Source organism: Zonotrichia leucophrys, chromosome 4 (genome assembly GCF_028769735.1).
Source record: "Zonotrichia leucophrys gambelii isolate GWCS_2022_RI chromosome 4, RI_Zleu_2.0, whole genome shotgun sequence".
Classification (NCBI taxonomy): domain Eukaryota; kingdom Metazoa; phylum Chordata; class Aves; order Passeriformes; family Passerellidae; genus Zonotrichia; species Zonotrichia leucophrys.
Window position 1 is genome coordinate 44,445,673 of NC_088173.1, and position 53,177 is coordinate 44,498,849.

At 43.7% G+C, this 53,177-nt stretch overlaps 2 protein-coding genes and 1 long non-coding RNA gene across 3 annotated transcripts; 1 reads left to right on the forward strand and 2 right to left on the reverse strand.

Annotated features, from left to right (window-relative positions):
* The first annotated feature begins 5,898 nt into the window (after nt 1–5,898).
* LOC135447539 (uncharacterized) lies at nt 5,899–8,705 on the forward strand. Its single transcript, XR_010440191.1, has 4 exons — nt 5,899–6,013; nt 6,249–6,338; nt 7,916–8,168; nt 8,617–8,705. It is a non-coding gene; the product is annotated as an uncharacterized LOC135447539 (long non-coding RNA).
* Nucleotides 8,706–13,911: 5,206 nt separating this feature from the next.
* KLHL8 (kelch like family member 8) lies at nt 13,912–36,765 on the reverse strand. Its single transcript, XM_064711537.1, has 10 exons — nt 36,656–36,765; nt 28,022–28,324; nt 24,507–25,055; nt 22,166–22,352; nt 21,318–21,461; nt 20,072–20,183; nt 18,288–18,456; nt 17,026–17,185; nt 15,860–16,061; nt 13,912–15,457 (listed from the first exon to the last, which is right to left on the reverse strand). Exons 2-10 carry the CDS (start codon nt 28,229–28,231, stop codon nt 15,334–15,336), a joined length of 1,857 nt encoding a protein of 618 aa, XP_064567607.1. The 5' UTR covers nt 28,232–28,324; nt 36,656–36,765; the 3' UTR covers nt 13,912–15,333.
* Nucleotides 36,766–44,013: 7,248 nt separating this feature from the next.
* LOC135446946 (estradiol 17-beta-dehydrogenase 11-like) lies at nt 44,014–51,800 on the reverse strand. The gene is made up of 7 exons (XM_064711538.1): nt 51,471–51,800; nt 49,157–49,264; nt 48,035–48,166; nt 47,303–47,409; nt 46,470–46,607; nt 46,092–46,208; nt 44,014–45,387 (listed from the first exon to the last, which is right to left on the reverse strand). The coding sequence occupies exons 1-7, from the start codon at nt 51,678–51,680 to the stop codon at nt 45,300–45,302; spliced, it is 900 nt and encodes a 299-aa protein (XP_064567608.1). The 5' UTR covers nt 51,681–51,800; the 3' UTR covers nt 44,014–45,299.
* Between the last annotated feature and the right edge of the window lie 1,377 nt (nt 51,801–53,177).

Genomic DNA, 53,177 nt, shown 5'->3' on the forward strand with positions numbered 1-53,177 from the left:
CTTTAGTCCTTCAGAAAAGCTCCTGTGCCTGAAAGCCTGAACCTTTTTCTGTGTTCAAGTGCTGTGTGTAATAAGCAGTAGGATGTCTTTCCAGGAGCCCAAGTGATGATGGTTAAGTGCTTTCCCAAGCAAAGGCTCAGTCTTGGCAGGAGGACCCAGCCTGGAGCCAGCCCGAGTTACCTGAGTAGGAACAGTGTTCTGAGCTGGAAGCCAAGTACCAACTGCACCTTGCAAGGGTTGCAGTTAAATCAAGGTTGTTTTGTTTTGTTTTGTTTTGTTTTGTTTTCTTACTTCAGAAAAATGAGTCTGATATTATTTGGGTGAATGACAAATATTATTTGGGTGAATGACAAATATTACTCCTTCTCTAGAACTGAATTGGGAATTTCTCTAGAATTGGAAACTTTTATTTCTGTTTTTTCTTAACTGATGAAACTTTGCTCAACTCTTTCACATGCAGAGGCTGCTATGCCTTTGCAGGCAAAGCTTAGCTGCTACAATAGCAACTAAAGGAAGTGATATTCAATAAAGGGAGAAGACTGTGGAGACATACTTTCTTAATAAGAGGAATAAAGAGTCAGCAATAGAAACTGTTTCCTGACTGCCAGGGAAGCCTGACATTGACTTGCCAGAGGTGACTGGTGGTTTCAGCTCTTGCTCTGCTCAGTCTCTGTTCCTTACTGCCCTTCAGATGAAACTGTTATTTCTTACTAGCATTCCATTATGAATGGACTTGCGTGACATTTTTAGAGCTGCTGGTCAGGAGCTCATGTTTACTGAGTGCATGTTGTTTGCTATCAATGGGTAAAATACCCAAACAAACTCACAGTGCTTCTCTCTTTCTTGTTTCAGCCCACTGTGGACACTGATGTGCCGTTCATTGAAGGAATATTGAAGGTGGGTACTCCTCAATACCAGATCTCCATGAGAAAGCCTGTACAAATCCATGGGGAAGTGGATCCCTCTGACTCTGGGAAAGGTGAAACTCTGTCTGTGTCATCAGGAAAACTCCTGAGAGCTGCTTCTCTCCCTCTCTTTCCAGGAAATGAGCACCCCCATGTCACCTCTCCTGCTAACCCTTCAGTCACCTGTGAGAACAGAGACTTACAAATTTCCATTGCAGGCAAAGGTAACCCAGCCCACTTGATTTATGGTCTCCTCGAGCCAGGTCTTATAAGCACTCAGAGATTTATATCACACCCAAGATAGCTCAGCTACCTCAGATGGCATAAAATCAGCAGGATGGCTTCTGGGGTAGTGTTGGAAACAGAAAAGTTTTAATAAAAGGCAAAATAACAAAACTCTTTACAGAGAAAAACTGAGCCAGGTGCAAGAGGTTCTTGCCCCAGGTAAAACACCCCACAAAAGCGGTTGGTTTCTTTGTTCTCTTCTTTTTCTAGTGAATTGCTTAGGCTGGACTTTTTGGCTTCTGTCCAATTGGCTATCCTTAAGTTTGAGGTGAAGTCTCTCAAGTCCTATCATGTATCTTTTTACCTGATAGAGAAGAGAAACTTCTAGGCTTTTTTCTTTCTTAAGGAGACAAAGCACAGTTTTGTCACTCCATCAACAAGGAGCACATTCCTATGCCCACTTTTTTCAGGGCTTCCGATAAATTACAAGAGATCTTTCTGCTGAGCAAAAGCTCAGTGTTGGCAGAAGGAGCCTGCCTGGAGACCTACCTGAGTTCCCTGACCCTAAACAGTGATGGGAGTTAGAAACCAAGCAGAAACTGCATCTTGTGTGGGGTTGCATTATACCCAGGTGTTTTTGTTGGTTTTTTTTTTTTTTTTTCACTTCAGTGCAAGAAAGAGTCTGATTTTATTTGTCTAAATGTCATAAATTCTTGTGAACTGTCTTAGATGAATGGGAACTATTATTTCTAACTGTTTTGGGATTTTTTTAAACTACTGAGGCTTTATGCACAACATGGAGAGGCAGCCTGTGTCTTTGCAAGCAAGGCTCAACTGCTTCAACAGCAACTTAGGGAAAGTGCAGTTTCATAAAGGGAGCAGACCATGAAAACATACCTTATTTAAAAAATAGTGATAACAAGTATATGATAATGATGATAATAATAATAAAATAGTGATAAATAAATAAATACAGTAATAGTAATAAAGAGAAGTAGGAACAGTAGTTTAGAAAGGGAAACAGTGCTCCCTGACCACCAGATTCCAAAGGGAAGACAGACATCTGAGAGGAGGAGGGGGAGTTGACATTGCTGGGTTCAGCTCTCTCCATGCCTGGTCTCCATTATTAACTCCCCTTTAGATGAGCTTTTTCATTCTTACTCTCTTTTTATTATTTTTACATCTGCAATACATTTATGGAGCTGTTGGTAAGCAAATGTTTGCTGAGTTCCTGCCAATTAGTAAAAAACCCAAACAAACTCCTTCTGTTTCCCTCGTTCTTGTTTCAGACAAAGAAGCCTTCTGATGTGCCATTGACTGGAGAAATTTTGAAGGTAAGTGGTCTTAAATAGAAGATGTCTGTGTATGCTTATGTTTTGCATACATTAAGGAAATAAGTGGGGACAAAATACATTTTGAGAGCTGCTTCTCTCCCTCTCTTTCCAGGAAAAGAGCAGCTCACTGCCATCTCTCCTGTCACGTGTCCAGACGCCTACAAGAGCAGAGACTTCCCAACTTCCATTGGCAACAAAGGTGACCCAGCCCATTTATGCCAGGGCTTCTGATAAATTATGACATCTTTCTGCTTAGCAGAAATCCAGCTCAGCTATTTGGCAGCTCTTGGAGTGTTTGAAAAATATTTACTCAAAAATGCATATGCCTATAACATGCCATTAACACAGTGTTGATGTCAGCAGATGTTTAGCTACATGCTAAGCTACTTTGTCCTTTTATTCTAGGAATCCCACCCTGACGGATCTGCAGCACAGAAGCAGAGTAAGTAGAAATGCAAAGAAAACACAGTTCTTTGTGTGCTGACAGGTAATTTTGTGTGTTATATGTAGCAGAGACCATCAAGTGTTCACACTGGTAAAGCAGCATGATTTCCTCTGCTTTGCTGAACAGGGATGAATTTAGGAATGGCTTAAGAAACTGTAACCAATCATTACCTAGACCTCAAGGCAGCGCTTCAGCAGAGGACAAGCAGTATTCAGTTAGGAAACTCCCATCTGGAGTGATGGACAATCTTGGTGGCAGACCCCTCCCTAGAAGAAAGTAACTCTCTAATCTGGTGCTGAGAGACCACAGGGTAAAATATGCTACAAGGGAGGCATGTAAAGGCAACCTTTTCATTTTTGCTTTCCAGAGCAGGCTAGCGCAGCTTCAGAAACGTTGCCAAGTTCTCAGCCAAGAACATCGTAAGTAACCAGACTCTGTTCTCATCTCTGCTGGGAAGTTACTTAAAAGAACCTGGAATGCACAAAAAATTGGGTTATTAGTAATTTCTTCTCAGAAAACATCATTGCAGGGAATTTTCACCAACAGAAAAATTGTTGTTTTATGATGGACTCACTAAATTGTTTAGGTTTGAAAAGGACTTGAAGATCCTCAAGTCCTGTTGTTAATCCAGCAATGCCAAGTGCACTAAACCATGTCATGACTACAATGACTGTGATTAAAACCAAAACAAAATAAAAGTAAAGAAAAAAATCCTAAGTCTTCATGTAACAGACTAAAGATTTTGTCTTCTTTTATAACCTGTGGTGCTTAACATCTTGTCACACTTCGTACTTGTCCACCTGATAATGCATTAGGCTGACATAAATGCTAAGGGATACCAGCTGAATTTGATAATTCCTGCATATGGTTTTGATGCCTGGCAGGACAAGTAATGCTTCAGCTACCTAAACTGTATAGATCTACTGATGACATTTTAAAGTTATTTTGTTGTAAAACTTTCTTCAATTGCCCAAGCAGAAGTTTTCAAAAAAGTGTTGTAGTTATTTTATTTAAAAAGAAACATAAAGAAACAAAGAAATATAGTATTTTGCATGGACTTTTTAAGAACCTTACTTTATATGCTAATAATATAGCTAGTTGCAGAGTGGGATGAAGCCAAAATTTCTATACTTATGGGAATTGTGTATGTTTGTCTGGATGGGTGTGAGTTGGAAGTTTGATAATTTCCAAGCATTTTTTTGTTCTGGTGCTTTGTACTTTGAGTATGGCAATGTCTTCTCTGGCCTTCTCCCCTCTGCTCTCAGTGCCCAAACTCAGGGCTCAGTTTTAGTTTTGAATGCTGCCATGTCAGTGGAATAAGTAAGTAACCTTCCCCCCTGCTGCTTCCTAATTTTGTCACCTTGTGGCCTTGCAGAGTTTTCCAGTCCCAGCACAAGAAGGTGGCACCAGCACAGCCTAGCAACTCGGAGCCAGGGAGCACCAGGGACTGCCACAGCCCCTCAGTGTGGGACATAGACCTCAGCTCCAGTGACAGTGAGGAGAGCCTTCCAAGGGTGCTGGACCTGCCAGCACGTCAGGTGAGTACAGAGACCATGGAGAGGCTGCTTCCACAGCCCCTTTCCCACTGCAGTGTGGTGTCTTAGGAAGGAAGCAGATGTTGTACTCTGTTACCAAATTCTGCCTAGTTTGTTCTGGAAATACTGATTTGTAAGACCCCTCTCACTGCAATGAAGGCTTAGGTATTTGCACTGACTGGTTTATGATTTTTTATTCCTCACATATCCATCCATGGTGCTCAAGGAGCAAGCTAGTGCCCGTGGTCTGTTAGAGTCATTTTTTCACAGGCCAAAGGCCAGAATTTATGACCTCTGGGCAAGAGTCCTGGGCTCTGGTGAGCTGTGCTAGGACAGAAAGAGTCAAAGAAGGCACCAGTCTTGAATACTTCTTTTCTCTTTTTTTGGCAGCCTGGGCCATCAACTGCTAAAAAGTGGTGCCTTGACAACCTGGTGACCCAGACAAAGCAAGGAGCAGTGCCAAGAGAGGGTGTCAGGGAAATTGCCCGTGGGAATGGACATGAGGAGGGTGTGAAGCAGAAGCAGGGCATCAGCAGCAGCTCCTGCCAGCAGCACTCCAAGGCAAGGGAGCCTCCTCACAAGAGCTTTGGCCAAAAGGATTTCCACAAGACCTGTGCCCAAGGGGCCAAGGACACTCACAAGATCTCTGGCCCAATGACCAAGCATTTTCAGAAGACCTCTGGCCAAGTGGCTAAGGCTCCTCAGAAATCTCATGTTATGAGCACACAGAGCTCTCTGAAGCCTCCTGTGCACACCAAGGAGCCATTGCGGGTATCAAAGATTGTGGGTGTCAAAAGGCCCAGTGAGCCCCTGGTGCATGACAAATCCAGGAAAGTCCGGAAGCTGGAGAGTAAGCCTGGTCCTTTGGAGGTCAGAGACCACTCCTCCAAAGACAAGCTGAAAGTCCAAGAAGCAGAGAACCCAAAACCTGCTTTCAGAAGTGGCCTGAAGCTGGGAGTGCAAAAACACTTTGAGAAGAGGAAGCACCAGGACCCTGACAAGAGCTGTGCTCGCGTGCCCAAGTCTCCTGGCCAGAGTTGGGGCCAAGTGGCCAAGGCTCGACATGAATCTGATGTTAGGTCCAAACCCAGCTTTCTGAAGCCTCCTGTGCACACCAAGGAGGCCTTGCTCAGGAATACTCTGGGTATCAAAAGGCCCAGTATGTCCTGGGTACACAATGAATCTAAGAAAGTCTGGAAGGCAGAGAGGGAGCCTGGTCTTTTTCAGGCCACAGACCAGTCTTGCAAGGACCAGCCCAAAGTCAAGAAAACAATGAAGCCAAAAGCCACCAACAAAGAAGACCTGAAGCTGATAATTCAGAAGCTCTCTGAGAAGAGAAAGGACAGGGGCTGTCACCAAGCCAATGCCAAAGGCTTTTTGGAGCCCAAGCTCCAGAGACATGCTCAGGAATGTGATGCCCTCATCCCCAGTGGCCACAGGCCCAAGGATTTGCACAAGAAGAAAGTGCCCTGGCCTCCTGGCGACAAGAGGTTGTTCTCGCCTGCAAGGGAGGCAGGCTTGAAGAGGAAAGCCATGATGAGTCCTGAGGAGTTCCCTGGAAAGAAGAAGGTGAGAGGGGCCAGGGGAGGTGGGTGTGGACAATGACCAAGGTGGTGTTTGGAAAACCTATGTGGAGTTCCTGATTCATAGGCTGGCAGTAGAGCCATGGTGCTTCTCCTCTAAAGGGAGTTCCGGTGTGTTATTTTTAATGTTTTCAACCAGAATCTATCAAACTGAGCTGTATTGGTCTGTACTTTACATGAACTTTGTGAATTTTTCTCTCTGTTTTTTTTCTTCCTGCTAGAGGGAAGACAAGGGAGACACTCCCAGGAAGAAAAAGGAATGAGACAAAATAATTTCAGCTTTCAGCAAACAAAGGCTCCAATAAACTGAAGTGAGTATGCCGTGATGGGATGTCAGAAAGATGTGTAAATCTAAGTCTCTCTTCAGAAGGGTAGGATGAAGAACTGTATCTCCTGTCCAGACACTCCAGAGTTTGCTTCTGACATGGTGTGCCTTCTGCAACTACAGCTGCTGCATATTGGCTTTCCATGCTGGAAGATACTGTTGGTTGGGGGTTTATGTATAAATTATGAATGGGATGGGATTGTTGTGGAACATGTTGTTTATTTTTTAGCATTAGTCTTATTACATGGTTATGACAATGAGAAGATGTTAGTAGTTTGCATTTTTGGTAGCAAAGAACTTAATGTTACAACTTGCTTTAAAAGTTTTTTGACCAATCACACAAAGCAAAAGTATGTTGACAGTAGTTCTATCTAACTACTGTAAGTACAAGTATTTTTTGTTAAAACGATGTTTGCTTATTTTGAATGTAATACTTGTTTGTAAGCTTTAAAACATAATGCACAGACCTCTATTATTAAGCTTAGGACTTCTTAATATCTTGCTAGATAAACTTTTCTGTAGCTCAGGGAGTTGAGAGAAGTGTTAATATACAGACTATTGTTTTATTTTTCCTTATTTTTCTACTTCTTATATAATCTTTCTGTTGATAAATCTTACGGCCATTGCTTAGCTCTAATTGTAGTTTTGTTGTCTCTGAGGTTTGCTTTTTGTAACTTTCCTAAAACTCTCTGATTTTAAGAATTTCCACAGAAGCTGCCAGTGCAGAAAGCAGCTCTGAAGGTGTAGGTGGGTAAGGGTAGGGAGCCTTTCCCTTCTGACATCCTCTCAAAGCACAGAGATGTTAGGGCTGATGACTGGCTGGATGAAGGGATGTTCCAATTCCATTAGGAATGGAAGAACTTTAATTCTGAAATTTCTCCCTTTTCCTCAGGGAAAGCGAGCAGCTGTCTTAGTCACGTGCTGGCTTTTGGAGTGGGAAGGGTAGGAGGTAGTTTTGGGCAGAGAGGACTCTGGATCATGTCAGGGCTGGTGCTGTGCTCTGTGTTAAATCGTCCTTGGTGCAGCATCAGCTGAGCCAGGGCAGAGCAGCTGGGGAGTCTGTGTGCAGTGGGCAGGGACCAAAGCATGGGAAAAGTGAGTGCTGAAAGAGGTGACAGGACTGTCCCATGCACAGCAGAGTCAGGCAAGAAGTGCAGCCTTACACCTGAGCCTTCTCACTGGGTTTAGCTGAATTTCCTGCTCTCCTGATGCTGCAGTGAGCTGGGATGCGCTGCTTGATGTGTTCTTGGAAACTTTGCGAAGCTGACTAAAAATGGTGGAAATGAGCAGTGGTGAAACAAAGTTGAGAGCTATTTGGTGCTGCTTCTTGTTGCCAGAATTCCATGGACATCCTGATTTCAGATGATCAGAGATGTGCTAGGCCACTCTATTATTGAATGTGAAAGTCTCTGCCAATTCAAACTCCCTCTTATTTGAAGCCTCTCACCTTTGAAAGTGTTGCCTTGTTGAGACAATGGCATGAATGGCAGGATGTAGCCAAGCTTCTAAGAAATGCCTACATTATATGTACATCATAGTCATGAATTTGCCTCTCTTGTCCAGAGCATCAGAAAATTCATTCCAAACTGAGAGGAAAAATGCACTGCTGCCACCACTGCCGGCCATGACTGATGCACAACGTGCACCAAATGAGTTTGACCCAAATGAGACAATGACACAAAAGAGACCCAGAACTGAGACGGACGACCTAGACCTGCCTGACGTGGATAACCCTGCCAGAAACCAGGATCCTTTGTTTGCCAGCACAGGAAAGTGGAGGAAGACCACAAGGAGGAATCCCAGGGCATCAACATCGGTATGCAGGAGAGCTGGTGGGAGTATTCCTGCAACCCTCGCATGCTGTGTGATTCACTTCAGAAACACCCTCTCAGATGAGTGACCATCTCTGACTGTAGGCAACTGCAGATAAAAGGAGTGTATTTATAAAAAGGAGCATGTTTATAAAAAGAAATTGTGGTTTACTTAAAAATAACCTGTGGGTGTGACCGCAACCTGGGCCTAAAGTTTTATATCATGCGGACAAAATTGTTGCATTTATGGGTTAAAAAATTAGATTTTACTGGCTCTTTATACAAATTTGGCTGTTTACTGATGGCTCAGGCTATAGGGTCTAGAATGTTTGGGCAGGGGAGCAAGGGCTGAGTGTCAGGCTGCACACTATTATGAGTGTTAGGCCACACCGTGTGCAGTGTATTAGCTGCCTTCTAATTACTTGCTTTTTCCCAATAATTTTCTGCTTCCAGCGCTCACTGTGCTCCCAGCCATTGAGCAAGGAAACCTGCTGTTGAATTTCTCCGTGCTTGGGAAAAGTTTATTGGTACAAAGCACTGTGAGCTGCCAGGTGAGAAGCCAAGGTTCCATTTCAATTATTGGAGGGGTTGCTGGGAGAGAAGGCAAGAATGGGAGAGCCCGGTGCATAGACTATGCCTGGGAGAAATGAACATTTTCTCTGGAAATGTAGGAAAACCTGGCTTTGGAATCGCTTTAGGCATCTCTCTCTGACCAGCTTTCTCTCTGTGGTTTTTCAGGGATCAGCAGGGGATGAGAAGAATCCTCTTCCAGTGATTTCTCTGCCACATGAAGACAAGACAAGAAGACCTGAAGTTAGAACAGTGAGTGTTTGCTTTACAGCCCTGCCTGGAGTTTCTGAAGACACCAGACAGGGCTGGCCCTGCAGCCACCCTGGCTTCTGCTTCCTCACGAGCACTTTTGGGAGCAAAGAGAGAGAGAGGGATGGGAGAGCTGCCCTGTCAGGGAAACACTTGCTAAGTCACTTGGCTACAGCTGAACAGCACTTGAATTTTTGAATCCTTGCTGGGTCTTTAATCAGTATTGGCCAACAGAAATTCCTAGAGTTGCTGATACATTTTTTCTTGCACATTTTAGTCATTACAAGTGTTGCATTGTCCTCTGGTGCAAGCAGTGGGGAATATTGAAAACTGTAACCTGCCCATGGAGCCTTTGCAGTGTCATTTTCCATAAAATACCAAGTTTTGTGGGCTTCTCTGGGCAAAGGGATGCATTGCCATGATCTGCTGGCAAACTTGCAAAAGAATATAAACATGATGTACCTAGCTGAGTGGCTGGGAGGCTGTAAAAATCCTCTCCAGAAAGAGGCAGCTGCTGAAAGTCAAAAAGTTTTGCAGGTCCTCTTGTAGTAAAGTCACTGCAGTCATTGATTGTGTTCTGCCAGGTGTGCTTGTTGGATTAATCCAACCAAATATTTTCTCTCTCCCTCCTTTTGTTCCAGAGTTTTCTGCTGAACAAAGCCAAGTGATATGACCAAGAGCTGGCCTGACCTCATACACAGAATGAGACAGAATTTACAGTGACCCAGACTGGAACCAAGTGCCTTGATTGGTCTCCAGGATGTAAATAGTTCCAAGTTCTCCGTTCCATTGAAAGCTTACAAAGAGTTTTGTTTTGGTTTTATTTATTGTTCAATGCAAAGCACCTGCTTTGTTTTGTTTTAAATACAGTTGTAAGTTCTTTTGGTTACTTTTGGAAAGCGTGTGGTTTTTGAAGGTAATGCTTTTCTAGCTTGCAAAAGAAGGGATGAGGTGTGATACCTGCCTATGAAATGACCTAGTGCAATGAATTGTTGGAATGGGCCCATGTCATGATGCTCTATAAATGTCTCTGTTATGAATAACTAACAGGACCATTGTCACACCTATTGCTGCCAAGGAAATCTGCACTCAGACTGTGTTACTAAGGGTCTTGCTCAGTTTCAGCCTCGTCAGACCCAAGTTTGGGTGGCACAATGACACCTGAAGTGTGGCTGGAAACAGCTCTGTCTGTCCCCTGTGCTGGAGGGATAGGACTGAGGGGGGGGATTCCTCCCTGGGCTGCTTTTTGGCATTTGGGTTGGTGGAGATACAAAACTGCAACGGGTCCTTGGGATTGCTTGGACATTGTTGGGAGTCTGAGAGGCTCCAGGGAAAGGAATCTCTTCTGACAAAGGAGGAAAGAAATGGCTGAATGGGGAACATAAGTCATATTTTTATTTGGATATTTGCCTGCAAGCACTTGTGGTCTCAGTGAGTGTCCAAGAGCAGAATTTGGTACCAAAGTAGGGTGTCCTTCCTGTGGGAGAGGACTCAGGCTCCCTCTCAGCCACACCCTAGTATAGGCCCAGTGACTTAGAAGCCTGCCAAGGGAATCCAAAAGGGAAAAATGAGCTGTTTGCAAGCACTTCTCCCTTGCCATGCTAACAGTGGAGGCAACATCCACAGCACCAGTGTGTTCAGTTCACACCCTTCTCTACCCAAAGATTTCCTGGGAATTATTCTTGCAGTATGGCTCAAGGAACTATTTTTTCAGAGAAATCACACTTCTGTGAAAAAAAAAAAAGAAAAGCCCAAACCCCTTTCAGTTGACTTTGATGGGCTTTGGATCAATGTTATTTATCCAAGATATTTAGAATCAAGTTCAAAAACTGTTAAACAAGAAATTTTACTTCCATAAGTAATTTCATTGTGCCTCAAACACAGATGAGGATGTTCCTTTTTACAGTCATATTCCCCCATCTACCTGCTCAAGTCACAGTATTGCAACATGAAAGCAAATTATTGGTAATGGTCATAAGACAGTCAATAAAACACAGATGCTTGATACCAGTGAGAGATTCTGGAATCTTGATTTATCACCTGCTAGTCCAGTGTGTTGACACTCTTGTCTACCCAAAGATTTCCTGGTGTGTGACAGCAGCATCCTGCCGTCCTCACACCCAGTGGTGTGTCTGCCTTAGCCCTCTGCTGCTGTCACATGCCTTCCCCATCTCTGACACACCTGTGCCAATGTGGAGGGAAGGATGGTATCCCCAAATAATTGTGATTACAAGAAAGAATTATCTCCACGTCATTTTATGATGTAGGAACAGGTCAGCACAGATTTAGCAGTACCCCCTTTGTAAAATGCCTGTTTGTGGGTTTGAGGCTCAAGAAAATGAACAATAAATACCAGCAAAATGCCCACATTTCCAAAAGGGGTTTCTGCAGAAAGTGCTCCTGCCTGGAGTCATTCTGCCTTCTGGCCCTGCAGGACCACCGGGATTAAGGCTGGATCTTTCTGCATCTTCAAGGGATTGGCCTTTTATGTTCACTCTATTAAAATTCTTATCACTTCAGGGATAAACTGCTCTAATGGGAGGAAGGCAGGTCCATATTCCCCCTCCCCATTTTACCTATCAAACCTTATTTACTCCTCGTCCCTGGAGTTGTCCCTGCCCATAGCAGGAGGGTTGGAATGAAACCATCTTTAATGTCCCTTTCAACCCATGCCATTCTATGATTCTATGAAATAACAGAAAATTTTAAAAAATCCATTGTATTTCAACCTTGAGCCAGGTCAGGGGCCTGCAATAGGTTAGGAAAGATGCTCATTGTTTTCACTTGGGGCTACTCTAGGACATGAACAAGATGACTGTTTGTTCTGGTTTGAAAGCAAAACCAGTGAGAGACTCCAAGTCAGAAACACAATTTATTATAAAAAGGGAAAAAACCCCAAAATACATGTAATAATGCAAAAGAAAAACCACTGACACAGGCAGAATACAACCTGACACCCTGCTAGTCAGGGTGGTGGCAGCAGGCCAGAGGAAGTGGTGATCCCATAGAAAAGATCTGGTAGCTCATGTCCTCTGGAAACCAGTGGGTGTTTGTTCTTTCCTCTGCATGGGCACAGCCGACAAAATTACAAACACTTCTCTTTTTAATTTAATTAGAATAAAAAGGGTGAAATGTAGCCATGATATTTTCTGAAAAATCCTCTCCTTAGGATTTTTTCTCCTGAGAAGCTGAAAGGCCTCAGGAAAAAATGTAAACAATGGTTATCTGCTGCTGTGGAATGCAACAGGTGCATCTGTGATTGGTCCCATGCAGCTGTTTCTAATTAATGGCCAATCACAGTCAGACTCTCAAACAAGCCTTTGTTATTCATTCTTTTATTATTCTTAGCCAGCCTTCTGATGAAATCCTTTCTTCTATTCTTTTAGTGTAGTTTTAATATAATATATGTAATAAAATAATAAATCAAACTTTCTGAAACATGGAGTCAGATCCTCGCCTCTTCCCTCATCCTCAGACTCCTGTGACCACTGTCACCAGCCGGTATTCAAACAGGAGGGAAGTCTGCAGTCTTTCTGATAGAAGTGGACACATGTATTTGGTTTATATGTTAAAAAATACAAGTATCATATGCTTTGCCTTTTAAAACTTTCTGTTCTTAGCTGAGTATTTTAGCAGGATATCAAAAGCAAAGAGTTTTGCTGTCCGAATGGCTCTATGAGGAATGAAATTCCATAGGGAAAGAGGAGTATTAAACAGTATTTGAAGCTGGGGCAGTATAACCACATGGACCACAATTCCCTTTGAACATAAAATAAATAAGGTGGGGGGAGTAGGGCCTTCTTCCACTGTGGTTGCTCGGTCCCTCAGCATGGAATGGAGGGGAAATTCTTTTGTCATCACGGTTCCTTGCCAGGACAGGTGTCAAATCACAACAGCTTTATGTGCAGGCAGATCACTGCAGTTTGTCACCACAGTAACTCTGTATTTTTATTTCTTGTTATACTTTGTCGTCATTAGCACACTTCCAGCAACAGCAATTCTAAAACCAGCTCTGCACAAAATGCATTTATTTAGCTGTGGTGCCATCCAAGATTAACAACGTGGGACACCACTGTTCTGGGAACAGGCTGTTCCCTATAAACCTGCTTTGCAGTGATCTTGCCAGTCCTTGGGGATACACCTCCAGAGCCCTGACAAGAGTGTTGGGGCGGGGGTGTACATTGAAATACAAATGAGATGCCTGTTTTAGGATCCTGTTCAGAGCTAGCACCATGTGACTTCCAGCTCTTCCCACACGGCAGAGGATCCCAGAGCTTTTGCTGTTACCTGATTTCCCTGCTGCTTCTCCCTTTGGTGCCTGGCAGTGATGTGCTCAGTGTGGTTCACACACGTGTCACCCACAGGCTGCACCCACGGGTGCCACACTTCCCTACCGAGAAGAGAAGTGCATCAGCTGGCAGCCTGCACTGCCAGGCCACCTGGTTTCTGCTTTCACAGCAGAGTGGTTTTGGTTTAGAAGGGGGCCTGGCCTGCAGCAGGGGCACCCAGCCCAGCCACTGTTGCCTCTTTTCAACCAGAAAAGAGATTTCCCATGAGTTTTCCTTTTTTCACATGAGTGCTCACAGAGGTGTATCAGCTTTCTCTTTCCATCACTTCTGCGAGTGCCTCCCATGCAGAACCACTCCACAGAGTCAGGGCCATTTGTAAACTCAGGGCTTATGTGAGCCAGGACATCCATTTGGTCCCAGAGAGGGAACTTTTATCCCTCCTTTTCACACGTCAGAGTCAGGTGAAGAGCCACAACGGGAACCACATCCTTGTGAGGAGAGCAGTGCAGCCCATGGCAGTAATGCAGGATTCTCTCTGCTAAAAGAAGCTTCCTGTAGAGAAATGTTCACTGCAGAAACCAAAAAATACACAATGCTGTTTCTCAGCACCAGTATGCTCCAGACATACAACAAATGAGGTGCTTTGAAGTAAAAATGTTTTATTGCAATATTTCATTATTTACAGTACCATTCCCTTTGGGTGCAAAAAGTACACCAAAGTGCAAAGCAATTTTGGGCAGGAAAGCCAAATGACGGTAACTCAGCAGAAAAACACAACTGTGCCTCCTCACTCTGGCTGTCCTGCTTCCTCCTGAATACAGAGAAGTTTCCTGCTCTCCCTGGGCATTTGGAACAACCTGGCAATTGTGGAACTTTGGTCACAAAGGATTGTCAGTCTGTTCAAGGCGATGCAGGAACAGGAATCTGCAGTCTTTCCTGCAGGACTTCTCTTGGGATTCAGGGTTTGTAATGGGGTAACAAGACATCTTTGTATGCAGGGCTGTTATGTTGCTATCTCAATATTTGATGGAAGTACTGGTTTTTTCCCAATTATCTTTCTTGCTGACTCCCTTTGATTCATTTAAGGTTTTGAGGTTACTTATCTGCTCCCTTAAAAGAGCAAGTAACTCAAAAATGTTACCAGAGTTGCTACTGGATACTGAAATCAGTCGAGTCTTCCAGCGTTGCACTTAAAAAGTTTTACAGAATACCACAAATTTTATTATGCATTTCCATTTTCTATAAAAATGGTGATTCAAAACACCACTGAAGCCTACATTTTTACACACTATCATCTCAAAATAGGACAAATTATACTGGTTACTTCAGGACCCCTCAACAGAAACTCTCCTTTGAAAAGGGGGTAGTAACTACAAATTTTATGGAAGACTAGAGAGTGGCAGTATTCCAGTGGCTAAACTCAGGTCAAGAATCAGCTTTCTAACAAGTCTATTATTTGAGAAAGTACTTTGAAAGACAGTTTTCAGACAGAATCCCTGCAATTTCCACTGCTGCCAGCATTCCCTTAGGAGATAAGCAGTGAACTTCTCTGCCTCAGTTATCTCAGGGTATACATCAGAGATGTCGTTACCTCTAAAACTAGAGACACCTTCTGTTACAAAGCTCTTGTACAACTGGGAAACATTTAAGACTCCATTCCAGAAAATAAGTTAAATGAAATGGCACTCGAGTCCTCAAGAGAACATGTAGCAGTAGCTGCTGCTGCTCTCCTTACCACATGCCTGATTTACAGTTCAATATTGAGTCCTTGCAACAGCTGCCTCAAATTATTTTGAAATTGTAGCTTCTCAGAAATGGGATGATTGCAGTTCTTGGCAAGTTTCTTCTTGGGGGTCACACTTTTATTCCATGTTTTCACAGGCTTTTCTGTATCACTATTGATGGAAAGCCACCAAAAGCTTTACAGTTGCAGAAAATACCATTTTCACAAAGAAAATGTGCTGGATTTATTCCTTAACCTACCATACAAAACACAGTGTTTAGAAGCTCTGTGGTGCCTCCCTTGCAGCATTCCTTTGGAATTTGGAGGAGATGGCAGGGCTCACATGCAATCCACAACGTTGCTGGATCCCTGGCCCACATCCCGGATCTGGCTGCTGAGACAGGAGCACACGGCCACGCCTGCCCCTGCCCTGCAGTGCGACACCGAGCCCACGAGCTCCCACCTGCAGGGCAAAAAGAAAAATAAGTTCCTGCCCTTTCTGAGCAACCTGAAAGTATTTTCTGTGCCTGAAATTCTATTACACTGCCTGCTCTTCACTTTGCACAAAAATGCACTCCATTTAGTCCAAAATCAGACTCAAACAAGTACAAGAGTATAGATTGTTACTGAATGAAAGGGTGACAACAAGGATTAGAGAGAAGCAGAGGAGGAGGAGGTGCTTAAATATTTACAAGACTGCCCTAGTGATATAAGCAGCAGTCCTGCACTGATAGCCATGGATATGACTCAGTTACTACCAGGAAACAACAGCTAGGCTCCTCCTGCACACTGCTTCTATGCAGCTTTGGTTTTATACAGGCAGATTTCCTTGTCTTATTAGGACAAACAAAACATTTGAAATTACCTGTTCACTATGGGATCAAATGCTTCCACTGTATTCAGGTACACGTTGCCATTATGACCTCCAACTGCAAAAATTTTTCCCATCAGTGTTGCTATGCCAACACCGCCCCTGGGAGTCGTGAGCTCTGCCACGTATTCCCATTTGTTACAGCGAGGGTCAAACCGCTCCACCGAGCTCAGCGGCGAGTTGTCATCAAACCCACCTGCAAACAACCACCACAGGGTCAGCTGCTGGCACTGCTGTGCAGGGAATATCCAAGACTGGCACTATCAGGTCATTCTCAGCATTTGGGGGCCCTGTCTGGCACTCTGCTTACCAGAACTTTACAAGCTCCTAAAAATTAATCCAACAGCTCACCCTCTTCTCACTGCTCAAGCATCACCTGAGCAATGACTTTCTCCTACTCAAGTTGCAAGAATTCTAATTTTCTTATTTTTCCCTCTGAATTCATAATATTTATAATGAAACAGCTTCCCAATTGGAAGAGAAAGAAACCTAACACCAGTAAAAGGATGGTCTCAAACTTATTTTACTTTACGCAAAACATACTCTAGCAGTGTTCTCAAATTACAGCATTGGCAAATATAGGGGAAAAAATTTCATATAAGACTAAGTGATGCATTCCTCTTGCTGGGGAAACTGTCAGAGGAGCATTTTGTTCAAATTATATTTAAGCACTTACAATAATACACAAATCAGAGCTTTTTAAACTATCACTGTGGCACACCTACTTGGCATCTTCCTCTCTCAGGAAAGCAGGTAAATACAAGCCAGCACAGAAGACAAGAAGCTGTGGAGTAAGTGCAAAAAAAGCTACTGCTGTCTACACTCAGATCACTGGAGTTATGTTTGAAAGCACGTGAATTCAAGAATCATTTCCTAAAAGAAAACTCAAGAATAGTGAGTCTTGAGAGGATTTTCTAATAAAGATGTACTGTCCTGAACAGATCAGCCCTCCTGCAATGTGGGTTAGGAGCTGCTTTTCATTTCCTTGCTAATGTACCTTCGTTTAAGCATGACCTGGTTGTGCTTGCATTCTTCTCCTGCCCAAGAACACCAAGTACAGGTCAGCTCTATCTGTTCCCAGTTCCTCTAGCAACAACAGCCTCTTCCAAAGCCAAGCACTTGGCAGCAGCAGCACTACAAAATGCCACATCCCTACTCACCCACAACATACAAGCAGCCGTGGAGCTCACTGACACCGTTCCCAGCCCTTCGCTGACCCATCTCTTTTACTTCTATCCACTTATCCAAGTGGGGATCATATTTCTCCACACTGGAAAGAGATGCTACACCATCATTGCCACCCACGGCGTAAACATGGTTCTGGAAAACAGTTGTACAAAGATTATTATGATGTAGTTGCCTTTACCCAGCTTTTCGTAAGCAGTGTTAAAATTACATGAAAATGTGGTATATTCATTTAATTTAAGAATTCCAACAACAGTTTTAAATATCTAACATAAATTCTATCTCTTCCAATGAAAGAAGTGCAACAGTTTTGTAGTGTTGCAGCTATTTTTCAGAGCATGGGGGATTAAAGTATTTGCATTAAGTTAATGCATTTGGTACCTTTAAACATAATGACCATGACAATCCTGTCAGCTGAGTGAGATAGGAAGCACTATCCATATCATTAGAACAGTACTCCTCCCAGTACCTCAAAAACTGTTGAAACAGTTCAATTTGCTGTGAGTATTATCTTAAATATCCTCACTTCTGTTGTGGTGTGTTTTTAGCTTCCGGGTCCTTTTCTCAGGTGTGCTAATATTCCCTTCCCCCTAGCCCCTTGCTGAGTGTGCCCTGTCAATCAGGCTAACATACCAGCAAGGCCTCGTATAGTTGGTCGATTTCAAAGGATGCTCCTCAGGCCTGGGGGACATTGGCCCGTATAGGTGTCCCTAGTCCCTTGAGACCCTGCCCCTTTCACCTGGTTGGTAGCTCACCTGTCCCCTCCCCTTCCCCTGTCCCTGAGCTTAAAAGGTTAATTAGACCATGCGGCCTCCATTCTGTTGGAGAAGTTGCCCCGGTTCAGACCTCTGTAACCGTGGAATAAACATCTGGATATAACCCTCCAGCAGAATCCTCTCCTTCTTCTCTTCACCATCGCCAGAAGCTCTCTCTCCTGAAGTAAATAGAGTTCCTGACAAGCGTGGACTTGCACCAGTGCCCCGCTGCAATCTCCAGCAGCCAAAGTATCTCTGGGGTAAAGCACCAGAGAAGCCGCCTTTGGCTCAGCAGCGAGGGTCACACTGACCCAGGCACAATCTAACTGGTTATATTGGGATTATTATTCCAATAACTTCTTGCACAGGATTTTGATGACTAGAAGTGCTGACACCCACCAGCTGCATTTTGTTTCAGACCCTGTGCCCTGCCTGGTGGATGCAGGTTTGGGAAGCAGCAGGGCTGCCCGGCAGGGACTCACCACAAGCGCCACGGAGCCGACGCCGCCGCGGGGAGTGTTCATGGAGGCCACGGTGCTCCAGCGGTCCGAGTCGATGTCGTAGCGCTCCACGTCGCTGAAGCACGTGTTGTCATCCAGGCCCCCAATGGCATAAATGGGGCCGCCCAGGGACGCCAGGGCGATGCCTCTCCTAGGAAAGCACAGCAGCAACGCCTCAGTGCAAGGCCTCAGCCAGAGGGAGCCACACAGCCACTGCTACGGTGCACGAACGGCACCTGCTTCAAACCAGGGCGAAAAGAGTAATGGAAATTTTAAAAGTGACATTTATAGAAAATCATGTTGCTGGCCCGCTGCACACGTGCGTCCTTTTCACTGAATGCCAACTCTAAGGCCAAGCCCTCTGCTCACATATTTGGATACATGAAAATGTCTTAGATATGATTTCTCTATTTTATTAAATCTGAAGATGAACCAAAACCTTCTGGGTTAAACTTTGTTGCTATAGCTGGCTGCTATCATTTGAGAATGATTGGGGGTGATACTAATACATATTAAAAGGCAACCCTGTGCTGGATATTAAATAGCTGAACTCTAGCAAGATTTAATTGTGGTTTCTTCCATTCTGGTGGTTTTTAATTGAGTGTTAAGATGGTTGTCAGATTTGTTTCTAACAATTAGACTACAATCAGTATTATAAAACTGAAAGTAGGTCTAGAATAAAAGCATTAAGTTTCTGCTTCAACCACCAAGTGAGGTGAACTACCATGTTCCTGACAACACTGTTGTCTCATTAAAGAGGGAAGGTTCAGAGATACTGAGGCAGGAGCAAGGAAGGCACAATCCTTCTGCAGAACAAACACTGTGGCGATATCCTGGCCCTACCTTTTGCCTCAGCAGGTAACACAGACACCACTTCATGGTGGCATTTTTCTCCACTAACTATTCCAAGCCTTCCATGAATGGGAGGAGTGGAGCTGGGAAGTAGCCAAGCAGCCCTTTCATTTACCTGGGTTCTTAATAATAAATGTCACAGAAATCTAGGGCTGATTGTTGCTGAGATTATGCCCTGGGGTGGAGGCAGGATGCAAGAAGTAGAGCAAGACACTTCTAGGAGTCTGGGCCTTCTGCTTTAACTAGGTCACAGCTACAAATAGCTTTCAGACTTAAGCCATAGTTATTATTTCACTCCTACTTGCATGTGATGCTTTGAAAAACAACAAACATCACAACAGAATGCAGAATTAGGGACACTGATTTCAATAACAGCAGAAAAAAAAATACAGATCTGTGAGTCCAGTAACTCCTTATAAGAAACTGAAATGTCAAGACAAAAAACAGACCTCAATCTGACTTTCAGATTGCATGTTTCTGGCCTTTTGTGTGAAAACCATAAGCAGCTTTTTTTCCTGCTGTAGTATTTAACTTTTTTCATTTTCACTGTGCAGTATTTCACTTCTCATGTTTTGCTGGCAGTTATCTCACTCATTCCTAAAATGAGCTAAAACTGCACAGAACCAGTTCATCAGTTCCAAGCTGTTTACTGGGCACAGCAGAAAGGCCCTGGACACCAGAGTGTAAGCACAGCTGGAGCAGAAGATGTCCCTGGTCCAGAAGCCAGCTCCTCCAAAAAAAGAACAGAAGGGTGATACATTCATAGCATAAAGCTCCAAAATAGGGTAAAGAAATTCCTAGAAATGGAACAGTTTGGAAACACCAAAAAAAAAGCAGGACAGACAGGATGTTTTTCAGCACCAGCAAGAAATGGTACACCACAGACTAGGACTTGGAGTGTGGGAAACATATACCTCTTTGTGTTCATTGATGCCTTCATCATCCACTTGTTTGTGAGAGGATCAAATACTTCCATGCTTCCTAAGTGCTCATTTCCATCATGTCCACCTACTGCGTAGACTTTACCTGAACACACAGACATCTTTTAAAACAGACATTGCTTGGCAACATCTCACTTTTCATTTATATAATATCCCTGCCTATGTGGAGACAAAGAGGTCAAATAAAGGTTCAAGTTTTAAAATGTTTTCAGTATCAGAGTTTTATATGCTATATTTATAATCAGGAATCTATTCCAATGAGAACTTTTATACAAAGCTTGAGATGATGTAAACAAAAAACCTTTGCATAATTTAAGTACTGCAGGTCAAATCAGTTTGGACACATGTACAAGTCTCTCCAGATTTTATATGAAGAAAAATTATCTCTGTTCTGCTGCAGCAACAGAGGGGCTGCTAAGTACAAGAGAAAGCTGCATTATTGGTGCTAAGCTGCTCTGGACTGCACAGATCTGTGTTCAGAAGATGGAGACCCAAAAATGAAGCTAGGTCTGCTCTTGGAAGAGCTATGGTCTTAGTTACTTTCCAGGATGGATTTAAGGAGGAAGGGAGCTAATATGAGTACTAGCAAATTCTGGGCGACTGCTGTGTAAGGCAATTTCTTTATAAATGGATTTAAAAAAATCAACTATTTAAGGCCAGAAGCTATATACACTTCAGTTGGGCTGGGAGGAACCTTTAAAGGTCACCTAGTCCAGCCCCTCTGCAATGAGCAGGGACATTTTCATTTTCAGATTGCTTATAGCACTATCCAGTCTGACCTTGAGCACTTCCGGAGATGGGACATTTACCACCTCTCTGGGCAACCTGTTCCAGGTTTTCACCAACCTCACTGTAAAAAACTTCTGCTTGATATCCAGTTTAAATCTACGCTCTCTTAGTTTAAAACCATTACCTCTTGTCCTATTACAAGACACCCCACTAAAAAGACTGTAAAGTACAGAAAGGCCACAATAAGGTCTCTTCCCAAGTCTGAACAGCCCTACTCTGTCAGTTCCCAGTAATGTTTTTTCCATTAGCACAGTCTCAGATTGGCTCTGGACCAAACATTCTTTCAAAGGGGGAGTAGCTTTACTAAACTGAAGACTATCCAACAATTAAACAATTAGTCTGCTTCTTGTACAGCTAGTAAAAGCACCAACTCTGCAAAAGGAGCAAACAAGTCCCTTTTGCCTGGGGTTGCTTGAATAGGGTTACTGACCTCCCACAGAAATCACACCCACATGCCTCCTCCTGCTGTTCATTTCGGGGCCGAAGAACCAGCTGTTCTTACTGATGGAGTAACACTCAATGCTGCGGAAGGGGTCACCCGATCCACCTCTGCCTCCCACACAGAACAGCACACCTGGAGAACACAAAACAGGCTTACAGAGAACTAGCAGGAGGATGGGCAAAAACAGCTGTATAGCAGAGCAAACTGAAAATTATGCAGTTTGGGGGAAGCTGTATTTCACTTCAAGGAGCACAGTCATCGCCCTTCATAACTGGGTACTGCATTTTGGCCTTTGCTTGACATACTGCTACGGCAATTAGCTATCTACGCTCTTGTAAAAACAATGGCTATTTTAAATATGCTTTTTGTGGTTTGGTTAAGGAGGTAAATTGTTTGTTAAATATAATGATACAGAAATTATGATCTGCAGTCAATATTCATCACTCACTTTTGATGTAGGTTAGCCAAAGAAGTTAGCTCAACCTTCAACACCAAAAGATAACTGTCCACTGTTTTCGGTACAGCTTTGAACAGATTGCCTGGTCATAACATACATATAACATACATAACAGCTCTAGCTTTAACAAAGATAGAGCTAATCCAGATAAATTATTAATGCTTAAAGAAAGAAAATGACTGCTAAAGTTCTGCTAGGAAAATGCAGCACATTACCGAAATACCAGAGAGGTACATAATGGCTTTCCCAATTTTGCATCAAGGCATTAACAACCCTCGATATCAAGCTAAACCTGCTTTGATATCAAGACACCTGCACAGATGTGCTGCTTTTTCTCCACACCACTCCCTACTGGGTAACCAGACACACATTTAATTACCAGCAGTCTGCTTCCTTGGTGTTGTGCGAATGGAGTACTCAAAGTCAGGCACTGCCCTGCTGCTCAGGTGAAGGTGGTAGTTCCTTGCTTCATCCAGCAAATCCCTACATTTTAGATTCTGCTTGACAATCTCTTCCTTTGCCACAACACCCATAAGGAAAGAAATGGGCAAGAGAGGCAGCCGTACCTGACACAAAAATGAACACAGTTGGAGAAATGGCTGAGCTGCTGTCACCATGCAGTGCCGCACATGCAGCAGCCGGCAACTCCGGAGTGAGCCAGTCGGCAGCCCCACGCCTCTCAATAAGGAGAGCAGCTCTCAGAGTTGTTCCACACAACAGTGATATGAACAGTTCTTTTTGGTGATAATGTTTGCTACAACCATTTGCATTTCAGCCACAGTGGAGAAGCGTCCCTTGGCCCAGCAGTGCTGAGGAAAGAGACGAGCTGCTGCCCATGCTGCACCTGCACCCGCCCAGTGTGATGCAGGCAGCACCTGCAGCTTCACCAGGGCTCTGTCAATTAGTCTGCTGTCGGGCATGGATCTTCAGCTCACTGCCATGCCACTATAAGAGGGCTTGTTCACTGGAAAATGGCTCATTTTCTTTGGGTGGCAAGTCAAAAAGGAAACACTTAGTCACCATGAACTAAGTGCCTATAAAGGAGGTATTGCTAGTGCAGTAACACCTTTCTTTAAGGCAGACTTGGCAAGCTTAAAAAAAAGTAATAAATATTGAGAGAGTAATAATTGAGAGTAATAAATATTACTTTAAAAAAGTAGCAATTGTTTCCTTCTCTAAATCCTTCCTGCCATTTATTTTAGCAAACCTTTCATCCTTCTTTTTAAGACAAACAGTGCAGGATACAAAGTACAATCAGAGGCAAAGGTGGGACAGATGTTAGTGGGGGGAACTGAAGCAAATCTCCACCTGACTTCCTAAGGTTTGGAGTCAACACTGTCAAGCAGCTCTCAGGTGGCTCAACAGGAATGGTGCAGATGTCCATTACCTCCAGTGCTTCTCAGAGCAGCAGGATGGGGCTGTTACAGCACTGACAAGAATCTCTGTCTTGAAGCAAGCATGTGTCTCTACCCGTTCTTCCTCACCTCCTGGCTTTCAGTCCCACTTTTTCCTTTATTTTGGCCCAGCTTATTTGAGGCTACTTTAAAGCACCACTGTAGCCCTGCTGACAGGCTCCTAAGGTTAGTGACATGGTAAGCACTCCAGGCTGTTAAATTCAGAACCTCACTATAACAGTGAAACCCATAAGGCTGAATATGACATAGATAATCATCATCTAGAAGCCCAGGCGTGTCTTTTGCTGGCAGTAATGTCCAAGTCAACCAATGTCTCCATATGCTCTGGCAAACCGCCCATATTTACAAGAAGGGGTTTACTTTTTCTTTGCTTGAATCTAGTCTCTGCTTTCCATCAACAGAATACAACTGTTAATATCATCTGCTAGCATAACTGGGCAATAAATATAAATTTCTTTTAAAAAATCTTTAATTATATTGCCTGCAAGTTTAAGTATAGCATAATAAAGAAGGGGGTTTTGTACCAAAAAACCTCATGCTTGTCTAGATGAAACTGAAGGTTTTTGGAAGACAGCTAATAAATCCTTGTGATCTTTCCCTAAGAAATGTGAAAAATTATTCATGAAGACAATGACAGCAGCATCTCAGTGGACCTCTCCTTACTCACATAATGCCAATATTACAATTCAGCCAAATGCAAAATAATCAAGTTAGAGTTCAGTGACAACTAAAACTGCCCAGGCAATCCTACCTGCTAAGACACATGGAATGTTTTGCAGCATATGGTATGCAAATTTTTCCCAGTGCAGGCTCTTCACATCTGTCTCAAATACAGTGACACAACTTGATGCGACATATCTCTCCTAGTTTCCTTTCCTAGCCATGTAAGAAAACCCAAAAGCTTTGCCTCCTTTCTTAAGTACAAATACATAACAGCAAGGACAGCGAGCATATCAGGCTGTAGGAGTGGCAAGCCAAGTGAAGTGATGGATTTATATTCTCTCTGTTTTGTGTCAGTATAAAACATTTCTGCTCCACCACAGATGTAGCTTTTTGTTGGTTCCCCACCTCCCAGCCATGAGCATAAACTGAGTACTCTTCCCCCTACAGAAACAGGAGAATATCACTTCCCTCCAGTATTCAAGAACTCTAACTTGCTTCCACTGTCAACTCCCAACCCTGAATACCGGATGAGGCACCAAAACCTAGGAACATTTTCCCCTTGAGATCTACCCAAGTACAAAAAGGCGATTACACAACTAAACCAGTGATGACACAGGGACTTGGTGCCTCAGTCTGCCCTACCTGCGCAAGGATCTCATCCAGCCACGTAGCATGATGTTGTGGATTGGCCAGCAGCCACTTGATAGCAGCATTGTAAACTTGCTTTTCATTTTCAATATTCAGGTCACTGGAGGACAGGAGTTTATGGAGGTGCTGTGGTGACACACTCACAAAGTCCTCGCACTCCATCACTTCTGTGAAATGCTCACAAGCAAACTGATCGGCCATGTTCATCAGGTCGACACGGTTGTGGCTCTCGGCAAACGCCCTGACTGCCAGGCAGTTGGAGGGGTGGAAGTGCAGCTTCATGTACTCACAGCAGGCCTTTGCCACCAGCTCTACCTGCAGGATGCAGGCGGCGTACAGCAGGGGCTGCACGTTGTCCACCGTCAGCGTGAGCCGCGAGGAGTACGCGAACTTCACCAGGTCCTCGATGGCATCGCCGTCAAAGTCCCTGATCTCAATCAGCTTCTGCTTGGCTTCAGCCATTTCCGAAAGAAACATGGCTCGGAAGTACGGGATAACGCAAGCTAGCACCAGTTTGTGGCAGGAGATTAGCTTTGAACCAACCTGAAAGAGAAAAGAACAAAAAACCCTCAATGCTTTACTGGAACGTCAGTTTTGGCTGTGAAAGCAGGAACAGCGAAACTGAAATAAGAATTCTGGACTCCATGTATTTTGTCCACTCAAATTAACCCACTTTGTGCTGTATTTCTGACATTACATCCAAGTATCCCAAGAAATTCCAAGCTGTAGCTTGGCCATGAGAGTAGAGCAAAGCTGTAACACAGGTAAGCAATAGCAGTGATGCACTGAACTTGCCTTCCTTTAAAAGCCTTATGAAATATCCCTAGAAATATTCCAGATGCATCCTGGAGACAGGAGGAGACTGCTAGACACTTATTTTATATGTACTTAGAGACTTTAAGGGAGTCAAATTAGAAAGGGACATTTTTAGACTACTTAATTTAGATTTCTGGACTTCTGGACTTCAACTACTGTTGAAGAACTGATATTTATAGAAGCAAATTCATCTATAAACACAGGAATAGCATGGAATAACAGCTATTTCAGGGGTTATTACAAGTTACCAATCACTTCAATATTTTTAGAATGTTTACCCACAAAAGACAGTGTACTCCCCATAAAGAAAAGGTATTTCTCAAAATTCTGATCAGAAAATGTAAAATAAGCTGTTTGTGTACAAAATTCTATAATTCCACTACATTAAAAAAGAATCTAAGTATTGAAAAGAAATGAACAATCTATTTCTTATATGTGTTCCAGGAGTGCTTTCTTACAGCCTTTGTCACTCAGCACTAATATAAAGGGATAGCTGGCTGACATAAGTAACCAGTTTCCCTGACAGACTCAAATTACATGTTCACTTTCAGATGAAGGTGTTACAGAGAGCTGTTGTGCATTTGAGAAAAGATGCTAAATTATAAAGGATATTTTGGTTTTTTTCTAGCTGTGATTCAATACTCACTTGCTCTTACCTTCTTAAAAAGCATGATCAACACAAGTGTAACCTACCTGGTGAGCAGTGAGCTGACTACAGAAAGCAAACACACAAGAAAGAGTACGCAGATTAAAAAAGAGGAAAAGATGGATTCTTCAGTGTGAGATCACCCCAGAAAGAACAATTCAGACCTACCAAATGAACAAAAAGCAAACCACCAGGAGAAAAGCAGATGGTATTCATCTGCCACTCTTCACCTTCTAACAGCCTTCTAAGACTGTTCATCTGACAGCAGCAGGAGAGTAGGTGAAATTCCAGAATTTAACTTCTGGAGCAGAGGGAGTCTTCCTGAGTGCTCCCACAGCTTATCATTGTTACACCATCAGCACTCCAACTAACTACCATATTGATACAGAAAGATGCTACTAGTGGTCTGTTGCACCAGGGAAAGCTCTCAGGGTGGAAGTGCAGCTTCATGTACTCACAGCAGGTAACATTCTTACCTTCAGACACTTTAATTCTGCCCATCATCCCACTCTCTAAACCTCTCTTTTGAATTCACTGGCTTTACTATGTTACCCAAATCTGCTTAATTTTAAATTACAGAATGGTTTGGGTTGGAAGAGACCTTAAAGGTTATCTCATTCTACCCCCTGCTATGGGCAGGGAGACCTGATATAGCATGTTCTTGCTATCTGGAAATCAGAGTTCCCCTCCAGCTACTATCATATTTTAAGAGCAGCAGTTAAAACAATAATTGGTCTGACAAAGGCAACACTAGAATTGCTCACTAACTCAGGTCACACACAAAAGCAGAAAGTTCAGTAGAGATCTGATTATTCTTACAACATGAGTGAGACCTGAGCACTATGGGAAGAAAAACTGAGCCCCCCTGAAAATTCTAATTCAAGTACATAGTTCACAGCTACTTGGAAATCCCTCATTTGGGAAGCCATACAATAAGATGTATGTCCACAGGTTGCTCTAGCCTTCACTGGAAGCCAAGTCATGTCACCTAACATTCTTAAGTTACCAAAAGAGCTCCACACAGATCATACAGGTGAACATTAATACAATGCTAACTTAGGGAAAGTTAAACTGCAGCCCCAGTAAAGTGTTTTTTCCAAGGCAAGTTTCCATAGCAGGAATATACATTGAACTATACTTATAAAATAGGACTTTCTGCCTTTTTTTTTTTTTTTTTTTGCAAGGGTAGGTGGAAAGGAAGGAAGATAAGAATGAGGTCAAGAAGGAAAGGGATGAGGAGGGTTGGTAACACCAGGGACCTGCATCTGTCAAAGATTATCCCTGTTCATATCTAACAGTCTAAGTAGCAGGCTAACAACTTCTCCTAAAGGCATCTGTCATTTGTTCTTGGTTTAGGAACTGTGCTTCATTCCTTAAATAATTATCTTGAACTAGCAAGTTGTTTAGCTAAGCAATACTTAATATTCAAAGGTGCTGGCACCCACTTCTATGCACATTAAATACAAGTTTATTGTAATCAAGATATAAGTAATATACAGCTGTGTTAAAAATAATGCCTTAAAGCAATGCTATGCAAGAATCATAAAATTTGCTTCATCCCTCTCTTTCTCTACTCTTTGATCAGCTGTAGAACACAACCATCTGGGTTTTTTTTCCTTCTTTCTTTGAAGAATGATGGAAGTTAGATTTGTTCCAGAAATCCTGTTTGCTGAGAAGAATCTAGCAAAACAACACAAAATGCAGACATGGAGGTAAAATTGGGGATGAAAGTACATTGAGAAAAAAGAGGCTACAAGTAGCTGGAACTGCACAATAAATAGTGACCAACTGTGGGAACTTCTGAGAAGGCAAGTTGGATACACTGAAAGTCATGTACTTCCACTCTCAGATTATCAATATTTTAGGTGTTTTCATTTCAGCTGTAAACTTCCTAAATAAGGAAAAAAACTCTAGAATCTCTAGAAATGTCTCAGAGGTATTCTGTGGTTTCCACACCCTTGCCAATATTCACAGCCAACTCCCAACACACTTATCTGCAGCTGAATCTTCAGACTGATACATGCAAGGTATATGTGGCAAGTATCACCTTCAGTGTAACATCACAGAGCTCTCCAGCTTCAAAGAAGTGAAGAAGAGAGCTGTGAAAATCCTTCCAAGCCTCGTTGGCCTCGAACACGAAGACATCCTCATCACTGATGGAAGGCTGAGTTTGCTGCTGCTGCTGCTGCTGCTGCCGCCTTTTTCCCTTTATCAGCTGTTGTTTTGCCTGCTCAGGGACCATGGATTCTGAAGCCATTGGCTGTCACTGCATCAGTCTCCAAAAACTCCTGCCAAGATAAAGTCCAGCTCATCAGGTGTTAGATCCTAAAATTCAGTTCTGTTCATCTTCCTGTTTAAAAACACACACAAAAAAAGAAAATGAGACATTAGGTAATGCTAGTACATAACACTTCAATTACATTGTTATACTACCTATGATCTTGGGGAAGGTTAGAGGTGAAGGGACCAAAAAAGAGACCCACAGCTAAGAATCCTATGTAGGCACCTTTAAGAAAAGCCATTATTTATGAACTTGTTGTCCACACTTCTTGATAAAGACATGAAAAAAAATGGTAAATATGTATCACAGAATCATACAATTGTTTGGGTTGGAAAGGAACTTAAAAGATTATACAGTTCCAACCTTCGATTAGACCAGGCTGCTCCGAGCCCCATCCACCCTGGCCTTGAACACTTCAGGGATGGAGTATCTGCAGTGTTTTTGAAAACATTTTCCAGTGTCGCACCACTCTCACAACAAAGAACTTCTGCCTAACGTCTAATCTAAATCTCTCCTCTTTTCATTGGAACTGTTCCCATTTGTCCTATGACCACCTGCCTGTGTAAAAAGTAACTCTCCCTGTCTTTCATAAGCCACCTTTAAGTGCTAGAAGGTTCTCCAGAGTATACTGAGAAGCATGTTCCTCTTACACTGACCACCTCTGATTCTATGGCTTCCTACTTAATTTATGATGCATTCATTCTTCATTCTATGCTAAGAGTTGACTGCTGTTTTTCAGGGATTTCTGCTCATGGACTGTGGTGTTGGAGGAAGTGGACTGGCCAAAAGAAGAAAAAATTCTTCTGCTATAAAAATTTAAGTCACATGTCTGGGAGCAGAACTGATTTTCCTTTGTGAGATTTTGGAAGTGTCCATGTCTCTTACTAAATGTATAGCTCTTCAGGCATCAGTACTGGAGAAAAGGCAGGAAGTGACCTGAGGCAACTGCACTTGTTCCTGCTGTAGGTCACAGGGTCGGTGCTAGCAGCATCCTGTGTGGTGACAGAGCTGGTGGCTGCACTGGGCCAGGCAGGCTCAAGTGAGATCAAACATGCAATATTTGCCTGTGGTGCTTTAAGTGAGGTAAGTATTCTTCCTTTAACAGATATGTAAGATAAGGACCTTACTTCTTCCAAAACTACAAATTAGCTCAAAGATATTATTGGTCATGGGATCTTTACACATTTTATAGCAATGAATACTTTTTTTCTGCTGAAAAGTTAGCTTCATTATACCAGATTTGACAAATTACTAAGGTATTTTTCTAGTTCATTGTGATATTTTGGTTCTCAAATTAATTCTCCATGACTGGTACTCATGTTTAAAATGCCCTTCAAAGAGGTCACTACAGCACTGAGATCTGAAGCTGACACAGAGCTTCAGACACAATCTCCTGAGGTTATAAAAATTACTACGAACAAACAAGAGGGAAAAGACTGGCATTGAAATGCTGTACAGAGATGCTGAAAGGCATCATTATTCATTCAACATGATAATGCAGCTAAAACACAGCACCTCTAGCCAACACTTGTAGGGAACTCATTTTGGGCTTTGATGGACACTTTTGTTTCACCACTCCCTGCTCACTCACATCCAACCATTGCTACAGCGACTGAAGACACTGCTTTTACACAGAACTGCCACACTGCTAAATGAGAGTTCACAGCTCCCAAGCCATGAGGTTTTTCCATCTGACACATTTACCTTCCTGCTTTAATTGCAGCTGCATGCAGACTTTTTTTACCTGTTCTGTGTCTCAAGGTTAAAAAGGCTGATGTGAACATTTTACCTATTCTGGATATGCCACTGTAAACACCAACATAACACCCATGAGTCTTAAGAAAGAAATCAGCGCTGTTGGGGTGAATTTTTTATGCTACAAATGAACTAAGCAAGAGTACAAAAGCCACACATAACTGGTTTTAAGCAATGCTCTTCGTCCATATCTCATGCTTATAGCAAAAAAAGGTCTTGGAGATGCTCTGAGCTCTTCCCTGTAAGAAAAGAACTTCAGTGCATACTTGGATTTATATATTTGATACATACTAAGTACCCACTTGATATCATAGGGGAAGAAACTAGAAATTACCCTAGAGGAAACCAAAGGCATTACTCAGGCACACAGCCATAGATAAGAAAATCACATCTGGGAGAGAGTGCCCAGTATTATGATATCAAATGTGTGTATGGGAACATGACAACAAGTCAGTTACTGTTTCTCAGGTAGAAGTTTCTGCAACATATTAAAAATTAACAAGTGTAATATAACCTTCAGAAATGTTCAGACAGCAATTGACTGACATACTGCAGCTTTTTTCTGATGAGACTTGGTGGCAGGTAGATTTTTATTCTTCCCCCAAGTCACCGATTCAGCATCTTGTTTCTGTCATACACCTAGGCCATGCAAATCTTTTTAGACATCTGTCCCCAAATCTTCCACTGGTCTTAATTACAGAAGCTCACAATTTGAGTGTTCAAACAAATCATCTGCTATGGAAAGTACCAGCTGTAGCCATACTTCATTTGCAAGAAAATACTGGCTTGGGCTCATCTTTAGCAATAAGCCTTTTCTGTTCTCAGATTTCAAACAAAAAAAAAATTTTAGTAGCACTTGACTCAAGATACTAAATTCTGAAAATCAGAAGATCATACCAAATTTATGAAGATTATTATATTTCAACTGCACAAACTAAGATAAGAGCTTTTACAGATTTACTCCCCAAACCAACAGTAATTCAACAATAACATCCAACTACTTGAGGTTAGTTTCACCCTGGATGAATGCCACACACACACACAGTCTTTCCTTTCTAGAACAAAACGCTGTCTTGGCCATTCAGAACTTCTAAACAACATCCCTCTTTTCACCTTGACAATTAAGTCTTCTGTATACATATTTTGATGACATTAAGGGCATAAGTGACCATCACAGCAAGTGACTGACTCTAAGGCAACTAAAGGAAGTGCCTCATTCATAACATCATCTATCAATCCTTGTGAACAGCTACTTGACACTTTCCATGAAGAAGTAGCTGTCTCAATAAAAAAGAAAAACAAACAAAACAAGCAAATCCCACACATCTTTACAGCTCGCCATCATTTGCTGAGAGCCACTCAGCAATTTCCTTGTTCAAGTTAAATATTTAGAAGCACTGATGATGTCTGCTATTCTCAAGCTGTTCCAGACCCCAAAGTCTGAGCACAGGCCCTCAGGCAAGGGACTGAGGATCTCCTCCTAGCTGTTCCTCAAACTTATAAAAGCAAGAAAGGATGGGAGCTCAGAGCACAAAAAGCTATCTTACAACTGCTCTAATTCAGATAACATCTGAATTCAGTAACATCTGAAAGTGACATGATTTTGATTCAGACATTCTAGCTAAATCTTAAACTGAAGTGTAAAACTTTTCAAGTCACACTGAGTACTTGTGTTCAGTAGAGATAAAATACCTCCATTTTGAAGCAAAATGAAATTAAAACATTAGGCAGTGACAGGACAGGAATAACATCACTCTGTTTTCCCCCATTAGGAAATTAAACCCCAGGAATCCTGGTGGACGAGCCAATTGTGATAGATGAGTAATGTGGTGACTGACTCTCACAATTAATGGACAAATATCATGTATACAGGTTAAAAAGTTTTATAGATTTATAGCTATATTTTATCCCTCACGTGGTTATCAAGGGACAGCTGGATTTGGGACATCTGGCAGGGCTGGCTTGTCACTATGGTGACATCTGACCTCCAACCAGGATTTGAGGAAGAGCTCTTCACCACTGGACAGTGAAGAAGGGGTTGATGGACAGAACTTCAAGAGGGATTAAAGGGTTAAAAAGGGGAAACCTCCCTTGTGAGGGGGCTGAGCACATGGCAGAGAAAATCTTTTGCTCCTGGTGTTGTAACCTTTTTTCTCTATTCAGCCTTTTGTTGTGTTTTTGATAAGGTTTCATAAACCTTCCTAAACCATGAGGAGGGAGCAGCTATTTCTCACACAAGCTAGCCATTGGAGTGCATGGCCTCCTGTCCCTGTGGAGCACCTCCAGAGGCAGTGCCCCAGAAAGAAGGGATTATCCTTTTTCTTTGTCTGACACACGGGAGGAAGGTACTTCAGTGATATAAAACAAGCAAAACCACGACTGCTGCTGTAACAAAAACAAGGCAGTGTTCAGGTAAGAGGTATTATGAGTCCTGTAAATCCAACAGTGCTTACGATCAGTGGTACAGAAGCTGGAAAAAAGGTGGCAGAAGTGCAGGAAAAATAAAGATATAGATGAAGTTTCCCCAAATATCCTGTATGTCATTTTGACTACCTACCCCCAAGACGAACTAAAATCACATCATGATATGTGCAAAGAAGGGTGGTGAGCCTCCCTCAAAAACCAAAAAGGCTTTTTAATTGAAGGAAACAAGAAATTTGCCTTTGTATGTGTGGCTGTGTAAAACTAACTTGTCTAACACAGAGCCTGCTGAGTCTCTGTGGGTAAGGAAATGCTCTCACTGCTGCCCACAAAATCAGAACAGCAGAGGCAGCAACAAGATCTCCTCCAGTTTAATCCAGCTAACAGAGAAATTGGAGTTGTTGCCTTGTGCTGGGCTAAGAAAACTTGAATGTTTGGAGAGAGGAGAGCTGGCAGAGCTAAGGAAGACCCCTTAGGGAGGGAGAGAAGTGGGAAGGGCAGGAGGCAGCTGCAGTGCAAACTGCAGACGAGCAGCAGCTCTGGCAGGGACTGTGCCCGCAGCTGTTTCACTGCCCAGGCCGGCCACAGCTGCACCATCGAGCAGGACCACGGTGGGGAAAAGCTGATAATGATGAAATAGTGTAGAAAATCCTCAGTTCTCTCCCATTCTCCCTTCTCACCTTTAATTCTATTAAAGATGGTGTGGAAACATTATGCAAAACTGTTCAGATGCCCACACTAATTAGGTCAAATTAGACAAGGCTGGAAAACACGGGAACATTCAAATTACACACTGCATTACAACCCTAAGCCTACTGCACTTTTCAGCAGAAAGTTATTTAAGAAAGAAGAAAAAAGTCAGAAACCACCCATCTAACTGGTTTAGCTTCTTTAAAACCACCAGGATTGCTTTTGTAGAAACACATAGAAAAGTTTCTTAGACAACACTAATTTACAGTTTCTAAATCCTTTCAGCATTTCAAAGGTTCTTTGCAGCAAAAAGTGACATTATTGTTTTGTTTTACTTTTGTTTCACACAGACTGATCAGCAACAGTGAAATGGGTACAGCTAGCACCATCTCTCATAAGTTTGTATAATGAAAATCCCATCAGTGCTGCAGACACACAAGCCATGAATGAGGACTGCCCTTCCTTGGAAAAATGCAACAAAAAAGGTGTTTTGTATAGCATGAAAAACATAGATAAAATTTATTTTGGAAATAATTCTTCCTGGCAGTCTCTTCATGCTGTTTTGAGACAGCTTCTTCCCAGCTCGCTTTGATTCAGTGCTCAGTGAACTTCTCCTGAGGTTTAATCCCAGCTTCCATGAAACACCAGAAAGGCCACCTGTCTCTGGGGATTTATAGAATGACAGGCTGACAATTTTGTTCAGTTTTGCATTTTAAAAAAACAAACAAAACCCTCATATGCCATGATTTATTTATGCTTCACTTTTACGTGTGAACAACCAGAAAAATTGCTCACAAGTCACAAAACAGCAAAAGCAGGACTCTGCTTTGCAGATACAGGGGTAAGTAAGGCATGGATTATTTACACAATGTAAACTTGGGATGGCCCGAAAAGTAGAACACAAAATAAAAACCACTGAAAATCAGTGCAATGGGAGCACAGTGAAGTGCTGATGGATAGATACAAAACTTAACTAGCCTACTGCATTCACAAGAACATGAAACAGTCCCTTACCAAGGGGAGGCACTATGATAGACCATATTAAAACAGTTTAATAGTCTCCACAGCAGCATTTAGTTCAGCCATTCCCAGAAAGTATTAACAGAGAGTAAAATTATTTCTAAGTCATTTGGCAGCTTCCTTTGAATTATGATTTTAAAAATTTAAGATTCTAGCTGAGGGTTAGAACCAATTCATATTGAAGTTAGATACACTCACGATAAGCTAATGATTATTAGATGCTTAAGCTAAAGCTAATTATTAGAGCTTATTTACAGAAGGAAGTGGAGCAAGCAAACCATTATGGAACATACTGAAACCAGTAGAACAATGCCCAGCACCTGGACTCTGTGTTAATCCATCATGAAGCAGGGGGCCTTGGATCATGCCAGAGGGCCACAGAGACCTGATGCAGACCTTCTGGACTTCAGCCTTGGGACCACCGACCCAATTCAAGAGAAGAACTGCACACACATGAAGCACTAATAACCTCATTTTAATACAAAGTGGGGATGGGAGGTGCTGGGGTTATGCATATGTATTATTCTGGGAAATAAACAGAAGGCAAAATTCCTTGTGCGGTGCGGTCACGCATTTCAGGGATGATCCCATCCATGCCACCGGCCCAGCATAATAAACTTTCTAACTTTAACTAGTCAGAGTCTCTGTCTGTGATTTTTGGTTTTAATGATTCAACTTTATCCTCAACATGTAAATCAAGGCATGGTATCCACTAGAGCATTCCAGAAATGTAGCCAAACAATACTTCCCATGCACACACCAGTCCCTTCCTCCCAGGACTCTGCCTCAGCTGCCAACCACCATCACAGGCTCTCATTTAGAGCTGAGATTCACAAAATAAACAGCTCAAACCATAAAGCAGTATCACCTTCCTTTTGTCCCAGAGATGCAAGGCTCCTTCAAAATCTGAAATCCAGAGGTGGCAGAGGTAATACAAGACAAACAGCTTCACAACCCAAGATGCTGCAACCATTGCAGGAAATTATTATTACAAACATCTGTTTGGTGAAACATGCGGGGAAGAACTAAAGCACTGGCTAAGGTGGTGCTGTGCTGCCTTGCATCAAATTACTGGCAGCCATTACACAAGGATCCTGTCTTTGTGTGACCACACTGATTACAGTTGCGTTTACAAATAAACAGCCAACTAGAAAACTGGATGCCAGGCTACTGGCATTCCACTAACAATTAAAAAACTAAATGAGGTTATGAGCACACTGCACAGAAACCCCATGCACAACCTTGCCAGGTAACAATGCAGTCACGCTTCTTTCACAGCACAAGAGTGCACAGATTACAGGGGACTCAGCCCAAACTAACTCAAAAACCTCAGACTACATTGCTTGAAGGTGGCTGAACCTTTTGCAACTTAACCTCCACCTCCAGCAAAGACATATGAGATGCGTCTGTTGTGGTTTTAATGTGACAACACTTGATGAGCTATTTTACTTGTTGTGGTACTTCTCCAGAGTGTGATTTGTTTCTAGATTATCCTTGCAGAAGCCTTTGCAAACATTGCAGAAAGCCAGGTTTCTCTGAGTTTTGTAACTCTGACAAGTGTAGGTCCCACAGGAATGACTAAGGCAAAGGAGGAAACACAGATACACTTCCCAGTGGCCAGTAAGCAATTGTCTTGAGTGCAGATGGAAAAGGGGAACCTACCAAAGGAGGAAGTCAAGCAGGCAGTTCCAAGAGCTGGGGGAGCTGTGACATCTTAATATCTTATTTATTTGAGAAAGGAGGAGAAGCTAGGAACTCCTGAGGCCCTCTCCAGTAACAATGGACAATTTCTTGCTGTGTTTTTTTTTTTTTTAACAAAAATATTTGTTGAGGGTTAAGCTAAGTGACTACTCTTTATCCTTTACAAGATGCCAATAGCGAGCTGACTAAGGCACTACCTTTGGCTGTTGGAGCAGCCTGAAACGCGGGGAATCCCGGCTCAGTTAATTTTTAATTAACTCCTTTAATTTATCTCCTTCTCGGACGGTACGGCTGGGGCTCTCTCTGTGAATGCCCCCGTTGCACAAGTTCCCCGATGCCGAGCCCGGGCACGGCACTGCCTCTGCGCTCTCCAAGCACAGTCCCGCCCTCGTAACCATTTGCAGCGATTCCACCTTAATTCCCCCCACACCGGCGCTCGCTCCAGCTCCCTGGCCCCGATCGCGGCGATGCCCGTGGGCGAGGACGGAGCCGGGCCGGCCCCGCGGCCCTCCCGCCCTAGCGGGGGTGCCCCGGGGGTCGGAGCCCTCGGCGCTGCTGCGAGGAGGGGGAGACCGCGGCAGCGGCATCCACGCCGAGCCCGCTCCCGGGACACTGAGAGGAACCTGAGGGCAGGGGGCGCGTTACATAAGGGCGGGGGAGCCGCCATGGCCGGACGAGCGCGGTACGACGGCGTGGGACGGCGGGGGAAGGGCGCGGGGTGGGATGGAGCCCTCCAGGTGCGGGGGAAGGGGAGGCGTGCGGTGAGAGCCGGGGTGAGCCCCGCGGTACCCGCCCGCTGCCCGCCCCGCTCACCTGCGCTGCCCCTGCCGCCGCGGCGGGTCCGGCGGAGCGCCCGCCACCCGCCAGGGGGCGCCCCGTGCGCATGCGTCGAGGGGCGGGGGCAAGGCCGGAGCCTGGCGGCGCTTCCCGCGCTCCCGCCCCCTCAGATTCGTGGGGCGCGGCTGTTCTATCTTTTCGCTCGGTAGGGTGTGTGGGAAATAGACTTTACCAGTTCTTGGCGCAAAAAAAGGTTGCCCTTCAGCAGAAAACATAAACAGGCAGAGCAGCTCCTGAGAAATACCATGTCCCTGTCCCTCCAGTTAGTGCAATCTCCACCGGAATAATCTTCCCCCTTGAGGGGAAGCCGTGAGGAGTGGCTGAGGTCACTTGGTCTGTTCAGCCTGGAAAAGAGGAAACTGAGGAGAGACCCCATTGCAGTTACAGCTTCCTCGGGAAGGGAAGCGAGGGGGCAGGCATTGAGCTCTTCACTCTCCTGACCAGTGACAGGACCCGAGGAAACAGCCTGAAGCTGTGTCAGGGGAGGTTCAGGTTGGAAATCAGGAAAAGGGGTGGTTGGTCAACCACCCACAGGGTGTTTGGGCACTGGAACAGGCTCCCCAGACAACTGGTCACAGCACCAAGCCCGACAGAGTTCCAAGAAGCATTTGGACAGTGCTGTAGGGGACAGGATGTGACTCTTGGGGATGTCCTGTGCAGGGCCAGGATTTGGACTCAATGATCCTTGTGGGTCCCTTCCACATCAGCATGTTCTGTGATTCTTTGATTCTTTAATAAAAAGATCAGAGTGATCCTGCTTCAGATTTTGAAGGAACTGCTCTCCATGAATCCAGTGAGAGAAGGATGTTACACAGAGAAGGAAAGGCTGTAGCAGCTCCTTCCTCTTCACCTGTCCACCAGCTCTGGCCTCTACAAGTGTATATTATATCTATATCTATATATCTATATCTATATACATATCATGCAGAGAGATACATACAGCCCCTCCAGTACAGGAATACATTTCCCCAATACACACTTTTCCCCTGGTTTGATTTAGTCTCTTTGTTAGCAGTATCTTTCTCTGCCTGTGGAGTAATAAGTGCAAGCCTTGGTCCCATTTGGTCAAAGCTTGACTTCAGAACTTGAAAAGAATTGGCCAGGAAAGTTTTGCAGGCTGTTAGAACCAAAGAAAGACCTTAAGAAAGAAATAGATGCCCTGGGGGGTATGGAGTCTTCCTTGCGTAAAAGCAAGCACAGCTTGCCAAGTGAAAATGCCAGTCTCCTCCAGCCCCACGGATCAAGAGCCCAATAGATTTCCCAATTCCATACTGCAGAGCTGAAAGCTGGACTCCCACTGGATACCAAATGTGCATAATAATTGTAGGATTTCCTTTTTTCCTGAATCCAACACAATTCTGCTGAAAGGCAGGAAGGTGTTTTATAAATCCCTATTTATCTGAGAATGAGTAGCTGGAGCTTTGCAGATCCACACAGAGAAAACATATACTGTTTTTAGGAGGAGATGCACATCTCTTTAGGAATCTTTAAAGGCAAAAATGTCCAACTAAATAACACTTCTGTTTGAGGTGGTCTGTTTGACAAAGAGACAGAACACTGTCCATGAAAATATGGGGATCATTGTTATTATCTAATATATCTGATGGGTTTGGGTTGTTATTCCACACCCCTGTGCCTTTTATTCCATAAAGGCCAGGGGCAGTGAAAATTCAGTGGCAAACAGCTGAATTGATTATATGACATGCTTATCAAAAAATTGCACTAGTTGTGATCAAGCCAGCACATTCAAGTTTTGCATAAATCTCAGAAAATTCCTGTTCAGCGATGTATTTTTTCTGGTTTGTTTGTTTGGTTTTTGGTTGTTTTTTTTTCTGAACATAAAAATCTCAAGCAATCCTCCTGAAGTTCATCCATGTTTTTGAAAGGTACCAACCTGAATGTATGTGGCAGAGATGTTGCTGTCCATGTAGAGTTTCCAGAAGGCTGGAATCAGACAAAGTGACTTTTACAGACTTGTGTTTTGCAGATTTCTCCTCCCCTTCTATCACAGTGTACACTTATATTCCCTGTTTGCCTCAGAGTTTCTACATCATGTACCCACAGTGCCCAGCCTGGCAGCTGCTTTACTTCCCCAGACTGGTTCTCTTCAAGATGAAAGCCTGACACCTAAGAAGTGCCAAGGGAGGAAATATTATCTTCCAGCTTTCTCAGACAAGTGTTGGGGATTGAAGCAAGGCCTGTGAAAAGGCAGAAGTCATCAGTGGGCAGACTACTGTTCTAAATGAGGAACTTTGTGCTCTTATTTCTGGCTTTGAGAGTTAGTGATACTGCTTCTAATATATTGTGTCTCTCACCCAATGCTCCTGGAAACCACCAAAAAGGCTCTGATTGACTTCAATCATAGCTTGATCAGGCCTTCAACCCACAAATGTGCCATTGTTTGGTTTTACTGCCATTGTGGTGCTTGGCATAGTGCTGCTCCTGCTCACACATACATTCAGATACATGCATCCACTAACTCCTCAAGCAGTGCTTTACAGGGGCAAGATATAATCTCTGATGACAGAAATAGGTTACATTTTCCTGGATGTCAGCCGACTTTGAGGCTGAATTTCTGGTGATATATTGTGGCTGTTCTGGTAAATGCTTTACCTCTGTTCTCTTAGTAAATGTAATAAAAGTATTTGTCTGGATTCTCTTAAAGCCTTGAGTTTAAAATTGTAGAAGCTTTTTGGATTAGCAATTGTAGAGACCTGTAAAACTTCAATAGTTTGTCTTCCTGCTCTAAAGGCAACAAATTTTAAAATATTGCTATTCCCTGATAGTAACAATTCTCAAAAGAAAATAAAAAGATACAAATTAAATAGCTGGATTTTTGTGTGTGTGTGTTTTTTGTTTTGTTTTTTTCAGCTGTTTCAGAGGGAAAAAAAGGAAGTTCACTTGGTCCAAAAGACAAATGATAACTTGGCGGCTGAGGGACAGGACACAACCTTGAGTGAAAAAGATCTTTAAGTGTTGAGTGACTGTGGCTTTGTGTGCTAATATCAGCTACATCAGCATGAGACAGATATGTGTACAAGGTGAAAACCCACAGGAGCATCAACATCTTCCTTGAGGAAGCTTCAAAGAGAAAATGAGTGCCAGGTAGCTGTGTCTTGCCAAGAAGGTGTCATGCACTGGGTGTAGCTTTGCACCATGTTACTTGACATCTTCCAGAGATCCTGTGTTAGCTGCTGGATGGAGAACAGTCCTTTCCCCAGACTTCTTAGTCCACAACTGCACTAACACAGCCATACCCACTGCCAAGCTCCAAGGTAGCAGGTAATCATGGGGCCATACATACAAGCAAAACATCTTTTAGTGCCTTTGAGCTAGCACTGAGGTAGCTCAGCACTGAACAGCTCAGGCATTATCTAAAATGGCCTCTAGAGTATTGAGGATCATGCCTTAGGATTTTTCTGCTTGTGATCCATATTATGTTTGTAAGCACTTGGGAAGGTCAATGTTTAATGTAACTGTGCATGGAGAGCCCCAGGTTTCATAACTTCCAAGGCATCAGATGTGTTGTGTGTGACAGGGCAAAACTGAAATAATCCATGTCTTGAAAAACAACTATCTGAAAAATCCGTGCTGCTCCTTCCTTATCTATAGGCCTGTGGCTTACATCAACTTTTGTCATCCTGCTGAAGGAGAGTACACCTCTGTCTGGCATGTTTCTTCCCTTTTCTCTCTTCCCTGCTCCTAAGGAGAGAGAGCATGAAATGAACTACAAACTCTTCTGCCCCTAAATTGGTTACTGATTAACCATATGGATTAGGCAAAAATCCTTGTGAGTTAGGATTTCTTTATCTAGAAAATGAACATGTGAACAGTGACTATAAACTGTGTTCCTAAAATGATGCATTTTAATGGTTCTCAGTCACTCATTCCTAGTGTCATGTCCATTACAACTGACCCATGTAAAAGGAGTCTCCTTTCCAAGGTGTGTCCATAGTCCTGCACAGAAAATCTCAGTATCTCAGAAGCTGATAGCTGTAACTGTGTCTCTGTTAATCAGTATCCTGATTGATTTTTGTTGGTTGGGTTTAGTTTTTTTTGCACCAGAACCGACCATAGCTCTGAGTGACCTAAAAGGGTACTTCTAAGGAAATAACTGATATAATATTTCAGTAGCCAAACTGAATTTTATTTCTATATCTTTTATTTTAAAGAAAGCAAGCAAGCAGCACTGGGTGTGCTGTGAGTGGAGTGGAGTGGTGACTCCCTGGCCACCCAATACTGCTTGCTTGCTGTCTTTAAAATAAAAGATATAGAAATAAAATTTGGTTTGGCAACAAAATTTTATCTTATAACCAAATAATCTAATTTGTTTTGCTTTTTCTGGCCTCTACTACATTGCTTGCTCTAAATCATGATGTAGCCTCCTTCCAGACAAGTTCATTAAAATCCCCTTAAAATTGTACTTGTGTTTAAAAGGGCTTTTGGTACAATTTAATGTCTAAGAGAGAGAGGAGGATGGAAGTGGAAATGTGCCACATGAGCAGATGTTCAGCTGGGAAGGTAACATTAATGATTAGGCTGTGCAGCCAGAACTGGTGTTAACAGCACATGCATTCTTTGAGGATTTAGAGAACTGAACTACACATAAATACTTGCTTTTTCCCTTTCCTTGTTTTTCATACCAGAGAAACTTGAATCTTGTATTTTGCCAGTATAATTCCAGTGTAACTACACAGAAATCACTGAAAGAAAGTAAATGCAGACCACCACATCTGCATAATATTAAAGCCAGCTATTACACGATTTTCAATTTTCACCTCTCTTAGAATGCAGGTATCAGTTCTATAATGCTCAAAAAAGTCCTTATGTACTGTATTCCAGGTCAGCACTGCAGAGGGAATCTGCAGCACCTCATTATGGAAAAGCAGTGTGGCCATCAAAGGATTAGTGCAAGCTCCTGCTCAGGTTTTGAGTTTTTCTCCCATTAGAGATTACCTCATTATTAGCAAGCTGGGAGGCACTGGTGAACATGAGTGTCTGGAACTCCTTTATATAAAAGTACTGCCACTATTTGGCAGTGTTTGGGGAGGACACAAGACAGATGATGGACTTTGGACCTGGTTAACATGAGAGATTTGATAACAGGATGCCCTGGCAAAAGCAAACAGAACTTTGAAAATGAGACCTAGATTGCAAGAAGATTAAATCAGACAGGCTAACCAGAAAAAGAAAATCTCACTAAACTCTGCCAACAGGAGACATTGCTATATGCATAAATTTGTGTATGTGATTTTAACCTAATCATTGTAGTACACATTACTAGTCTCCCTAAAATAGTGTATAAGCATATATATCCCACAATAAAATCAGATTCTGATCACTGAATCAGTGTCCCCATCTCTCTCCATCGCTGACAACTATTGTCACCAGATTATTTTTGAGCACTGACTGTATCTTCCTGTTGCAGCACCAGTTTAACTAGAATGTTTCTTGAAAATCATTTTGAATGTGAAAATGATCGGCTACCAGCTATGAACATTAAAAGGCTGAGAACACAGAGAGGAAATAGTTTGCACAAGAATAAGTTTAATCCTAGAAGCCCCTGTCTTCTTGGATAAATGTAAGCTTATTCATACTCTGGTAGAAGTTTTGCAGTAAAGCTACAATCCTACAATTCTCTTGATGATGAGCTCAAACAAAGCAAGGGACCTGCTTGGAAAAAGGAAAAACTGCATGGTCAGATAATAGATGCAGAATGAAAGAATCTGAGAGATTGAAGGTACCAAAAAGTTGAGTCAGAATTTTTGCAGACAGTTTTGCAACACTCTAAATCACCAGTGATCTCAGATGCTTAATTTCAGTGGAGAAGTAGTAAAAAACCACAAAACAATACAAAACCTCATCCTGAACTGCTGGGTTCAGGAGATTCTGTGCATTTAGAAATCCATGTTCTGAACTGCTGCCTAAAATTGCCTGGATTTTTATGCATACTGTTACTACCTGCAAGCATTAAAAAGTAGTGTCCTAGTCATGCCACTGGGGCCTTGGTGTTAGCAGACAGTGGCACTGAGAAGTACAGCCCTGATTTTCTCTTGTAAGTGGCCTAGGTTTGTGCCAAGAAACACAGGTTGAGCTGATTCTCCTAACATTCTGAGTAGGATTCAAGGACTTTGGAAAAATGTGGCAGAGCCAGTCTCGAAAGAAGTACCCTCAGACTTTGCTAAGGAGACAGTCCAGGTGGCAGTGCTGTGGGGACTTGTAGTCCATGCCATTAGAAATTCTGTAAGCAGTTCACCTTTATGCCTTTTGCTTTGGGGACCAGAGCCCATGTCACCTGGCAGGGCAGTCCCACCCTGCTGGCAACAGCCCCTCAGGGAGTACACAGTGCACCTGGCACATGAAATCCCTCTGGGACCCTCACTCTCCCGTGCTTTTAAAAAGCAGAAAAGCTGGAAGAGCTGAGGAAGTTGCTCCATAGATCTCTAGTCAACATCATGGGGCTTTTAACTGAGCTGTTGCTCATCATGTCTGAGGGAGACTACACTGACTGCAGCACAAAGTTTAGGAACTAGGCTCTTCCTGCTTTTCCCTTGGAACCTTAATTAACACATCAGCATTTGGGCCAGACCCCAATTGCACAGCTCAGTGGTGCTGTCCTTTTCCTGGCACAGGCTCCAGTCAGTGCTGGGGCCAAGGAAGAGGAGGCAGGGAGGGCATGGAAGCACAAGAGACATCTCAGCAGGAGGCAAAGCACGGGGCCAGAGTCACTAACCAGACTCCTAAGGAGTCCTTAGGCCAGGGTGTGAGGTACCACTCTTCAAATTTGGGACTTAGCTGTAGGTGGCTGCATGAAACACACTCACGTGGATTCCTGCTGGGCACCCATGCATGAGCAGAGTTTGGGCTAAGCTCCAGTTGAGTGTTGTGGCCAGAAAGAGAAGTGAGAAGCCTGGGAGGCTTGGTGCCTCGATTCTGTCACTGGTGTTCAGGAGATGAAGGCTTAAGTCCTTAGTTTTTGTCTGGTTTTTATGCCAAGCAGAAGACTTGAAAACTCAAGCAACATGGAGAAGAGCAAGTAGCTCTCATTTCTGAGAGCTCATTCTGTCCTCTCCCAAAGAGCTGAGTATGTAGTTCAAATAGAAGGAAGGAAAAACAACTTATTTCAGAGCAGACAAAAGTCACTAAGTCACTCTACTCAGATTTGGAGGATGCCACCGAGGCAGGGAAAACAGACTTACAAAATAGCTTACTGAAAATGCATGGAAATTGTACTCCTTTATCCTTCAGGACTCAAAGCATGCTTCTCTCAAATGCTTTGGGGGTTGGAGGGTCCTGGTTTTAAATACTAACCACATCTAACACTCTCAGAAATTTGCTTACCTTTTCTTTATTTTCGCTTTCTGTATGAAGCAAAATATCCAAAGCTGGGAACTTGAGCTTCACTCACCCTGAGTGTCATGTTACATGAATGTTCCATGAGCAAAAAGGAAACTATTTTTGTTTCTGTTTTTGTCATTTAGCTCATCTAGCAACTATTTGTGCTGATGGCAACAAAACATTTACCTGTTGCCAGCTAAGAGCAGGAGGGGCTGGGTGGTGAGGGCTCTCCCTTTTCTGAAGAAAAAGAACCTTGGTTTACAGAACAGCTTGAAAGGCTCAGGTGAACAGGACAGATTCCAACTGTGCTGAAGGTGGCAGCGCGTTCAGGCCTGCCTGAGATGGCTGTGGGCCAGCAGTGCCTGCAGCAGGAATTGCATAAGTGGGTGCACAGATCCTCTGTGCTCTGGAGGGGTCTTTGACCCATGTGCCAGCAGCTGCTGCTCTCTTGGACCCCAGGCCAAAGACCTTCAGGGATTTCACTTCCTGTGCCAACAGAGCAGGCCCCTGGCTTGTGATGAGGAGCTGTGTGAAGGCTCGTCTGGAGCCTCCCCCTGCACCCCCTGGCCTAGCCTTGGCCCTGGCACCTGTGTGGGCTGCACTTGTGGCACCCAGTCATTTGCAGAGAAATACTGCACTGTTTTCATAAGAAGGTGTTTTAAAGATGTCTGGAAAGTGCACAGGAGCAGTGTGAGCAATGATACAGGGAAAGGTGTATTCTGTATTCCTTGATACTGTACCTTATATGCATCTCTAGGACATGATTATGACTTTCACTGCCAAGAGACACTGTGGTCCTTGTGTTAAAGAACTTATATGCATTTATTCATATAAAGGCATATTGATGGTGCAAATGTGTAATTGATGATCAATGTAATTAGGTATATTACATATAGACCTGTATTATTTCAGGTATTTCCTACAAAAATATGGGAAATTCAATGTTCTTTAGAGTGTTTTATAATTCAACAATATAAACTGAGGTGAAAATACACTACCCACCTTTGTGGGAATTCCTGCCTACCTCAGCACAATGAGACAAATGTGATAGGATGTACATTCAAAGCAGCCCTTCTAGAGCTGCATCACTGCTTTGCTAACACACCCTATTATGCAGCTGTGCTCCAGCTGCAGGTGTGGGATAAGCCCTTAGGTGTGCCTGGGAATGGTGGCCTGGAAGCACCTGCCTGAGCTCTGTTTGGAATCCAGGCAGCTGAACTACGCTCAGCACATGTTCTCTTTTCACTGGTGCCTCTGGGAAATGCGAATCAATTCTTGCTTTTCACTGTGTGCTTCTCTGCCCAATGACTGCATCAAACTTGACTTCAGAAATCTTCTTCAGAAGGTTCAGGGCACGTTCTGGAAACACCCTGGAAGAGACAGTAACATGAAAATAAAAGTGGGATAGAAACTTAAATGATGGGAAAAAGTGTCACTGCAGGTGAGGGAAGAGCTGGTCTGGCAGCAGAATGCATGCACACATATGAACTGAGACTATGTGTTAAACTGGGCATTATTTCCTAAGGACATGTAGGCCTTGTCAATCTCTGAAAAGTTTTAACTCAAATCCTACCCATCTTTTTTTATGACAATTCCAGGACAGGTATGCACCAACCATAATTCAGGCTGCAATATTTCTGCAGAATCCAGAAAGTTTTCATACTGAACAGAGACACAAGTATTTGCTTTCTCTTTGCAACAGAGCCCTTTAAAAGCAAATTTTCCTGCCTCAATGGCCTGAATTTTTGGTGTTTACATGGAGAAACAAACACTCAGGTCCTCATTTCATTCTGGGGCTATGCTGGGGCTGCTGTTTCAGAGAATGTAGTGGCCTGTAGAGCAGTGAAGCTCTGCACTGACACCAGTCAGCTGCAGCAGGTGGTTCAATGCAAAGGCCTGTGAGGGGGCTCAACAAAATCTCAAGATGAAGTCTGCTGTTGTCACTGGAAAGAACCACTGCATTATTAACTACCTTGTGATATGTTCTAAAATACAACTTTATCTTGAATCAAATTTTACAAGTTTGAGGATACACTCAGCAGGTTACAGTTGACACATTTTTTGCCCTACTCACCTTTCAAGCAGTAAAGCAATGCTCTGATTTGAGGGAACGAAAACCATTTTCTGGTTGGTCACTATTCCTTCCATCAAAGTCTGTACGACTTCTTCAATCTCCAAAATCTTTCCAAGCCTACACAGGAAAGCAAACACATAAGAGCTGCAGTGATAAAAAGGAGTGGTACCAGGCGATCTAGGAGGCTTCACAAATGTACAAACTCAGGTAATTCAAATGCAACAATTACATGGGTTAAAGGACATTGCAGATTTTCTTTAGTTAATGATACAAACTGTTGCTATACAGCCAGCTGGAACAGAGGCCTAAAGCTGGGGATAATATGCACTGCCTTCATGCAAAGAAGGAAAGACAGGAATGCAGGGTATTGAGAGTTACCTGGTACTGGGGTTTTTGACAAATCCAGTGTTTATAAAAACTGGACAAAGGCACGTTGTTTTGATTCCATTCTTTCCAAGGGCAGAGAGCTCCTCTGTCAGAGCTTTATGAAATCCAACTGCAGCAAACTTGCTTGAGCTGCAGAAAGGGGGAAAGTACAAATGAGAAGGCAGAAATCCTATTTCCATCTTTCTACCACTGCAAATGGCCTAAACAGTCATACACATACAGCACAGGGTAGGATGCAAAAAGTTCCAAATAATATAATCCAGCTGAGAGGCAGAACAAGGATTATACTAACTTTCTGTGTGCCAGACTGTAGTGCTGGATAAGATATTGAAACTTGTGGAGTAATTGTGGAAAGCAGACAGGGTATGAACAGGCAAACAAAGCAGAGATGAAAACATCAGGAGATCTTAGAAAACATTAACTAGCGTGTGTCAATTGATGCACATCCAATTTTTCCCATGAGAGAAGATTCTTGGAAGGAATGCATCATGAATGTCTGAAATTAGGAAGGATGGGCAGGGTAAAAACGGAGATTAACCTCTGACTACTTATTGTATCACACAGGAACATCTCAAATCAACTGTGTGTGCTTTGAAATAGTGGGATATCATGCAAGCAAAATGTAGAGGAAGAACAACCTGCCACGGAAATAGGTGTGGGCCTTAAGTTTCAATGAATTCCAAAGAAAATAGATATCACATGACTATTCTTTCATACAAATACTGCTAACAATTCAGTCAGAGCTAATTACTTGGTACTTCCTGATGGAAAAGATACAATTAAAATTTTTAAAAACTAAGCAAGCTGATTTCAAAATAACTTACCAATATGTCACCATGAAAGGAACCACAAAATGACCTGCTGCTGAAGCCACGGTGACAATGTGCCCATAGTTGTTGTTCATCATGACTGGCAGGAAAGCTCTCGTGGTCTTGGAAGTCATTTAAACAAGAGGCAAAATGCAGGGGACAGGAAGGAGGAGAAGAACATGGTTTTCTTAGGCATACTCAGCACTGACTCTCAGTGTTATTCCCCAGGTGGCCAAAGCTATCCCTAAAGCTTTGAGCTGCACAGCACCTCAGATTCCCAGAGCCACAGGGATACCTGCTCTCTGACCAGTGGTGCAGCTGGCAACCTGCTCTCCAAAGGCTGCAGCAGTTGTCCATAAACAGGAAATGGTTTTCACAGCTTTCCTTTGCTGCTTTTAAGGTTTCAGGTGTCAGCAGAAATGCTGGCAGGGTCTCACCCCCAGCACACACAATAAACCATTTGTCAGTCTGTGGCTTCTCTTTTCTTGTGCCACAAACAAGTCCTGCTGAAGCCCTGTCAGCCCCATGACACTGACAGAGGCCTTCTGTGCGTGCTGCAGGTGAGGCTGTCACCAGCCAGCTCACATCAGCAAGAAGCAATTCCAGTTTCCCAGCACACAGCCTGCTTGGGTGCCCTGTGCTGTAACAGTTCATTTGGCAATTTCACTGCTAATGATGGTTGGCCTAAATATGCATCCTCATTGACACTCCCAAACAACTGTATATAGAGATGGTGGTGGCCCTTACCCACATGTGGCCCAGAATGTTGACTTCAAACATCCTTTCTATCTGGTCGTCCTGAGTTGAGAGAAAGTCAGCAGCTGTAATCACACCAACATTGTTCACCAGGACAGTCACATCCCCAATATCCTTCTTCACCTTTTAGAGAGAAAACAAAAGCCCAAAATTGTGGCTGTCACTCAGGAGGGAAAAAAAAAGTAAAGGTGTGGAAGATGAACCATAGTTAAATTCTTAACATTGATCTGATTGTTCCCCATTCATTAATGTCAGTATTTATTGTGTTCCACAAACTGTGCACAGTTTGGACCGCGTAGTCACAATTGGTGTGGGAAATGGATTTGTAGAGAGTTCTCAGGGCCTGACAGAAGGTGCTCACAGTCTGCATCCGTATGCAAACTGAGACAAGAATTGCTGACTTAGAAACGCCATGGAATAGGACAGATATTGTTGAGAGAGAAATGGAGCTAGAAAAAAGCTTCAAAAGATGGCCTTGCAAATAAGACTAGATGCTTTGGAGTAATAGAACTATGAATCCTGCATTGTATTGGGACCCACGAGGGGTAGTTTTAGAGGATTGACTTTAAGGCATCTACAGCATGGCATGGCAAAAAGCTGATAGGTCAAGAAAGGCTTATAGTGTATTGTAATTAGGAAATAGTTGGCTTCTGATTGTGATGGTGTGAATTATAACATCTGTATTGTCTCACCCTTCTCATCAGACTGAAAATGGAATAAAAGTTGTTAAAATGCCTCTCAGTTGCTCGATCTCTGGGTCAGGAAAAGGGTGTTGTCCAACACTTGGGACCACAGAGGTACAGACTGTTTTGAGGCAGCTGGAGCACAGCCATTCCAATAAAATGTTTCATATGTTCTCAGTGCTATGTTCCTTCAGAGGCTGCAACCCTAGAGAGCAAACTTGGCAAGAGGATGTGCTATGCTGGAGCCTCCCAAATAGGATGAGACTGGCTGTGATCTTGGAAATGCTACAGCTGTCTGTGTCCAGAGAGCAGCGAGGAATGGAGAGCTTCCAGAGGCTTGCAGGATTTGTGTGCAACAAACAGATTTCCTGCCTTCTCTGGAAATCAAGCATGGTTGGGAAAGCCTTTGGCCCTGCCCCTGCTGCCCCACCTTGTCTGCAGCGCTGTAGATCTCCTCCCGTTTGCTGCAGTCCACCACGAAGGTTTGAACAGTGGCTCCCAGCTTCTGGCATTCTGCTGCCGTCTCCTCAACACCGTGCTGGAAGAGGCAAAGAGAAAGACACCGTGCACATCTGTCCCCTCAGCACGGCTGAGCAGCAGAGGCTGAAGATGTTCCTGGACTGAGCAACCACTGCCCAGCCCCTGAACAGTTCATAGCTACCCAGGGAAAGGGCTACAGGTGGGGTTGTTGAAAGAATAGGCATTCCAGCTGGAAATTTTGGACCTTTGTAGAGTGACTACCAGAAAGGAAATCACAGAATCTTGAAATGGTTTGTGTTGGAAAGGATCTTAAAGACTATATAGTTCCAACCTTCCCATGAATGGGCAGGACACTAGATCAAGTTCTCTATTCAATCTGGCCTTGAATATTTCAAGGGATGAGGCATCTCTAAATTCTCTGGGCAACCTGTTTTATTACCTTACCATCCTCATAGTAAAGAATTTTTTCCTAATATCCAACCTATCCTCATCTCTTTCAGTGTGAAGCCATTTCTCTCTGTCCTGTCACTACATGCTCTTGGATATACTCTCTATCAATCTTTTTGTAAGCCCCCTTCACATACTGGAAGGTTGCAATTTAGTCACTCCAAAGCCATCTGTTTTCCAGGCTGAACAATCCCAATTCTCTTAGCCTTAGGAATGTGGCATCAAGAGTGAATTTGGCTTGGTGAGGCACACGTAGCAGCAAAAAGAGGACACGCAGTGCCTATCACAGCACAGCAGGCAGCACTGTGAGTGTAAACAGAGCTCTTGCAACACAGGCCTGGCTGACACCCCAAGGTGGCTCTATGCATTTCTGTATTCACATGCTGGGTGTGAGAAGAGCCACATTTGAATTGGGTCTGGCTGAGATAGAATTCATTTCCCCATAGCATCCTCCCAGTGCTGTACTTTGCACAAGTTCCTAGGAAGGGGTTGATAACACGCCCGTTTTTTGGTTGCTGCTGAGCAGTGCTGAGGCAGATTCATGGCTGTGTTCCCAACATTCCCCGCCCCATCAGCAGAGCCTGTGAGGGGACGCAAGCAGGAAGGCAGAGCAAAACTGACCAAAGAGAAATTCCATATCATATGACAGCTCAGATATAAAAGCCAAGAAAAAGAGGAAGAAGATGAGGGGCATCTGGTATTTACAATGTTTGCCTTCCAGAGTAAGCACTTGCCAGGATGTGGGTGATCATCTCTTGTTGACAGGAAGTAGAGAATATTTTTTTTTTTTCTCTTTGCTTCTGTGCACACAGCCTTTCAGCTTTGCTTTAGCAAACTGCTTTATTTCATCCCACAAGTCATCATTTCCGATGTTATTTCCTCTACCCCATCCAGCTGAGAAGAGGGGATGATAGAGCAGCTTGGTGGGCACCTGGCATGCAGCCAAGGTCAATCCACCACAACTGTTCACAGTGCAAAGAGACTTTCCTTACAGGAATGCACTTGACACACACAGAACGGAAGCTTCCTTCTGTTACTGTATCAGCTCACTAAGCCAGAACAGAAATTATTTTGCTGTTATCTTGTCCCCAGGTGCCCGAAGGCCGTGCCAGTGGGGCCCTGTGCTGGGGTCTGTTTTGCAGCTTCAGGATAACACAATTAGCTTCTTTGCTGACCCAATGCGTCAGAAACAGAAAGCCCAGCCTTTCACCCACCATGTTGCACCTACACCCAGCAGTTTACCTTGATCCCTTCTGAATACCATGCTGCATGTTTGTGTCTGCCCATCCTCCACTTGCCAAGGTCCTTTATGCGTGCAGCTGCGCAGAGGGCAGCCGGGCTCACTTACAGCCCGGCACAGGGATGCTGCTGGTGAGAGTGCAGGGAAAACACATCTCCCAGCATTGCACACGAAACACCCGAGGCTACAGAGAGAACAAGTGAAGGCAGACCTGCTGCTCTTTGCAAACAGCCTTCTGGTATCAGCGGGCTTTCTCTGCCAGCCCAGGCAGCAGCTCCACCAGCAGCTTCCCGAGCACTCCTTTCCCTGTCGCAGGGGCTCTGCCGGCTGTTGCCTGCTCCCTCCCGAGTAGCACCGAGTGACCGTGGGACCAGAGCCCCACATGCTCTGCTGCAAGCGGGGCCAAATCCTCTCCTGGCGCTCAGCATCCCAGCCGGAGGAGCCGAGGGGAGCCGATGGGAGCGGGCTGGAAGGGGCTGGGCGATAAGGGAGCAATGTGGTGCTGCCCTTCTTATGCCCCTAAATGCCCCGCGGACTCGGAGGTCACACGGAGTGAGGACATGAGTGTGTCCATTACCTTGTTGATGTCCCACAGGACCAGCCTGCTCTGGCGCTTGGCGAATTCCAAGGCGGTCGCTCGCCCGACGCCATGGCCAGCGCCCGTGATGAGCACCAGCTCCCCGGCGAGAGACTTTCTCCTCACAGGCACGAACAGCTTCACAAAAGCCTCCAGGTAGGAATAGAGAAGCGTGGCCAGGAACAGGAGAAGCTCCAGAAACAGATTCATTGTTCTCCTGGAGCTCTTTCGAGGACCGAACTGAACTTTAATCTCTTTTGTAGGGCCCGCGGGTTGTTGATTTACCCGCTGCCGGCTCCGGGCGCGCCGCGGGTCCCGTCACTCCCGCAGGATCCACCCCAGCACCGGCTGCTGCTCCGCCCCGCTCTCCCCGGCTGAGCTCCCGGTGTCCCTGTGCTGGTGGCCCTGCGGTGGCGCTGGGTGAGCGGTGCAGAGGAGCTGCAGTCTGCACCCCAACCTGCCCTCGCAGAACCACGGCCGCCCTGCAGCTAACAGGACGTACCGGGCGTGGATAAAGAAATGTGGCTTTTAGGGCGTTTTCTGTCCTCTTAGCTAAGGAAAACAGAGACGATAGAGGAGTGCGAGCCCCTCTGTGTTCTGCCCTTGGTTTTGATCTGTCAGTTGTCCCAACTGTTCATTCTCTGCTTTGTTTGTCCCCACACAGGTGGCAGTGCCTTCCTGTTCCTCTCTCAGGCCCCTGCATCAAGGAAGCAGCAAAACATGTTCTTGTTTGTCATTTGCTGCAGGTGGAAAATGGACGGAAGGGGCAATAAAATTGCTCATCCAGTTTACTGACAGAAGTATCTTGAAGGTCCGTTCTATTATGTATTGTAATTCTTTTCAATTTTTGTGCTTTGCACCAGTCAAGTTGATCAGAGGTCCTTCATGGTCCTTCTTTCCATTGCATCTCTGCAAAGCCTGCCTGGTCAGCAGGCTTTGTCCCCCACCATCCTCTGCCAGGTCCCTTAAGTAAAGCTGAATGAGACAAGTTTCTTTCAACTTCTGGAACTCCACAGGTGAGCTCTTGCCTAGCTGTTTGTCTTACTATGTCTTTTATTTAGTTATCCAGACTGAGACCTTCCATCTTATGCTGCAGCTGCTTAGTTTCCATAAGTCCTTTGAAAAATGGCATTAAATTGCATTAATTGGAATATTTTTATTTAATTTAGTCTAAATCACACAACTCACACTTGGGCTCACTTGTATATAATGGAGGATCCAGAGCTTTAAGCAGAACAGGAATGCTTATAGGAAATAGGAGGAAAGTACTCTCAGGTGTTTCTTCCAGCTCTATCAATGTAACTCATGGCCTTTCCTGGAAAAGATTGCTAACCTTACTCCTTTACTTTTCAATTAGAAAATCTGATGTACCACAGTCATGTTCATCATTTTATTTAAGGATGTTTTTGAGCTGCTTGGGGAAGAGTGAAGGGTTCACAAACATCTAACAACTGACAAAAATTGTATCCAGTTAATACTACAGTTTTTAAAAAGTATTATTTTTGCCCTGGTGGTTTGGCTGCAGCTCACCTTGTCTGTGGGAGACTGGGTCAGTTCCAGCAGAGAGATTTTGAGCTAGGTGCATCCTATTTTTCTCTTGGAAGCTAGTTCTCTGCTTAATTAACACATCAGCATTTGGGCCAGACCCCAATTGCACAGCTCAGTGGTGCTGTCCTTTTCCTGGCACAGGCTCCAGTCAGTGCTGGG

Bases quoted from the DNA above. Each gene is read 5' to 3' on its own strand.
- KLHL8 (XM_064711537.1), bottom strand. From the start codon at position 28,231: ATGGCTTCAGAATCCATGGTCCCTGAGCAGGCAAAACAACAGCTGATA. The intron at 20,184-21,317 runs GTCAGTAACCCT...CTGTGTGTTCAG, and splicing joins GGGTGTGATTTCTGTGGGAG to GTAAAGTCTACGCAGTAGGT. The intron at 15,458-15,859 runs GTAATTTCAAAT...TTTGCCCTGCAG, and splicing joins TTTGATCCCATAGTGAACAG to GTGGGAGCTCGTGGGCTCGG.
- LOC135446946 (XM_064711538.1), bottom strand. From the start codon at position 51,680: ATGAATCTGTTTCTGGAGCTTCTCCTGTTCCTGGCCACGCTTCTCTAT. The intron at 49,265-51,470 runs GTAATGGACACA...TGCCTCTTCCAG, and splicing joins TCCTGTGGGACATCAACAAG to CACGGTGTTGAGGAGACGGC. The intron at 45,388-46,091 runs GTGAGTAGGGCA...TGTCTCTTCCAG, and splicing joins ATTGCTTTACTGCTTGAAAG to GGTGTTTCCAGAACGTGCCC.